Genomic DNA, 72089 nt, shown 5'->3' with positions numbered 1-72089 from the left:
TTGCACTTTAATGTTTGTTATCCAAGATACTTACATTTCTTCTTCTTTACCTTCTCCCTTAAGTATATTTTTCACTGTATGACTATGAATGGTGCCTTTTAAATCAGCTTGACTTGACTTATACTTTTTCACAAGCACATTGTTGACCTTTTTGTTTACTGTTTTATGTATGCATTTCCATCATTGCTTTGTAATGTAAAAACTTTGCTGCAATTTATTTAATTTGCGTTTATTTCCTAATCAAATAACCAATTATGTTCATTCCACTTTCTTTAATGGAGAAAAGTCATATAAATAAGCTTTGTTTAAAATGTATTAGGCTTCCTATCTTTGCAAATCTTTTCAGTTTATCAAACATATGAGTACAAGTGGAAGTCAGAGAGCAAAACATGATGTGGTGTCTTATGATAAGAGCACCGGATAAGAAACAGTCAGAGGTAATCGATTCATGTACCAAGCATTTGCTGCCCTCTGCTGGCAAAGGTTAAGTAACTCTCTTTCATGCTCAGATTATTTGATGGCTATATTACTTATTATGAATGTTGACTGAATGAGCTCTGTATACAGTAAAGTCTGCAGCTGCAATAAGACAAAATATGAAAAACCTCAATATCTAACAAGGGTGTGAAAATACTTCTTACTGTATTTTCATTATATTTTATAAGAATTTCTGGTAACACTTTATTTGAAGGGGGGTGAATAAGACTGTCATGACACTTTCATAAACATGACATAACACCTGTCATGACCATGAATAAGCCTTCATGAATATTTATGACTGTTGTCATAAAACGTCATTCGGTAAATTATGACACTTTTAATACACAGTTGACATTATTCAAAATGTCTTTGTTATGACAACTTGACATTAACCAAGAAATCGTTACTGATATAAATTTGTTATAAAAGTATTACTGATTGCACTTTAAAAATTAGGTAACTTTATGTTATTAAAGGTAAAGTTTAAACAGTAATGATTTATTGGTTAATGTCGAGTTGTCATAACAAAGACATTTTGAATAATGTCAGCTTTGTATTAAAAGTGTCATAATTTACCGAATGACGCTTTATGACAACAGTCATAAATATTCATGAAGGCTTATTCATGTTCATGACAGGCTTTATGTCATGTTTATGAAAGTGTCATGACAGTCTTATTCAACCCCCTTCAAATAAAGTGTTACCATTTCCCAACTGTTTTAAGGAAAAGGTTCAAAACAAATTGTCTCAAAAAGCACGTTCTGTGCTATTACAGTAACTGGTGTTGATGGAAACAGGTCCAGAAGTGAACTGCTTAGCTCTCTTCCCAGAATCATGAAACTATGTCCTGTTGAATTTGCAGCCCAAAGAGCAGTTCTAGTAAAGACATCCACTTCAAACTGCAGCATATTTAAGATGTTCTCTCCTGGCTGTTACTCTCACACACTTTCCCAGAATCCTCCAGCCTCTTAATCATTAAATGTTGATTCATGGCCAGCTGCCAGCTTCCCAGTAGCCAATTGTCGACCAGAACAGCATCTTCGCTGTGGATCAGCCGATGTGTTTTCTACTCTCTCCTCCCCTTTGCGTTATTGGAAAGACAGGAGCTTTTATCAGGAACTACAAGGTCTGCTGATAAACTATTCAGGCTAAAAAAAAAAAAAGAGAGAGATAGAGATGAAGTTTTATAATCACATTATCTAAGGAAGACATTTATTACACAAAGGAGTTAACTTAATACTTAGTGGTTGATAGTCAAACACATTGCTTTTCTTACTCATTTATGAGGATCTGGTGTGCTTTCCAGCATTCTGGCAGCACTGTGGAAAATGTTCCTAAATTTGTAAGACTTTATCAGCACAACGCAATACATCTTCATCTACTTCGGTTTTTATTTTCATTCTTTTTCCTGGAAGACAAAACTTAACGTGAACCGGAGGAGTTCAGAGGATAAGTCTATAGACAGACGAATAAATCAGCGATTTGTGAAATCTCTGAAAGATTATCTGCGGCTATTGTTGGTATGCCTCTAGCTAAACTTTGACTGTGTCACTCAAAAAATGAAAAATAAAATGTGTGAGAACACAGGTCAGAAGGAACAGTTTACTTTTAATAGTTTACATATTTGTGCTTTAAGCTGCAGTGTGTAACTGTTAGAAAAATATGTTTTTGACATATTTGTTAAAACTGTCACTAAGTCGCCATGACAGTACCTAAGACAAATAATCTGTGAAAAAAATCGAGCTCCTCCATCTCCTGCCTGCGTGTTTTATTGGTGACTGTGCGAATGCACCAGTAAGTGAATTTCTTGACTTGGAAATAATGTCAAAGATGGCTTTAGAAATATAGTATTCTTTTTCTATGTTATAGATTAAAAAGAGGGCAACTCTGCTTACATTAAAATATTTTACCATCTGGTTTTCTTCTAAATATTGTGATTTCAGTTTTGACTAAGACACTGCAATTCATATATGTAGATTAAAAAAATAGATGTTCCAAAAATAATAATAATAAAAAAAAATAGCTTAAGTAATTTGATTTTCTAAGAAGAATAAAAACTCTGTAAAACCTAATCATGGGTTTGACCTGAGAATTTTACTCTGGATTTCCATTTATGCTACAGAAAGGGGGGGGGGAATTGGCATAAATGGAGGTTTATGCCAATGCAACTAACTATCAATCATGCATTAATATCTAACATTTGCTATCCAAAGAGCCATTTCTGTCTCACTTTGTCTTATTTGTCATGCGGTACAAAACCTACATGACCCTTTAAATAAATATGTCTTAGCAGATTTAGAAAATATTGAAAATACAGAAATAAAAAAAATATATAAAAATGGAAGACCAAGTACATAATTTGTCATGTTTTATATTTTAAAATAAAAACAGAGAAAAATAAGTAAGTCTGATTACACACATGTATAAAAAGATCTGAACAATAAACAAAACAAAACAAAACAAAAAAAAAAAAAACGTTGTCCCATTCTTGCCATTCTCATTCTTTGCATATTTTTCATGGAGACATTTTTATTTCCTCTTCAAACGCAGACACTGCTTAGTTCTGCAGCATTACACTTTAGGGTTTTTACTGAAGAAAGACAAACATATTGCTCATGTGCCATAAGCAAAGTCGGGCGATTGTCTTTGACAAAATATTCAGTTTTTCTACATCTTTTAAAACTGGATAATATATGTCAAGACGTTGCTTATTACCGCCATCTACTGGTACCACATCTTCATTGCCTTCTTACTCAGTGAAAGTGATTTGTCTTGTTGAAGAAAAAAACCTTCCATTTTAATGCTATCTTGAGTCAGTGGGTTTAACATTTAGAAGAGCTGTGAAGTTTTCTCACATTCTTCTGTCTTTTAGTCAGTTCCCCCCCACCCCCCTTCCTATTTGACATCTATTTATCAAGCTACATAACCATCTCTTGGTGCTGAGGTTAATATCACGGGGAGTTCACAGGAAACGTCGTCTGCCAAAGTCAAGGTGGGAAGCTCATTTAGGGGCTCGCACACTTGGTAAAACAGCTTGGGTTCCAAAATAATCTAAATGCATGACGGCCTGTCTGCTAATGTCTGAATGGGAGGAATAACAGAAGAAGGAGAATATATGTGCTGGCTGAAAATCTGTCAGTTGGCTAATGGTCCTTGTGGTATAGTAATGGCAAAATTGCTGGCCTGTTTTCCTCTTTTCACGGCTATGATATGTCCAAGGTCAACTTCTGATTTCTCTCCTTTTGTTTTTACTGCGAAAAGAAACAAAACGAAAGAAAGTGTGAAAAAGTAAGGTGTGGGGAAAACACACATTTAGACCCCTTGTAATTCCTGCCGTTTTCTGAAAAGAGAGGAAATGAGCATTTTGTCAGTGTCAGCAACAGGTGCGCCGCAGAAAAGACTTCCTCAGATTTTTTTTCGTTTTTCCGCTGCCTTGACAGCGAAATCTCAGCAACACATCCGCAACACAAACCACACAGACAAAAATTAAAAAAAAAAACTGCAGCGCCACAAGCTTCCTCTCTGACAGAAACTTCAACGCTGAACCTGACCACCCAGTAAGAGACACTGCAAATAAACATGCCTTCAGCACTACTGCTACAGACCAGACTTCTTAATTAAACCAGTCTCATACCACTGTGTCTAGATGATTTATGATGAAAACACTCTAGATACAAACTTGCCAGGCTTATTTCTTATCAATAACACAGAGAGAGTTAAATCAAATGATTTCATTTACATGCTTTGCTACACACATGTCGGTATACTAAAGTTATATATTCACAGGTCCTACGGATAAATTTAAAACAAAAATGATGTACAAATAATTTGGATCATGGCAAATGTTTACCCTTAGATGAGACAGATAACCTGCACAGAGAGATCTAACACATCTGTTGTGTGGTTTGTAGCTGAATTATGCGGAACATACGTGACACTGAAGGTGGAAAAACTGTCGAGTTTTTATAAAGCGCTTTTCACAGACATAAAATCTCAAAGAGCTGTACAGTAAAATTCAATGTTAAATTGTACAAAGAATAAAACAAGCATGAAAAACAGAATAAAATCATAACATAAAAGCCTGGGGAAATGCCTGGGAAGTGTTTTCAGTCGCCTTTTTAAAAACCTCCCCAGAGCCGGCAAAACTTTGTCCTTGTTGTCTCATCATTTTATATCAAATTTGAGTTTATGCCTTTATATTGTTTTTGCAAGAAAAGTTCTCTTTTTTTCCCCTCGAATTTCAAATAGTGTGATCTATGTCACATAAAGAGCTTGCATGACACGCTCTCATTTATGTAAATTCTCAGATTATCAAACCAAAGAAACTCTATGCAATTTAAAATGAATTTTGTTGTTTTGTTGTTTTCTTAATGTAAATTTTTCAAAGTTGGTACAAAACATACCCATGGTGAGTACCAATTACACATAAAAGGTTTGACATGCCCTTCAGTGATAATTGTCTGAGCAAAAATTATCTTTTGGGTTTATTGAACCTATTTGCCTGAATTACATTCCTTTGAAAGGTGCAAAAAAAAAAAAAAAAAAAAAAAGATTTCCAAAGCAAATAAAATAAATGTTTGTGTTTGTATGGCCTCCCCTTTCCCGTATGACCCCAATCTTGAGAACTGCCCTCTCATAAAAAGACACTTAAACACAGTGGCCACATGAGGGCAGTACAAATCCAGGGATGAGCTCCATCAACCTATAACAAACCAGAGCAAATATCCTCCGTTTCAAGTAAGAAAGCAACAGTTTGATGTAAGCAGAAGCTGTAAAACGGCTCTTTATTGGGTATTTAAACATGATGAAACCGACATTTTTTAAATGTTTTCTTAATTACGACCTTTTGAATAATGTATTTCATAGCTTTGTAGGACTTAAAAAAATACTCTCCATCTGCTAATATGAAGATTTAAACAAGATTGACTTTGTTTTTCAAGGTTTTGAAAAAAAGTTTAAACAAATTTTTAAAAAAAAGTAATGTATAAAACGAATAATTGTAGATTTGTTTTGCTTTGGCTCTCTGCACAGTGTTAAACAACAAACAACTGTGTGCAGTCCTAATGGCCTGTGTTTAAGCGACGGCTTTGTTGAATCCCAAAGCAAACCACAGAGCAGCGGCAGGAAGGGGAAAGAAACGGAAGGAGACTGCCATTAAATGAGGGGCTGCTGGTTTCACAGAGAGATACTTCTGCTGGCAGATTTACATTCCTGGGTCTCTGCCTGTGTTAGAATATATATGATATTTTGTCTAACAGCCTCCTGTCAAGAGTCTCTCTGATAGTTTATTCAGTTCTGTCAGTCTGTGAAGTAGTAGGCGTGGCCAGCCTGACAGGATGACTCTTTAGCTGTCACCACACTCAAGGTGGAACAGGTAATCTTTGTACATCTGACCACCGGTGTACACAAGCGCCTTCTTTTACGCACATCGGTGCAAAAGCATCACTTTGCACCCTCTCCTATTCACAAACACATTTTTTGCTTCTCCCGCTGCATGGAGAGGGTTTAGTAATGCCCCAGTGACTCAGTGACAGTCTGTCAATCAATCAAACCCATCCCACCTCATCTCACCTGTAAAATGAGTGTCTGTCCGTCTCCAGGGCCGTGATAGGCTTACTGCCTCTGTCAGTCACAGTGTCAGGCAAATGTAGATCAATGGGAACCATTGAATCCAGTAACCCCACAGATTTAAGCATATTTCTCCACAGTCACGCACTGGTGATGGCAGATGTCACTGAGGGTGGACGCAGCTCCAGTGAGCTTCTGAGTAACTCAGGCACAGGGGGAATGACTGGACTCACACGTGTCAGTAGAAATAAATATGGATCTAAACAAATATGAAACAATAAACTGATGAATAAAACTTGAAGACAATTGTATGCAAACTAAAGCAAAAAAAAAAAAAAGTAAAGGAAGGAGGAATAAGTAGCACTTTAATTGTACTTATGTGGAATGTGTTTATATGCACAGGATGTGTTTGATGGAGCTGTATAATAAATTAACATTATGAGAGAATTAATGCATGCATGTATAGATGTATAAATAGAAGAAATGTATTCATTTCATTAACTTAATTCAGCAGCTTTGCTTATTTTAACATTTTATGGCAGAGATATTCAATTTCCAAAGAGAAAATATGTGATACTACAGGACAGAACAGTAGATATTGTTAGAATAAAATGTAAAAAAATAAAACTGAGCAAACTTAACTTTTTTTTTTTAATCAATTTTAGGTTAAGTCAGCTGTAGCACACCATGTATAGTGAAGCAGAATTGAGACAAACTGTCTTCACTATAGTCAGTTTTGTCTGGTGACTGGTTATAAATTCAGTATTGGTAAAAGGCCTGTAATTGTATAGCGCTTTATCAAGTCCAGAAAACCCCAAAGCATTTCACACTACATTCAGTCATTCACACACACGTTCACACACAGATGGTGGCAAGCCACTGGCACACTGACAGAAGCAAGGCTGCCATGCACCGACGCAGTAGGTGAGCAAGCAAGGCGAGTGAAGTGTCTTGCCCAAGGACATGACAGAAGTGGGCAGAGCGGGAATCAAACCGGCAACCAACAATTGAGGGACGAACTCCGACCACCGTCACCACCGTTGTTAATGTGAGTATAAATATCCATATAAATAAATGTGGGTAAACAGTCCCATAAATAATGGGACTGTTGAAAACACCTACATAAATAAACCTAATGAGCCTGCAGACTTGCTTGGTTTTTATTGTCCAGTTTATTAAACGAGTGCCTAAAAGCACAAGGTGCTTTTTTTTCCTCTAAATGAGACTCAGGAAATAACTTTTATTAAACTTAACTATCAATTCATTGAGTGTCTGTACCCCCCTCTCCTCAGCTAATAAATTTAATTGGGGCCATTTATTTGTTATCTGTTCTGTTTTTTGTTTTTTTTTCACTTTTTTCAAATAAAGTGGAACTTTGTGTTGCCATTACATTCTGAATTATCAAAATATATAGAAATTAATCTGAAATTGCATAGTTTTTCAGGTTGATTCTGTTATTAGGCTGATCAATTTCTGAATGTTTTTATAATGTTACGCAATTTTAACTTTAATAAAAATAGAAAACCATCTGGAGGGACTGGAATAAGAATTACCCCAAACCCTACATTAATTTCCTAACAACATAAAATCATATAAATCCAATACAAAACTAAAATTTCTACTCCAGGAAAACATACATTTGTGCTCTCACATATTGAGAATAATTGTACATTTCTGGGGTGGAACGCACCAGAAACCATTTTGTGCTAAAGGCACCTAAATGGCTTGTGTGGCAAAAATGGGTAACTTAAATTTAAAAGCACTATTTTAATAAAGATGAAATTGGTTGCAATGACTCCACTAAAAAGTTACCTTTAAGGCACACAGACCCGCTACAGATGAGGCTTTAGACAATCTCACAACTCAATAAGTGTATTTATTACACCATTGTTTTAGTTTAATCGAAAATACTAGTTTAAAACCACTCGCACGTTAAAAGACGCAGTTATGGCTCAACTCAGAGATAGGAGTGTAATTCAGGGTAGTGTCCTAAAAGAAAACACAGCAAACGAAACAGCAAAAACAAAAGAAAATCACAAAAAGTGAAAGAATAAAACATTTATTTATTATACTGGGAACACTGGCCACAGACTTCAGTCTGCTGGTCACACTGGGAGAACTCAATGACTTCTGAGACATCCTAGTTCACAGGCTAAAGCCAAGGATAAAAGAGAAATTATCCAAAAGTGTAATAGAAAATACATACGATACATTTCGTATATGTTTCTTTCACATTCATAAAAAGCCATTTTCAGCATGTTGGGCTCTGACTCGTAGCATCTTTATAGCTAAATACCGACATGGTGAAGCTGAGCTCGAAACAGACTGAAGAACAGCAGCTCCAGCTCTGATCCTGACTGATCTTTCCTCACTAAATCCTCTGGTTTCTAATGAACTTCTCCTCTAACAGTGGTTTTTCATCACCTTGCTCTCATTAGAAAACAATATGAAAACATTAGCTGCTAAGCTAACAATCAGCGGTTATTTCGGGCCAATTTAGCTACATAGGAAATATTTTTCGGTTGTTTAAAAGCAAATTTCTGGCTGCAAAGTCAAGTAATTCTGATCTTTCATCCTTACCTGGGGAAGGTAATCCTAATGAATCCAGTTTGTTTTGTAAAACGGTTGAAACAAGTCCTCACAGCACAGGACTTAAGGAGCTCCGATCGCTCTGCTGCCACATACAAGATGGCGGACGCAGTTACGTACGGCTCAGTGCTCCATGAGGCGTCTACGTGTTGATGTCTATGGCTAGTTAGCTCTGGTTAGCTTAAGTTATTCTTTAGTTTTTTCTTCTGTTTTATTCCTAAGTTGCTTGTCACAACCATGATGTGTCAACACCATAACTGATAATTTACAAAACTTTGATAAAATTTTGTGAAATAAAAGCTTAATTTTGGTATAATGTAAAGATTTCATGGACTTGATGAGCTACAATATGGCCTCCTTCAGAACAACATCATATAAATTGAGGTAGTTTGGCTTTTTTCAACTCCGTCAGATGTCAACTCCATCAGAGTTTTTCTGATTCTTTCAGTGAAATTGTTGTCAAATCTCACTTAAATGTGCAACTAATTCATTTTAATGTATTTTACATGAATTGCATTACTTCACATGTACCAAGTTTTTCATTTTATTCACTAGTTTGTCACCACCTTCAGTTGTGTCAACTCCGTCAGATGGACTTTTTGTTGTTTTTGGTTTTAAATAATATTTCTTTTGTTTCCTGACAAGCATTTGTCTGTAAAATGAGTAAAAATATCACTAATAGGGTCATTAAAAATTATTTTTTATTTATTTTTGTCAGATGGTGATGACAACATTCTAGGTCAGGTTGATTAAAAATGTAGTATTTTTTAAAAATGTTGCAACTGGGAGCCTGCACCTTAGCATCTTTACATTTCCTAAACATTATTTGTCATATTTGCATACATAAGGTTGAGAAATAACAAAAAAAAAATTATGGGAAAATTAAAACCCATTTTGTCCCTATTCTCAAGAATCAATAAGCTTGATGGAGAGAGATGAAGCATGCCTTAACTAGCGTGCAGCACCAACAAATGCCGAGGTCTGAACAGGAAGGAAAACAACAGGGCCCTTTATATACAGGCAGCCAGCGCCACAACCAATTAGATTCAGGCACTTGTGTGGTGCGTTCAAAGCCTACAGGGCATACTGCCACACTAGCAAAGGCACTTGATATGCCAAAAGAGGATCGTGTCAGAATATTTGCTTGCCAATGTTCTTGCTTATCAGATGTTGTCTGTATCTTAGAATCTCGCAATGCAAATATTATTATACCAACAAAACGTGTAGCTCTTCTATATCTTGTCAACTTCAATGTATTTAAGTGGGATTTTTTGTAACACTGGCACCCCTAAAGAAAATCTAGGTTTTTAAAGAACATCACCAAACAAACAGCATCATAAAAAGCAAGGAATGCACCTGGTAACGCTGTTAAGAAGTTTGGCTCAGTTATAAAAGCAGACGATGCCATTTACCTGAACTGTCATGTTAACCGTTCCTGCTCAATCTGCTGACCGTGGTCTGAAGACACAGGGGAGATGTTTCTCCAGGGCCGAAGTTTCTACTTCGGGGTTAACTCCCTCGCACGCCTCGAACATGAACCACGCGGTGGCACGGAGATGGTTGAGGTTAACTTTTAATAACTCCAGCTAACAGGTGAAAGCTGCACAGACTTTTCTTACAGCCGCTGCTCCGGTCGTCTCCTACTCACTCACACCGCCTCACACACACTGACCCTCCCCCTCCCTCCTACAAGGATGCAGGGGTTCCTTTTGCATGCAGCGCCCCCCTTCAGACCGGAGGGCGACTGCCACACATCTCTTGCACCCACACAACTCACTAAGCTAAACATCACATACAGTGGAGGCACTTTCCGCAACACTACCCCCACTCTGGATGGCAATTAAGCAATAATTCCACTCCAGCCTTACAATGCATAAAACTGATACATAATCCCTATAGCTAACAAGAGATAACTGTGTCAATCATCCTCACATGGGTGAGGTACAGCATCGAACCACATATCCCAGTGATATATAATTAGCTCATTTAAGGAGTACCTACATGTGTAAAATTGGACTTTGCATGCAAGAGGGCGTAAGAAATGACTCGGCAGCATCTATGACGACCGGGCAGGACACAAACTGAACTCCATCAGGTATGAAAAACATACAGCAAAACATGTTCTTGGAAATAAACCATTTGCTTTTCAGCTGAATTTTCTTTGCAGTTCGAACAACTGAACAGTAATAAAGGAAACAGTCATATTCTGCCTTGTTGAACAGTTTTTGCTAACTCCGCAGGACACTAGAACAGCTGGAACCTTAAACTGAGTCTATGGTCCTACTTGGGACTATCCATGTGCCGTATCGGTCTGGTGCTCTACGCCGGCGCCTAGATCGTCGAACCGGCGGGCTCCGAGAAGGTGAATATCCCACCTCACCCCCACCATCCTCATGGCTGACATGGGAAGGGGAGGATGGGACAAACACTCCCGGATTGGGATCCTTTGCAGTTGAGGTAGACAGCAGGGAACAGTCAGCGCCCCCACTGATTGCATCCGAGAACAAACCCTGCAGATCCAGGTCACAGTCTGCAGAGTCCTCCTCTAAGGTTGGTGGTGGAACCTCGGTAGGTTCCCAGTGTTGACTTTGGTCCAGGACCCATGTGTTGTCCAGAGGCTCTCGGCTGCGGTAGTGCTTTAGCTGGTCATGGTGAACGACTTTCACCTTGGACCTTGGGTTCTTTTGTATCCGGTAAACCAGGTCATCTAGTTGACCTAGGACGAAGAATGGGCCTTCATAGGATGGGAGGAACTTTTTGACTTTGTTCTTGACATGACGTGTCCCTTTAATGAGATACCACACAGGGTCTCCAACTTTATACTGTGTGTGGAAGCAGTTCTTGTCGTACTGTCTCTTTGCACGTGTGACTGAGTCCCCCAGGGCTCCCCTAGCGATTTGGTGGGCCAGCTCCAACCGTTCCCGCATCTGCTGCACATACTCTGGAGCAGTGGGTTTTTGTTCCGGATCAGGAGGCAAACCTGCGACGAGGTCCACTGGTTCACTTACTTCTCGGCCCAACATCATAAAGTTTGGAGAGAAACCTGTAGCACTATGTTTGGTTGACCTGTACGCCATAACAGCATAAGGAATCATCAGGTCCCAATCCCAATGACAGCGTGCTGCGGTAGTAGCTAGGATCTTTTGGAGGGTGGCATTGAAACGCTCGACCTGACCGTCTGACTGCGGTCTGAATGGTGTTGTGTGAGTCTTGTCTATCCCAAACAAACTGCACATCCCTTGGAACACCTCGGACTCAAAATTGCGTCCCTGGTCACTGTGTAGCGCTTGAGGGATCCCGTAGCGGCACACCCACTCACTAGCAACAATACCGGCAACTGTCACAGCTCGCTCATTTGGAATAGGAAATGCTTCAGTCCACTTTGTGAAGTAATCTTGTATCACAAGCACATAGCGGTTTCCACGCTCAGTCTCATTTAATGGTCCCATAATGTCCAGTGCAATGCGTTCCATAGGAGCTCCTACTTGGACTGTTCCCATTGGGGCTTGCGGTGTCTTCTGGGGTCGAGCCCTTGATGCACAGCTGGTACAAGTTTTACACCAGAGGGCAACATCCTCCCTCATGTGGTACCAGTAGTATCTGGTTCTTAATCTGGTCAGAGTCCGTTCTACACCAAAATGTCCGCCCACTGGCCCCTCATGCATCTGTCTCATCACGTCTAGTTGTAGTTTACGCGGCAGCACAATTTGTGGGTAGAATTGGGTGTCATTAAGGCAATAGAACCGACGGACCAGAACTCCATCTCTGAAGTAGAGTCGTTTCCACTGAGTCCAGTATGTCTTAGTGGCTGGGCTGCATGGTGAGACAACAGACCATGGGGGGCGTTTATCACTGGCCTTCATCCAGCTGCGTATGGGTGCAATGTCCACATCAGCATCCTGGGCCTGGCTCAGCTCCCCCATGGTCCAGCCATGAAACGAAGACGCTGTGTCAAGAGTTTTAGCCGCATATATTTTCTCAGTCAATTTCACACTGCATCCATCAGTTTGAACGTTGTGATGCATTTTGTCTGCACCAGTGGAAATGTTTTGGTCTAAGGTCTCTGATGTAAGGGTGTTTTGACTTACCCCCACTGGACAAACCTCTGTGATGGATGGTTGGTCCTCTACCCCCACTGAACTCAGCAACAGGGAGCTGGTGTCAGAGTTCAACTCACATTGGACAGCCTGATGGTTGATGGTTTTGGGTGATGTGGAGAGGTCCTGTACTTTACATGGGCAGGACTGGCGGCAGGGTCTCCTGGAGAGGCTGTCGGCATTGGTGTGCTGTCGACCCGGACGGTGGATAATCTCAAAGTCATATTCAGCCAGTTTCTCAAGCCATCGAGCTAACTGTCCTTCTGGCTCTCTCATTTTGGTCAGCCAACGCAGACTGCTGTGGTCCGTACGCACCTTAAACGGACGGCCGAGGAGATACTGACGAAAATGGGATGTGAAATCCACTATGGCCAGAAGTTCACGTCTTGTTGTACAGTAGTTTTGTTCAGGCTTTGCCAACTTGCGACTGCCATAAGCCAACACTCGTTCCACACCCTCCTGCATTTGCGACAGTACAGCACCGATGCCGGTGTCACTTGCATCAGTGTCTAGTATCATTTCACCGGAATCCAGGGGATAACCGAGAATGGGGGCCGATATAAGTCGACACTTTAACTCGTCGAAAGCAGCCTGGTGCTCGGCATGCCACTGGAAACGAGCATTTTTCTTGGTTAGGTTATGAAGGGGTTCAGCAATAGATGCAAAGTCTTTTACAAATCTGCGATAATATGAGGCCAAGCCGATGAAGCGTCGGACCTCCTGGATGGACGATGGTGTGGGCCACATTTGGACTTTTTGGACCTTACTGGGGTCCGTAGCTACACCATGTTCGGACACTATGTGACCCAGATAGGCCACCTCACGGCGGAAAAGGCAGCATTTGGCAGGTTTTAATTTCAGGTTAGCTTGTTGGAGTCTGTAAAACACCTGGCCAAGCCGCTGCAGCATCTCTGACACATCCCTCGCCAGCACGATGATGTCGTCCAGGTAGACCAAACAGGTCTCCCACTGCATGCCGGCCAGGACGCGGTCCATCAACCGCTGGAACGTCGCCGGGGCGTTACATAATCCAAACGGCATGACATTCCACTCGAAGAGACCTGTTCTGGCGCAGAATGCAGCTGCTTTGCGTGCTCTTGGCGTCAGCTCCACCTGCCAGTATCCCGAGGTAAGGTCCAACGTGCTGAACCATCTGGCAGTAGACAGTGTATCCAGTGTGTCCTGGATGCGGGGTAGGGGATACGCATCCGGTATGGTTCGCTCATTGAGAGCCCTGTAATCAATGCAGAGCCGGTATGTTCCATCCTTTTTACGTACCATAATTATGGGCGAGGCCCAGCTGCTGTGGCTGCTCTGGGCAAGACCGTTCTGCAGGCTGTCGTGTATCTGTTGGTCGGCGTATTGCTGCTTCTCTTTCGCCATTTTGCGTGGAGGTTGTTTGATTGGGGCGCCAGGACGAAGTACAATATCGTGCTGGACGAGGCTGGTCCGGCCCAAATCAGCAGCCCCAGTAGAGAACACATGTCCATAAGTAGAAAGCAAACGTTTAAGTTGGAGACGTTCACCATCATTGAGGTCTTTAGAGCTTTGAACGTAGAGCTCCTCCAGGTGCGGAGGAACCACAGGAGGGCTGACTGCCGAGTCTGCGGCTGGTGAGACACAGGGAGGCCGCACGGCTTCAGCTGGCTGAAGGAGACCAGCCATGGACCCTTCTTTAATGATCACAGCTTTATTGCCAGGATTAAAGAGTCGAAGGGGGACCATTTTGGACGTCTGGGGATTAACTAAGACTCTAGCGAGGAGTACTTTGTGTTTCTCAATAAAACCTTTGGTGGGGCTAAGTATCATATCACTGCGGGCTGTCCCACTTAGATGCATGCGGCCCCTCACAACATACTCCTGTCCTGGTTCCACCAACACTGTTCTGGATATTTTCACTGCATGTGACTTTACGTTAGATTCAGGTTGGAAGTAGGGCACTTCTTCACCAAACAGGATGATGCGGTGTTTGCCGAAGTCAAGGCGGGCTTCAGCTTGTGTAAGGAAGGGATGCCCCAGCAGCACTTCCAACCCTGCTATATCTGCTACAAGGAAATCCACATCCACCTGACGGTTGTTGATGTCGACAGGTATCCGGGCCTCTCCAAGCACTGGCACATCTACAGGCCCCACCCCAAGTAAAGTCTCAACAATTGACGGCTGCAGCTCAGGTCTCATGTCAGGGTGGATGGTATCATAGTAGTGCAACGGCAGCACATTCCTCCGTGCCCCACTGTCCAACACAGCACACACCTCCACTTCATAGATTCGCATGTGGATACTCATTTCTTGGCTTTGGCCTTTCAGGTGGAGCACAGTGGGTCCTTGGGTCTCACAGGTGGAACTGCTAGATGTCAAAGCTTTGGTGTTTTTGTGGGGAGAGGGGCACTGCTTCTGAATATGACCCCAACCTTGACAGTTATGGCAGCGGACTCTCCCTTTTGCCGGATTTTTGCGGCTATTAAATGCTGAGGGTGTGTGTGTGGCAAACCAATTTGGCGAAGAGCTTGTTACAGGTGTAGTTTTGATAACACTTTCATGTTTGTCATTGGCTCTGACCACAGCAGTCCTGGGCCGACGTTCAACCATGCTGCGGGCTCCTGACTGCATGGCACTGGTGACATAAGTTGCAGCCCTTTTGGTGGTTTCATGAGCATGAGCTATTTCATATGCACGGGCGAGTGTGGCTGGTCGGTGCTCTAATAGTTTCTGGACTATTTCTGCATCACCCAGACCATTTGTGAAAACTTCTACCGCAATAGAGTCCTGTTCGACTTCGGCTCTGTCACCATAAGCCACCGCCACTTTCCCATAGATATCATCTCTGAATACATGCAGGGCCTCTCCATATTTTCGTACTCGCTGCCTCAGTTCTACTGCAACAGCAGCGGCGTGATCAGAGGATGGCCCATATGCAGTTTCCAGTTCGTCCACCAGGCGGCGGTAGTCCCACTTGGAAGAGCGAGGGTTTCTGTGGACAATGGCCCCCTGCTGCGCCAACCAGGCAGAATTTCAGCTGCACCGTCATTGTCTTTTCAGACCAGTAATTCCCTTCGGCGCAGCTCTCAAACCTGTGCAGAAATTCTTTCCATGGTGTGGTACCATCGTATTGGCCCGGACGTAAAGTGGGGACCCTTTCTCTAGGTTCTCCATCCTCCTCACTGTCGGACAAGGGCTGCTGCAACAGGAAACGGGTTTTATTTGCTTTTAATCGGGACCGGGGCCGTGCAGGGGTTTGCTTGTAACTTATAGTTTCATCCAGTCTCGGGGTACATTGCACGGCGGGAAATGTCACCGGGTTAAATGGGGCCGGCGTGCTGTGTACAAAGCTTTGTATATGAGCAGGAGCAAACGGGTTGGAGTCGGTGTAATTATCTTTCATTTGAAACGTGGGGGCTGGGTCGTAGTGCATGCCCTCGGCTGCATTCCCCACATGAGCATAACCTTGACATTCGGTATCAACGAATGGGTTCGTAGAGCTAACCAGTGGCCGCGCGGGGCCGCGGTGCGGTGCAAACATGTCCCCTCCTTTAGCGTACGAGCTAAAACAGCTTTCATCACACAGAAAAGGGTTGTAATGTTCACATTTCCCCACTGTCACATCTTCTGTAGCCTTTCCACACTCTGCGCCCTCGGAAGACATATCCAGCGTCATAAACGGGTTGGCATAATCTGTTTCAAGTCCATAGTTTCCACCGGGGTGGCGGGCGGCGGCATCCATCTTGCGGTTGCTAATCAACGGGCTAATGCAGTCTCTCGGCTTTATTGCTAGCCGCTATTATCTCTCTTACTCAAAGCTCACCACTCGTCCTGCAAGGCGAAGAGGTCCCTTCGTGGTCGCCAGTGTTAACCGTTCCTGCTCAATCTGCTGACCGTGGTCTGAAGACACAGGGGAGATGTTTCTCCAGGGCCGAAGTTTCTACTTCGGGGTTAACTCCCTCGCACGCCTCGAACATGAACCACGCGGTGGCACGGAGATGGTTGAGGTTAACTTTTAATAACTCCAGCTAACAGGTGAAAGCTGCACAGACTTTTCTTACAGCCGCTGCTCCGGTCGTCTCCTACTCACTCACACCGCCTCACACACACTGACCCTCCCCCTCCCTCCTACAAGGATGCAGGGGTTCCTTTTGCATGCAGCGCCCCCCTTCAGACCGGAGGGCGACTGCCACACATCTCTTGCACCCACACAACTCACTAAGCTAAACATCACATACAGTGGAGGCACTTTCCGCAACAGTCAGTTTGGGCATTTTGAAACTGCACAGAGGCCCATGGTAACTCTGACTGAGCTGTGGAGAGCCATCGCTTAGTTGGAAAAAAATCTGTCAACAGATCAATTATCTGTGATCTTCTCCATAAATCTACAGTAAGTCTTTATGGAAGGGTGGCAAGATAAAGCTGTTGCTGAAGGAAAGCTAAATTATGCTAACAATTTGTCACAAGCCCTGTAAGAGACACAGTCAACTTAGGACAACAATACTCTGGTCAGATAAGATTAAAATATAACTTTCTGGCCTGTATTGAAAATTATATGCTTCGTTTTAGCCCAAACACAAATTCCACACCATGAATCATGATAATGGTAGCATCTATGCTGTGGCGAAGCCTTTCTCTGACCGGGACAGGTCAGCTGATAAAAACTGATAGAAAGATGGGAGAAGCTAATTACAGGACAACCCGGAATGAAAACCTGTTAAATGTTGCTCGTGAGTTGGGACTTAATCAACAGCTCACCACCCTGACTGAGAATGAACTATTTTGCTGTAATTGCAGCAAAAGTTGAAACTCAAAGAGGCTCAGAACAAAGGCACAATGCACTTTTTTTTTTTTTGTAAATCGATTTTGAAGACCGTAAATCCCTTACTTTCCATATCACGGGTTACTTTCCCAGGTCATACTCAAGTTTGTGAATATGCTCAATTCACAAAATTTTTGCGAAAACATTTTTAGTCATTTTAGCAAATGTGACAACACTGCATAAAGGAAGAGTGTTCAAGGATCCATACAGTGCTGTGTGAGATCAGCTTTGGATGAACTAGGTTCACATCAGCTCCCTGAAGAAACTCTTATGTAAATCAGTGGTCCCACACTTTACACCCCGCCTCTTTTATTTAAAGTGGACTAATTGCCCTTCTTAATCATACAAACACGAATGAATACTAAACTCAGTACCCCTCCTCTCTTGCCCCCTGGTTTTGACCTTGAACTGTTTTTCTCTACCCACACCTTTTATGCTGTTACCCACTCGACGCTCTGCTCTTCCTTTCCAACAGATGCTTTAACCTTTCCTTACTTACTTACTACAACTCGTCGCTTGTTTGTTAAGAGGAGTAGGGAAAAAGACTGACTGGCCACTTCAGGGACCAAAGGCATGAGGTAATCCCGTCAGGACTGCCTCTCTTTTGTCCAACATCTTAAGACTCCACACAGCTCCATGTGGGAAAGTAAGACCACCAGTTTAGATTCCGATGGAAACACTGCTTTCAGTAATCATGTTGACAGGTGAAGGGGAACTCTTTTGTGTTTCCAGAGGAAAACATGGAATAAAAATGTTTTGTTGCTGAGCACCCTTGAAGGGGCTGCCGCTTGCCAGTCCTGCTACAGCGAAAATGTGAGTGATGAGAACTCCTTTGGGCATGTTTTTCTGCTTGGCTACAGCATCACAAGACAAATGTAACAAGAAAAGGAGCAATCTCTAATGAGAGCCTCTAACTGTTGCCCAGTAGCTTTCCTTTTAAGCTCTGTCAAACAAAGACAAATTGATTCCACATTTTAAAAGAGATGTGCCTAAGTCTGAAAATTAGGAACATTTTCTTATATTTCAAAAGTTGCTATGGAGTAATATGGTGGGTAGTTTTCCGAGGGATATGTTGTGGTTATGTGTCAACGTGTTTGCTTTGAGTAACCGAACAATATTAAGAAAAATGGAGGAAGCTTTTCAATGGGGAGTGAAGATTCAAGATTCAAGAGTTGGTCCAACAGAGAAATTACTTTGTCCAAGAAAAACAAAAAATAAAATAGTAAAAACATAAATATATTAAGAAGAAAGTAGAAAAAGTCCCAGAAATAACAAACATTTATTTTAAAATTGATACCACATTTTAAAAAAAATGATGTGCCAAAGTCTGAATATTAGGAGTGTTTTGTTTCCCTTTAGATGTTGATGTGAGGTAATACACACATATTGCATAGTTTTTTGTCAAAAGAAAGAAATGCATTGTGATTATATATCAATGTGTTTGCATTGAGTAATTGAACAACATTCAGAGAATAATCCTCAATAGGGAGTTACAATTCAAGATTACCTTATTGATCCCCAATAATTGAAGATTCAAGATTATTTTATTGTCCAAGCAGCACAACAAATAAAAATAATAATAAAAATATAAATACAGTAAAAACAAATTAAAAGCAAATGTGATACAGTACAATACAATCAGCCAGGTCATTAACTACTGGTAGTTATAGTTATGTGTTCAGATGGCTGTGGGAATAAATAAAGATGATCTCTTCTCCAAATATGGCTCATTCGAAACTATTTTCCTTCTAAGCCACTAAAACTGGACTTTAAATAATTCACACATAAGAAAAGCAGCTAGGATGATTTGAGCTTTCTACTATGGTGCATTACCTGGCTGGAGGTGGCCTTCAGTAGATGGGTAAAATACAGCCACAAAGGAATGAACCTTGTCAGCAGCAACCTCAGATATGTTGTAGCATTTAAACTATTGGTACTGAAAGAAAATATTCCCCTCACCATAACACTACTACCACCATCCCGAACTGCTCATACAAGGCAGAGTGAACACATGCTTTCATAAGATTAATGTTAACCCTGAAAGCCTAATGTTAACAGCTGAAAACAAGACTTTTCATGTCAGACATTTTTTCTAAATTGCTTCCAATTTTGTTGAGCCTGTATGAATCGTACCATCAGTCCTCTGATGGTACGATTCAGTTCTACTCCGAGTGCCATGAGAGGCACTCGGAGTGGCTTTCTGTTGTTGTCCGATGCAGTCTGAGTTCAAAGATGGTGTTTTATTATTGTGAACTAGTTGGCTCAATACCCTGACACCGAGATTTGAGATGTATTTGTTCACACAACATCGACTCACTGGAGATTTTCTCTGTAAACCAGAAAAACATTGGTGTAAAAAAAAAAAACAAAAAAAAAAAACATATCCTAGGTCTTGGCTGGCTTTATCTGCATTAGTTTAAAAAAAACAAAACTGATAAAGCAGATAGAGCACCTGATGGTCTAAAATTATGTTACTTGCATTACTTCAGTAAAATTGTTTAATGTAGATCCTGGGAGCTACTGATTTACTACATATATGAAAACTATTTGTCTTATTGCAACAAGTTTCCCCTATTTTTTGAAAAGCAAGGCATGTTACAAAACTTTCCTCTTTGATGATCTTCCAAGTATTGTTAACGAGGGAAATATAAAGTTCAAATTCTGGCCCCAAGTGACATGTTGAAGAAAGGCTTTAATAGTGGTTTTGCATTAGGCAGATTAAACCATCTTTCTCAGGGTTACACCTTCATTCGTCACCTCGCCTAATGAGCTGCTGGTGACAAATAGAATATACTATCACCCTAAGTAAATCAGCAGATCCTCTTGCTGCTGACCAGACACTTTTTGCTCCTAACTTTGCGTGCGAATGTGTGCATGAGCAGGCAACATGTGCATCTCGCATCTTCTCTTCTCTAATCTCTTGTACTGCTAGAAGATTGTGTCACCCCTCCATGAAGTCTTCACTGTTAATCTGCAGCCTTATCATCATGTTCCAGCTGACATGTTAGGTTTTGCTCAAGGTTGCTTTAATGTCAGTTTGAGGTCAGTTTGCTTGATATGGTGCCTCAGAACTCCTCCTTGCCCAGTAGGCGCCTGGCGTTAGTCTCCTCAATCATAGCTGAATTTACGATCCGAGGGGGGACCAACTCCCATATGCTATTGAGACTCTCCCTGTGTTTAGCCTGCTAATCCCCACAGGAGATGGGAAGCAGCAGACCATGGTAATATGGATTGAGAGAAGGGAAGGAGGAGAAGATGTGGGTGGATGGAAGGAAGGCGAGGTAGCTCAGTGGAGAGAGGAGGAGAGCATCAGTGTCAGCGGTGAATGTGGCCCCAACAAATCAGCAACAGTGGGGATGAAAACTCATAGCCACAGCACTTTCCCTGAAGTGTCTGGCATCAGATAAGCTGGGAGATTTAGTTAAGACTTCATATTTAGAGCATGGCTTAAGCTGTGAGACGAAGTCTTAGCTGTGGTGATGCCAATGTCACATTGTGCCTGCTATGCTCCATTTGTGAAATGGGATTTTACCTGCATTTTTGTAGCCATAGCGCTGTGTATTTCCACAAATTTATTCACACGGTGCCGATATATTGGCTAGATGTGGAGTCGATGCTAATTGTTTGCAGTATAATTTATTTTAAGATGTCAAACACTTTCAATCACTTTGTGTTCGACATAACTAAATGTGTCCCTCCACTTTTGTCATCTTTGTTGAAACTCCATCCTACTCTCCTTATTTATCCCTCAAGTGTTGACTGTTCATTTCATTCAACCTTTATTTAATCTGGTGAGCTAATTAACAATGAGTTATTTGCAATAATAACGGTGACAGTGTAGTCCCTATAAAGGTGAAGAAAACATGTTACTAAGTAGTAGGATGGGACTTTTATCATATAAACACATCAGCTGAGGGATATGTTGAGTAACAATAAATAAAAAACTAAATAAATAAAAAACTGATTTTTAAAACATATATGTATGTTCATACTCAAAAATCATCATATGTATTTATATTTTGTGTCGTTATATACTTATGGTAGTTTTAGAGTGAAACAATTTCTCAGGTTGGTTTTTACTATTTGTTTAGCATGTTAACAATGACAGTTCCCCACCGGTGAGTTTTTAAAAATAAATTTCTGCCATGCTGCCATTTATCCTGCAACAAGGTCTGTGAAAACAAAATAAAATATTGCCGTTTAACTTAAAATGTACTTATTTAATCAATAGAAGGCACAAATGAGAAAACAGACATTTAACATGAACATTTCTGTGAGTCTTTGCTTCAGTGCCACAGAAACTACTCAGGGTTCAAGGTATTGTCCCCTTCGGTTTGCTACAATTGTTATGAATGATGTTTTATTTGTGCTGCCTGTTAGCTGGGGTCATGCTGGCCTCCCCCTTTCAGAATGCTCATTAGCTCACAGACAACACTCCAGTTCCTCCTCATGCTTCAGGCTGCTAAAATCTATGGACTTTCTGAGCTTAAAGTGATGGATGTGCAGCATGCGTCAGGGAAAGACAAATTGATTTTCTTTGGGTGGATAATTTTAGAATAGTGGCTTCTTTGGGTAGAGAAGGCGCAGTAGCACTTGGAGCAGTGGTCTCCTACAGCCTATGAACACTGCCCAATGTTTTGGTTCCCATTTTACAGCAAGAACAGCCCTGTCAACTCAGGGTCTCAGGTATCTTCCTGAATATGTTAGCCAGCTTCCCATAGATCTTCATTCAGATTTAGGTTTATTAAATGCACTCTCCATTCTGACAGTTCTATCAGAACCAGTATTAAATTCTTCAATGCATTACACCTACAAATCGTTGCCATGATATATAGAGAAAGCGTGATTCACACTTCCATGTCAGTGGTCATATTGTACCAATGAGTGTATGCTTACTTAGCGCAGGATAAAATTCAGTTCCAATAGTATTATTTGCTTTACATCAACGGGGTTAGATTACAGCAAATTCAGAATTTCAGAAAATAACACATTGCATAAATAATGTTCATCCATTGTCTACACCTCTTTCTTCCTGATTAGAGCTGATGCCTATCTTCAGCACTCAAAGGTCAAGTGACATGCCATACCTTGTTAATTACAGGGCCAACAACTTTGACAGTTCAAGTAGACACTCTAGGGAATAATTTGTATGTCAATATAACATTTATATGCATTCTTTCGGTAATGTAGGGAGAAAAAGAAGTTCTTTGCACCAAGAAAACACACAAACTCTGGATAATAAAATCACTGCTGGCGATTAAACCCGAGACCGTCTTGAAAACCCATCTAAAACAGGGCAACGTAAAGCTGCTGGCATTGTGTTTTTGTAAAAGTTTATCCAGAACAGGCCCCCAATGAAGAAGGAGCAGTACATGTTAGAATATTTGTGAGAACTGCTGAGGCAAACTGTAAAATCAGTTGGTTTTCTGTGAACTTGGTGAATGAGGCCACAAGACTATTATCAATCTGTTGTACAGAAATCAGTGTACACTCATCTTACCAGCAGATAGGTAATACTGTAAACCAAGGGCTAGTTAAAACCTTTATTTTGAAAAAGTATATTGACATTCTTTCAGTACTTCAGCTCTGACTGCAGGGAAACTGAGAAAGCTCAGGCTCTGTTGAGAGGAGACACTTCGGAGAACTCTTTTCTTGAAGCCGCAGTAATATTTTAAAAAAACCTAAAAACTACACTTTGACATTTCTCTCCTTGAAGCTGTTGGCAGATAAAACACCACAAAGCAAGTGATACTGGATTTACCAAATGATGAAAGGTCACCTGTTCACGCTTGGTGTGTCATGGAAAACCATTTAAGTGAGTGTGTGTGCGGAGGGGCCAGTAGGGGGGATTATGTAAAATCAACTTATTTAAAACATAAAGAAAAGTTTTTTGCCATGTAATAAGACTTGCTGGTCTGAAACCTAAGTTTTGGCGTATTTTGTTTCTTTTTGGGAAGAAAGTAAGGAGTTTTTCCATTTATGCTGTGTGTGTGGCAAGTAGAGTTGAGCGGATGCAGAGCAGAGCCCTGCCTAACCAGGTAATGGTGGCTATGAGAGCTGCAGCGGCCAAAACACTAAAGAAATTACTGCATATTCTTCCCAATATCAGCTAATTCTGTGAAGTTCCATGTTTGACTCTTAATTCTATTTTGTTTATGCGATTCTGTCCGTGATTTCTGTGTCGTGGAACTTATAGGGCCCAAATATTGGCATTGCTCAGCTACAGCTCTTTTATGTGTTATGAAGAAAAATTAAACATTTATGACACCAGGGTAAAATTAGCTTGTGTGCAAAAAGCCTTGCTAATAATGAAAGAGAATTAAATTTACAAATAATATTCAAATGAACTCTAACCAATTGTATAATGCCTTTATGTGACGTCATCTTCACCCTGCACAGATTATTTTTGAGAGGGTAGATTTTATCTTGATTAGATAACAAATTAAAATTATGTATGCAGCCAAAAATGACTAAAGCATGCTGTTTTATAGGTGACAAGCTATATCTAATTTGTGTTTATTTGAATTTATAAAAAGTCTGGCCAGTGGCTTTAAAATGACATAAATAGCAGGGTAAGGATCTAAAATGTATTGTATGTTTATAAATTACACAGTAATGTAAAAATATGTAAAAATAAACTAATTACTTGGACAGCATGAAATATCACACAAATAAAAGATGGGATTTAGAGGACTCATAATGACTGTGTTTTACACCGTAGTAGGATTTGGTTAATAATGTGTGGTAAATGAGCCCAGCCAAATCCTCCATGTCACCTTTCCAACAGGATTACTTCTGACTGGCAAATCTGAAAGCTGAAGTGGAGTATTCTAAAGCTGTCACTACTTTGCGATACACGTGCAATTAAAGCTTTTATAAATCAGGACCGTAGGTGAACTGACATGCAAGGATTATCAGCTGGAGTTGGAGGCACACTCTCCAAATAGTTGGATGCACGATCTGCAAAGAAATGTTTCTGAGTTCAGTTTAATGGAGGCACAGTGACTTATGGAATAGGCAGCAGGGTGAGGTGATGAAGATGGTGCATGCTTGATTGTTTGAATAGATTCAACCATGCACGAGTGTGTATTTGTATGCGTTTTGCGAGTTCCCTGGTGACAGGGCGTCTTTGTTCGTAAGAAAACATGTAATACATCAAAGCTATGAAAAAGACAACAGAAGACGTCTAAATCTGGTGTATGAAAGCATAACAAATACATCACAGTCAGACTTTTTGCCATATGGCTCTGAGGAGCTGCGATGCATCATGCCATCTTGCTAACGGCACTCCAGTGTGCATCCAGGCCTTGAGAGAGACTCTTCCTTAATGGTTAGTGATTAAACGTAATAAAGAGCATAAAATGAGATTCAGTTTTTCTCAGTGTGATGCACCCTGGATGAATGCTTGCGCAGACCTTGGCCAAGGGGAGTGCTAGCTGAAAATAATGTTGTGTCTCTGTTTCCAATAAAACAAAACAGTAAATTATTTACAGCAGGCCACTGAGTGCGCATCCACCTCATTTGTATTCCCGTTGCTGCGGTGATAAATGTGACATCATGGTGATGAATGAAGGTGTTGGGGTTTTAAAAACCACTTTTTCAGTAAACCAAGGACAGATGGTTATTTTTTATGGGAGCAGCAGAATAATCAAAGTAAATGAGGGGGGCTATTTTGGTAGACAGATTTGCCAGACATGACAGCAACTGTTTGAATATGAAATTTGAAACATGCACGTGCAACAAAGTTTGGGTAAGCACATTGGCAAACAGGCTGGACTTGGAAACACTAATTGTGTTCACGTGGGTATGTTTTCTTTTTCCTCACTGAGTGTTTGAGCTGAAGGAAATCTGTCTCTCCACCTGTCGTGTTCAACTTACACACCTTACACACCATATCTGACCTTCTTCTTCCGGCCAATTAAATTTCCTGACTCAGCTCAGAGAAAAAATAGCAGAATTCAGCATGTAAAGCACACACACGCACACACACACACACACACATGCCCACGCACACATGATCAAACCTCCAATAAAATTGCACACAAATGTGGTCTTTGCAGCCAAGGTCAGCATATGGCTCTTAAAAAATAAATTGCATTTGAAAGCTTTTCCAGCAGATGGCACTCATCTTGGTTTATTAGTGCACAGGTAGGATTTTTTTACTTTTTGTGCTGGGCTGTGCTCCATCACAGTCTCTTCTGACCGGCTGATTGAACACAGGTGTAACAGCTGAATTACAGTCTCACTGTTGGACATTAACCCCCTCCCTATATCTGGACTGAAATAGTCATTACTGATGACACCTAATGTAATTGCTAATTTTACGCTTCAGCAGGCACATTTTCCACTCGTCTTTCTCCTTATTCAACTCCCTTTTCTTTTTTAGAGCTTAAGTTATTCTCTGCACATCTCTATCTTTCACAGTATCCCGGTGCTAAGAACAATTTATACCTGTCTGTCCTGCTCAGCTGCCAGTCAACAACCTCAAGGGATGAATTACAAAGAAAACAAAAAAAAGCTTTTCTCTTTTGTCTCGTCTCGTCGAATTCTATCTGTGCAGATCCATGTAATCGTTCATTCACTTTTTGATATCAATCTACATTCACTATGCTAACTAGCCTGGGTTATTAACTGACACACTTATTGGCTCGCCAGTGAGCTCACACCCACACTCTCGCTGGAATAGTTTGTGAGTTCATACCCACTTCATAGAATCTCCCTGAGAGTAATTTAAGACTTTAGCTGATTTGTCTCATGCAAGAAGTTACTCCATGAAATGTGATGAAGGAAATTGTTTCATGAGGTAAACAACTACGCTTTTCACCTGTGTTTAAATCCTGATCCAATTCAAAGAAGAGTCTGTTTGTCCTCCAATCTGGAGATTTGTCAATGCAAGACATTTGAGTTTCGATCCGAAATTGATATCTAAATTTAAATATGTGCCAACATGATATATTCCAAATCAGAATCCATTGACATTTTCTCTTTTCCTGGTGTTTTGGACAAATACACCAAGATTATACCTGCACTAGCACATTTTATGATCATGCACTAAGTAAAATTATTATTCCATATGATCTCAGAACAAGCCCCGGACATTGCTTATCAGAGCCGATAAACCTGTATACAGATTCCTGAGCAGTTCCTAAACAGCTGGTAGGTGTGTGTTTTTTCTGAGCATGACATTTGGCCCCTTTTCTCTGTGTTGCCCTCTGATTGCCTGGTGATATGTCTGTGGTGTAGTCTAACGTCCATTGACCACTGAAGATGGACCACAGTCATACCACCCACAATGCTGCAAGGATTAAGTACAGTAAGTAAAGAAAACTTTATAGAATATGCTTTTATCTAAAACACTCCATTGTAGCATTGCTGTATGCATAAGGGGGTGTTGGAAGGTACATTTCAAGTGTTTGGTTCGGTCTAACCGTTTTTTACCAAACTGCCTTGTCTTTAGGTCCATTCATTTCCCTATCAATTGTCACTGTGCCTGTTAAGCACCACAATCCTTCCAGGATGATGACACCATCTACATGTTTTGCTCTGGTTTTTGTAGTTTTAGGATGACGCACAGTGTTAAGTTTTCTGCCTCAAATTGTATATTGCATTGTTTTAGCCCAGCTCAAACATTGCAACGAAAGAAAGGGAGGACACAACTCCAACATCATTTAAAACCTGTTAGGGGGTTTATTTTGGAAACAAGAATCTAGTGGATGTGGGTGGCAGCCCAGGAGCTGCTGATCTGGTGTATGTGCACTGCTGTTTGGCCTTCTGTCCTGCGTGGGCCTCTCTCAAGTGTGGGTCGAGTTGTGGACCTCCCTCCGGTGTGGGTCAACTGCTCCTCCATGTGTCGAGCGACTGCTAGTTATATACAGGCCAGGAAAATCCGAGTACCTATTTGTCATTAGACCTCTCCCATTATGTTACCTGGATGGAACGACAAATAATTAATAGGCCACGGTGTGCCAGGAGGAGGGGGGGAGGCTATCACAGCCTGAAGACCAAAAAGTTCAGTTTTGATCTCATCTGAGTAACCTCTTCCAGATGTTTTTTGTTTCCCCTGCATGACTCCTGACAAACTACAAACAGCATCTCTTATAGCTATCTTTAAACAATAACTTTCTTTTTGCCATTCTTTCACAAAGGTTTAGTAGATTTACAGTCATACCATGGGTTTTCTGTTTTCAGAGCTGTGGGAGACATCGACTTAAGACGTTGTTCTATAACCTAACCACATTTTTAATTTTTTTTTTCACCACATTCTCCCTGAACTGTCTGCTGTGGTCTTTGGTCTTCATAATGCTGTTTGTTCATTGATGCTCTCTGACAAATCTCTGAGGCCTTCGAAGAGATGGATTCTATTTACAGATGAAGTGACCTCTTAAGGCAATTGGTCCTCTCGATATTTTTGGAAGGGGTATCAGAGTAACAATGGATGGGATACAAATGCATAACACAGTTTTCTGATTTTTATTTTGTAAAACAATTAGAAAACCATCTCTCATCTTTCCTCTTCTGTACAATTATCTGCTTTTTGTTGCTCTTTTTCTTAAAATCCTGTTAAAATATTTCAAGGGTTGGTGTTATGAGACGAAGGTGAAAAAAAATTAAGGGGCAAGCTGTGATAAGCTGTCTGCAAAAAAAAAAAAAGACCTGTGGGTTAGGATTCTCCTGGAGGTTGGTCACTCATCTTTGTGTTGCATCTTTAATGGTTTTCACATTATTTCATAAAGTACGTTGGCATTCTTAAATACGTACATTCTCATCTCCAACATGCACTCCCAATCAGCTTCCTGACACTTATCAGATAATGACTTAATTTAATCTTTTATGTAGCTCCCAAAAGAGTTCCCTTTCTTGCTGTAATATGTGATTGTGTGACATTAAGCCTGGCCTTACCACATTGTGCTGAGAAAAGGTTAGTGTACTTGTCTAAATAAGAAGATAACATGAATACGACAGAGTACAAAAGGGCTTACGTTCCATAGAGGATCTGATTCTCAAAAGTGATTTTACGACAGCTGAAGTTAGAAAATGCAACTCTGGGCTTAAATGAAAGCTTAAATCAGTATGTTAACACCATAAAAATCTAAACTTGACTTGAAATTTGTACCTGCAAACCACATGTCAAACTCTCCACTATAAACCTGAACATTAAATATTGAAATGCTAATCAGTAGGTAGCTCTTCTTGTGAAGGTCAGTGTGACTCATGAACTACCACATTCACCTTGTGATTGACAGGGTGCTGATAGAAGACAGATGAGAAGCTGAAAACTGTTCCCAAACATAATTACAATCGTGGAAAAAAAACAAAAGAAAAACAGCACTAGATGCTAAAACAACCCCTCATGTTTGAACCAAAGGGAACAAAGGTCTTGATCTTGAAGTTGGCGTCGGCCACATGTTCATCTGCATTTGCACTGAGGTCAGCTCCGTTCGCTGGGTGGGGGGGGATGTGTGCTCAGAGAAGAAACACAGGTGAGCAGGTTGTCCTTGAATCAGACAATTTGACAGGATAAAAAAAAAAGTTCTGTCAAAGTGGATTGCCACGGACATTGTTTTTCTGAAAATAAATGCAAATTGGATATAATACTCTCTTTCACTGCTTTCAGTTTCTTTATCAGGTCGTCTCTCAACATCAGACTTAAAGAAGATATATAATCTTGCTGCAAGCTGTGAAGGATCCTAGCTTCCTCAAGCAGCATAGGTTGATCTGTCCCTTCTTGCAGACGGCTTGACTGTCGAGTCTCCACTTCGGTCTGTTGTCCAGATAAAGACTGAGGTATTTATACTCCTCCACCACCACCACCACTTCTTCTTCTCTCGTGATGGAAATGGGGTTTGACCTGACCCTGTTTCTATACTAAGCTTCCCTCATTTAAAGCACAGACAGTCAGGTTACGTTTCTTGACCACTGAGACCAGTGTGGCATGACTGCAATAAAGTTTGCAACATAAGTCATTATTTTTGTAAAGTGTGCTCCTCATGCCTCTGCTGCTCTTGCTTGTGCCGAGCGCAGTTTAAAATCAATAAGTCCATTGCCACTGAAATTTTACAAAAAAGTATTGTCCTGATATACCTCTGGACGGAAAGGAACTGGAGCAGAATTGCGCAGCTGCATAACCTGACTGGTGGAAAATCCTTTTCCTACACCTTTGCAGGTTGCTACAGTTATAAGACACTTTCTGTGAATGAGAATTTCTGTGCATATTTTCCTTCCTCCAGTTTGCTTTTGTATGAATTCAATCAAGCAGCTAAAGGTAAGAACAAAACACAGGCTCAGTGTTAATTAAAAAGAAAAAGACTACTGGAATATCTTTCACTTTTAATACCAGCATGTTTGTTTGCAAACTCACGCTCCCCATGTTACTGCTTAACTAAGATGAATTTCTCAACTTTCTCCACTTAATCATTAAATTTAACTGATTGCAGAGAGGTGATCGACTGAGGAGATTAACAAGGGACGAAGAGCTGAAATGGCAGCGGCTAATGAGGCACGCTGGGACTCAGAGTGCAAGGCGCCATTGTTGCTCCAAAGACAACTTCAGTAAACAACATGCTGACTCGTCGGAAGGTATAATGACACAAAGGGAGCCCTTTGTCCGCAGGTATCACATTTATATGCGCAGAAAAGAGCTGCAGACTTTGCATTGTATGTACAATAACAAGTACAGTTACACAGTGAATAAAAACAACCAGAACTTTGCACAATCAGAAGATGCAGCTGTCAACCTGCTGTGTGAAAAATGAACGTTTTTTTTATTTATTTTTTTTTTACTCCAGTCAAACCTTCATATCTTCATTTTCAGAATGTCCTTTAACCTCTGGACAGAGGAGGAAAATTGCAGCACTCCGCTGACAGACTTCCAATCTGCCTGAGGAATGATGAGACTGAGAGATTCTGTCAGATTTGAGAGTCTTAGGAGTTTCAGCCTCCTCAAATGACCACTGCTTGCTCAAGAGATAAAAACCAACACAAAGCCCAGCCCATATTCAACATTAAGTGCTTGCAATACTGCAAACACTAATAGTGAAACAACTGGGAGGGGATTGACTTTTTTTTTTCTAGGAAGAAAATCTACACAATCCAGCTAAAAACTACCCTCATCACTCTGTTCTAAAAGCAGTTCACAATAGTTTTAGGTGGAAAACGTAACACTGGTGCTGCTATCAGATTTGAAGCTTTCATTTTAGCAGTTAAATAAGTGAAGCAGCCCGTTGTTCATCGCCCAAGTACTCAACTTCAGCTCATTAAGATAATAGTCTCTGGTTGCTAATGTTGGCAAAATTATAAATTAGGGAAATATTAGCAATCACATACAGTTATTAGGATCCTGGATTGTTTTGGGGCTTGATTTATTAATTCTAGTTTCATTATTATACTGTGTTCCTTAATCTCATTCTTTGATTAGATCAGCCTGGTTTCTATTTTTGCTTTAGTTCAGGTTTTCCTTAGTGATTCTAGTTTATTATGTTTATTTCTTCTGTGTAGCTCTGGTTTAATTATGTTCCTTATGTTTACTCATACTTATTTCTTATTTCACTTGTGTACTCTCCCTCACCCACTCTCCTACTCGCTCTCTCCACTCACACCTGCAAACAGTTAGCATATCAGCCCAGGTCCATTGTTCCACATTGACTATCTCAGTGCTTCTCCTCTCACGCTTTGCTGGTTCCTCCTGTCAAATCCTGTTTAATCCCTGCTGGCTTTTTGCTCTGGATTCTTGTTTTTGTTCAGCTGTGGCTCCCTGTGTTCCCTATAGTTTTTGTAATTTGTTTTATGTTTTTTTTTAAACCACACTTCATGACAACAGATAACTTGTAAAATATACAGATTATTGCTTCTCTTTTTGCTCTTGCGTACTACCTAAATGTTGCAGATCATTAACAAAAATAAATAAAACAAAGATAATGTAAGTAGATACAAAATGTTTTTTTTAAATAAATATTAAATTTACTAAGGAGAAAAACATTTCTGAACCTGGCCAAATATTATTTTCTCCCTAGCCCTTATAAATGCCTGTAGTATCAATAGTTTGTGACAATAGGTGATGAGTATTTTTCCTTAGCTGGGAAAAAAAAAAAAAAAACTGGTCCACTTTGCTTAGTACTTTGCTTTATTTCAGACATATTAGCAGATATTTTAGTATGCCACAGCATGACCTGTTATCACTTGAAACCACCATTTTGTATTTACTTAGATAATCTTTTAAGATTTTGATGATCTGAAACATTTAGGAGTGGTGAAAGAGTAAGCAAGAAAGAAATGATACAAATTACTTTTCCCAGCACCATAATTATTTTTCTATCACAAATTCTTGGGGAGCTATCAAAGCCTTAGTTACTGTTTGTGAAACCCCCTTCACCTCCATATTTCGCTCCATGGCTCCATGCCTCTTACTAACATGAGACATCCGGATGCTAATCTGAGAGAAGGTAGAGGAATGGCGTTTAATCTGTTCATAAGTCAATGTCAGTAAGGTTAGTTTGTTGATTATGCAAAGCTTTGTCTTTCTGCTAAAGCAACTAAAAGGGGAGAAGTCTCTATATCCAGTGCTATGTTACTCTTAGGTTTGTTGACAGACACCTGAAGGTATCTGTAGCAAGTTATTGATCCGCACATAAGCAGGGAACAGATTTATACTTTGATTTCCTGGAGTAAACATGGTGTGTTTGGATAAGGATGTAAACCAAAAGCTAGTCTGTTGACTCCATTTGTCATATATATTCTCTGTTCGATAATTCAATAAAGTGTTTGAGACAGCAGCTGCTGAGGGAGGAACTTCAAGGAGAGCGGGTCTCGGTTAATGTATTTCTGTCAGCAAGAAGGAGAGATGGGGGGATAGAGGAGGAGAGGGACAGGCTTTATATCTTTAGAAATTATTCTATATCATCTATTCCAGTTTGAAACAATAAGGTAGCTAAGGTAACCAACTCAATCTGTGGTCTATTATTTTCTATAATGTGCTCCATATCAAACAAGTTTTATAAAATGATTGTTTTTAGGTAGCTTGCTTTCTTGTATCAGTTTCCCAGGTTTTTAAAAAATTCCTATATATTACATTTATTTTTGATTGAAAGCAAGATAAAATTATAGTAAAATATGATGGTACCAAAGGTCTTGAAAGTAACAGGACCAGGGACATTCCTGACATTCCTCACCCCTTCAACACTCCCCATTTTTCTCTGGTGAATTCTGAGAATTGATAAAGGGATATATATATATATATATATATATACTCTGCATTTGTGTCAAGAGAAAAGCCTACAAACAAGAGTACATTTGGATTTCAAAGCTTTCTGTTGTGATCTTTCTCTGCTGAAAACGTATTTCAATGAATCTTCGAGGGCAAATAGCCTGTCAAAAAGCAGAAGGAGCCACACACTCCATAAAATGGTCCCTTTGTTGAATTCACACCTTTTAGAAAATTTGATTTCTCCTTTGGGAGGCAGCACACAGTATATATGTTGGGCAGACAGCCCTTTTGTGCATGTTTCTACTGCAGATCCGTCCCCTGTCGTACTTTTTCACTGCTGTTTTCTGAAGAGAAAATAGTCTCTATTGAAGGAAGGTTCAAAACAGCCCCTCAAACAGGTTTGGGGAGGGAGCTGCTTATTCCTAAACATATCTAAAATAATAAATACTGTCAGAGAAAACACACAGCTTGAATACTGACTAGGGCGCACTGTTGTGCAAGAAGAAATACAGGTACATACCAAAAAATTGAATTTTGAGAAAAAGTTCAATATCTTTTGTTTCATAAAAGAAACATATTAGAGTTTCATTACATTTAGAGTGGGAATTATCAATTAGTTCCAAGTTGTAATTTTGTTTATGGCTTGTAGATATTGAAAATCCAAAATATTTACATGACAACAATAAAATTAGAAGCTTCTTACCCGAGGTAAAGCTGAGAAAAGCTGGACTGCTGCTTAGTGGTCCAAAGTTCTCCTTTCACATTTAAATAAAGTTTGTATTTTATTTGTAAATACATTTTCCGGATTAAGGAGGAAGAACAGAGAGGCACAGAATTTAACGCAACAACCTACCCAGAAAATGTTGCATACTTCATGCTTCCTTCTGCTGACAAACATAATGGAGATTATGCATTCATTATCCAGCAGGACTTGGCACCTGCCCACACTGCCAAAGGTACCAAAAGCCAACAGTGCCAACAGTGAAGATGAAACTATCAAAGCAACTTTGACTTCCATTAGATCTCAGAAGAGGAATAGGTTGGTCATCTCCTTGCCATGCCATATTGATGCAGTAATTCCTGCAAATTAGGTTCAAACCTAATTGAGTGCACATAGATGAACATACGTTTGAGAAACCTAACAATTCTGATTAAGATATCCTTTTTTTATTGATCTTGTCTGGTTGTGTGATATTCCAATTTTTTAAAACACTTAATTTTGGGTTTTTATTATTTGCAAGCCACGATCCTCAAAGAAGTAATGGCTGAAAATATTTCACTTAATGGGTTGTGAACCTATGTGAGTTTCCCTTTCGGAAATGAGTGGTGAAAAATATGGAACATTCTCACAATATTTTTTTTAGATCAGTATATATTTGTGGTGCCTTCTATTTATTATATTAGATATCGATGCAGCAGTGGGTGCATGCTGTTATATTTGTCACACACAAACATCCTAGTTGTAAAAGTCGTAGTTCTCTTTAGGTGTTCATATTTACATTTACAAAAAAAAAAAATAATAATTCAAATTTGGATCAGTCTGTGTTTGTGCATCATGCACTTCAGATCTCATAAATGCTTGCTCCCCGTGTCACCTTTCTCTGTGCTCAGTATTTCTCCAGGCTCATTCCTCCTGTTTATACCGCAATACATCTGGGTCAATTGTTTCCAGAGAAAGAACGAGACATTATAGAGATATGACAGCCCATGACATCTGTTTATTACTTCACTCCAAATCTGATGTGTGTGTGAGAGACAGAGGTGTCCAAGATTAATATACTGACAACCTATACAGATTCTCCCATCTTCATGAATATGGATGAAAAAAAAAAACACCAGGGGAGAAAACATAGCTCACTTTAATGCTTTTCAATGCTTTAATGCACATTAAGGCTATAATGAGAAAGAAGCTATTTAGATCACATAATTCTGCAGAGTCTTATCATAAATAGCAGCCTACATGTAACTTACTTAGATAAATAGGTGGATGGACGTGAGGGATAGGGTACCTGCATTCACTCAAGCTTACAGAAGGAAATTAGTTCCCCTTATGCACTTTGAGTCCAAGTACCTGCAAATCTGGACAGTATCTGTGCTTGAAATAAATTGAAAATAGCTGACAGTGTTTATTTAAGCATCACCGTTGAATACAGTCAGCAGCTAGTTAATCATTACATAGGCATTTCCATTTTATGTATCTACTTCCAGACTGAAGATGATGTACTTTATTTAAAGGCTTTATTCTCCAGTTATGTTTAAGGTTAAGATTTCACACGGCAGATAATGCAACAAGCTTTTAAAAATTAAGAGTGACCTCATGATTAAATCAGTTTTTATGTTCTTTATACTTATGTCTAGTGTGCAATAATGATATCAAAGTAGCCATTTAATGTAATTAATTTTTATCTGTTAGCATTTCATGACTTGATTTCGGATGAGTCAATGTTTGACCCAAAGATCTGAAACTACAAAGCTGTGCAAAGATCTTGAGTCTTCTCTCATTTCTTTGACTTTACTTTATTTAACCAAATGTTGCTGTAATTTTTTAAAATAAAATCTTAATCTGTGTTTCTCCTGCGTTTTCTTTAGATATATATATAAAAAAAAAGGTTTTAGTTGTGTTTCTCCTCATTTTCAAAACACTCCATGCTTTCATTTAGTTCTTATCTTTGGCTTATCCAAGCACAAAGAGCCCAGAAAGAACTGACCAAATTCCTGGGACAAAGTCATCCTTGTTCTGAGTGTGGGTTGTACCTTTTCTCAAATCCTTTGTGTGAGATTCATGAAAAGGATCTCAAGGCATAGCACTGAGAGGATGGTGACTATTTTTTTGAACTTCAGGGTATGCTCATTTCTTTTGAGGATGATTTGGTTTTGTTGATGACTTCACAATATAATCATAGGATGGAGCAGAGGATGGGTAGATTGACTGATGTCATCTGCAGCCTGTTGTAATAGAAAAACATAGAGCTGAGCCAAAAAGCAAAGCTGTCCTTTTCCTGGCTTGTCATTATCACACGATTTTAATCATGACCAAAAAATGAATAAAATCCAAACTACTGAAATAACCTAACACTGGGTAGACTAAGGGTTGGCTAGTTATTTTTGCTACCCAAACAAGAAGAAAACAATGAATAGGTAGATGAACATCCTGCTTGATTGACCTTAAATAACTGAGCACTTCAAAAAGGATTCCTGAAAATCTTTAAGCTTAAACCTTGTCATGGACTAACAGAAGAATCATAACAGGATCTTTACTCCACTCTCTTTCTCTCTCTCTCTCTCTCTCTCTCTTTCTCATTCTCTCTCTCTCCCAATTTTCTTGAACAAATTACATTTGACCTCTAATAGTACCTTCTTTTTCCAGTAACTATTGAATTTTACATCTTTCATAAGTAGACATTATGCTGCTGTGTTTGTATACAAAGATTGGACAGAAAATGAATTAAAAAGCAATTAAATTCCGAAAGACCTTCAGTAACCACTTTAACTATTTTATTTACAAGAAATAAAAAAATAATAATTCAGTCTCCTTGAAAAAAATGGGGGTGGTTTAGTTCAGACCAGAAACAAACGTTTTTTTCCAGCAGATTTATAGAAGATTCACACGTGCCATGAACTAAACCTAGACTTTTTCAAATAGTTTTAGAGGAATTCAGCTTTTTATGATTTTTTTTTTCAAATACTTTATTTATAATTTCTCAGAATTAAACAGCCAAACAACCAATTATATTTTTCACATTGCTATATCAATGCTATAACCCCACTCGTTTTATACAGCAGTGTGCCATGTGCGTGTGCATTTGTGTGGGGAGACAAAATGAAAAGCTAGGTCATTCACATCCCCTGAAAATATCATTGACTCCCATTACAGCCACTAAGCCTTCAGTGCCATTTCACCACAGGGCAAATTAGTCACTATGAAGACAAATGGCTCAGCCAAAAACACAATAACTTACCAGTGGACGTGTAGAGTTCTCGATGAATTATTAACAGGGCTACTCATCTGTATGATATAAGAGGAGATGCATACATCTGCAATGAGAGGCAAAACAAAAATGGATATTTGAAAAATATCTTTATGGTGCATCCTTATTTGCACACATGACTAGCCAATCATAGGATTAGATGCCAAGAACACATGTGCTGGTACAAATGACAACACATCACCATCATGCACCGCATATCACTCATCAGTGTTCCCATGCACCCACACATATCCTATTTATCCAAGCAAATGTGGGGCCATTCATTATCCATTGCGTGACAAGAGGCCATTCGTTACAATCTCTCATCCTGATATGAGAGGTCGAGTTCCTCCAGGAAGTTTTTAGCCTTATATTGCATTTTAAAAAGTGGTGCAAAATGAAGGTCAATTTCACAAAAAAAAAGAGTAAAGCTACAATGTTTTAGCACAACAGAAAAGATCACCTCTTCAAGATAGATTACTACATCTTGGATTATAAAATTATGTCAGGGGTTTGCGTTGCTACTTTTGGGATAAAGTGACCCAAAGTCTGCAAGTTTAATTAACCAAACTTCTCTTCTTTCTAGAGGACATGCAGTTCTTCACAGGTGGATATTGTGTTTTGACCATTTGTGAGAAGTACAGTAGGGAGGGGTGATTATTTGCTCGGTCTTCCCATGTGCTGCTCAGAGTGTATCGGGTTTAAGTGAGTTAGGTTCGCAGGGTATGACCATTCGACCGTGTTTTTCTGCTCTCTTTGACAGTGAGGGATGTGTCCGTAACGAGGTGGCGATAGACAAACTATGTAATGGGAATCCAACCTGTGAGACAAGCCATTAATCTTGGTGAGCCAGAGATGACCGGTGGGCCATGTCTGTACACTGTAACAGGAACAGTAACATTAGGATTTCATGCCTTCAAGACTCTTTCCAGGCATGTCCAGTGTTCTGGGTTTTTAAACACAAAACTGCCAACTTCTCAGATGGAACTAAGTTTAAAAGATCGTCTTGGATTTTACCTCTAAGAATAGGCCAGATCTAGGTCAGCTCACAATATTCTCAAAAAAATTAAATAAATAAAAAATACACCATACTTGTGTTGAAGAAAAGTCTTTTGGAGCACAGAACTTGTTCACATGTATTTTACTGACTTTTCTGGATTAATTCAGCAGGATGATATAATTTTGAGCAATCAGGGACAAATAAATATATGTGTAAAACAGTCCAGTTTTACAGTATTACAATAGCTCTAGTTATACATGATAGATATGAAAATATTTAAAAAAATGTTTTGAAGAATAAATCATCTTTGACACACCTCTGCTAGATAGTGTCAGTAGCAGTTGTTGGTTAAATGTGTCAGCGATTCTGAAGGTTGTTATAATGTTGTTATAAGGTTACATCAATAAAAGTGTCTACCAGTCTGAACTAGAGATTTTACCTTCCTTTAAAAACAACAAAACAACGGCCAAACTGTGAGATAACAAAGTCAGCATCATTAGCCTCCTTCTGCCAAATGGTCATATTTTTATAACAGCTCACAGAAGGCTGGCTAATCCTTTCTGACAAGGACCTAGGGCAATAGAAAACCTGTTTTTGGCACACTGGACAGATAGCATCTTTGTTGTTTTGATTCTTTCTGACAAAAAGAAGCCTTAAGTGGGAAGCCATATTGCCATTATCAATGGTTACTGTTTAAATATGTTTGAATTATAAATGCCAATGCAGCTATTGTAATAACCACTATGAAAGACAACACACAATAATAATAACAATAATAATAATAATAATAATAATAATAATGACAGTAATAATAATAGGACATTTTATTTATGATGCCTTTATATCTTTTTATCTCATGACCACTAAGGAAAAATTTGCTTTTATTAAACAATAAACTATACATGCTGTTGTCTGAAGAAATTAGAGCCAGGAGGAGAGTCTCAACGCTGTCACTCAATGTCACATTGATGGAGGAACAACTTACCGTTAAAGGAAAACCGTTTAACCGTGACCGTGGCTCCACCCACCATCCAATATCACGACCAACCTACCCCTCTAAACTTATTCTCGCTTTCTTCCCGTGTGAAGAACTACAAAAAGCTCTCTCAGCACATTCAGGCTAGCTTGGTTCTGCTTAACCATTCTTAGGCGTTCCGTAAAAGGAAGACGCCACTGAACGCAGTACTAGGACAGGCCTGACTGTGCTGGGTAAGTGCTTCGAAAGAAGCATTTTCTTTTCTTTTTTTTCGTTTGAAGCAGCTATCGCGTCAAGGTGGGCTGCTTTTATAGCTACTGTATTAATTAACATAGTAACTGTTGGCTAAGCTAACGCGTAAAGGCGGGCTTGGTAGTTGTTTAGCGGTACATCGCTAGCATAAACAGTTGGTAAAGTTCAGCTAACGTGTCGCGGCGAGCGGATTTTATCTTCAGCTTTATAGCTAACGTGTTACGACGAGCTAAAATAAGCTTCCGGCATGGCTACGGCTTCCGCCCCCACCCAAAGGGTCGGAACCGACGGTTACAGAGGGTGTATCCCGCTCGTGCTCTGCGTCATGTGAGGCCTCTATTTCGGACAGGAACCCGGACCCTATGTGCATCATTTGATAGTTTCTAGTTAGCACTGGAAGAAGGGAGAAGAGGTTGATTTTTATCTGTCTCGACATAGTGACATGTAACCCCCATATGTGTGACATTGTTGTTAGTAGTATTTCATATTTTTTGTTTCTTTTGGTTTTAGTCTTGTAATTTAATGCACCAGCAAAAGTTCTATACATATATGCAGGTTGATTTTTTTTTTATTTTTTTATTTTTTTTATTCAACTTGAAACATTGTCCAGCTGCACATCACCCCAGGCCTGGATTGGATACGCTGAGCTCCAGGTTTCAACCAAAGACCTGGGACTGCTGGATCTGCTGCCTGCCTTGCGCTAGCTTAAGTTAAGATTTTGGATCTCAAGAGACACATGGCCATTGAAATTGACAGAGACTTGAGTGACTGACCCAAATTTCGAACACCGAACTAAAGCCATGACTTTTACCCACCAGGGAGGGGAAGCCAAACACAAAACACACAGGTATAAATGCAACATAAAACTGAATTTTGACCTTGTAGTGTTAATATGTGTGCACTCCATATAAACATTGATGATGATGGAATGATAAACTAAGAAATATATAATAAGGAATATTTTAAAGTAATGACTACAAAGCAAACTAAAGTGAAACCAAATTATGATGTGGTGTGGATCTTATGCTGTGTGGCTTGCCATCACACAATGACATTGAGATTGTTATCGTGGCATTGAGATTACATTTTAGGTTTCATAAAATGAAATCTAAGATGTGCTTGTTTTGGACTTTTAAATGCAAAATTAAGCCACTTACTTTCAGAGCTTTGCTTTGTATCAGTCTAGACATTAATCTAGTTTGCTGCAGAGCTGTTATGCATCATAAGCCACAAGACCTTTAAATACCAGAAATAGAGCTAGTGAAAGACGGCAAAGTAAAACAGAACAAAACAATAGGGCACCTCTGCCTCCAGGGTGCCAGGGCATGGGCTGTGATGATTGATGAAGAAGGAGAAGAGTATCCCCTCTTTGCTGTGATAAGGGGCCGTAAGAGCAAGCAGAGGTGAAAATAAGGATTAAATGAAGCCATGAAAGTTCAGCACCGTGAGACGGACAATGTTTTATTTACACCTTAGACACAACTCATTAAGCACAGAGCCTCCCCCCCTGGTCTGCCACAACAAGAGTTAAAGTGCCAACCGTACTCGGATGTAGCTATTCGGTTTGCAGTACAGCATACTCCCACGTCTATTTATCTGCAGTTATTAACTTTTCTTGCACTATTGGTTGTGTTTTTGTGTATCCATTCCATTACATTCTCATTTTTTTTTATTTTTAGTGTTAGGTCATTTTGTGTCTGCTATAGTTGTTGAGAAAAATCTGTATTTTATAATTAAAAAGTGTGTGTGCGGTTTATTTCAAGTGTAGTGGTCTTATGCTTAAAAATTTCCATTAGTTTAGACTTTGCTTATTCTCCTGAAAAGGTGTTCCATAAACTTGGCTCTGATCAGTCATCTGATGCCAGCACCAAGGCAGGATTGAGTTGATCATAGATGTGCTGAGCAGTTGGGTGGTGAAGTAAAAAACATTAACTTTGACCGACCCACAGATGGCAGTCGTCAGAGTAGATGCTATTACCCAGTTTTGAGAACTCTGTTTTTTACATAATGATTTATTCAGACTGTGAGGGAGCAATCCTTACAGAAGATAATAGGAAGACTGAAGATAGTAGAGCATAGTAACTGTGTGTGTGTGTGTGTATTTGTGCTCAAGTCCAAGGAAAGAGACAAAGGAAGATCACTTTTATAATACAGACTTCCATGACAAACCGTGTCATACCTTTTGTTTACAGTATGAGTTTGCCTGCATCACAATTGTGCAATACTTGTCACTAATCCTGATAACTTTATCCTGTTTTATCTTTCATTGGAGAGCACAAGGGAGAGTTCCATTCTTTTACAGAAATTTCACAATAGACATGGTCCCCCCTCCCCCTGCCAGTGTGCTGCATCATCATGGAGGGGCACCTGTGCTCCAGAAAAGAAAAAAAAAATCTTAGTTGGGACAAGCATCCTAAAACAAAATTTTGTGCCATGGGTTGATGATGGACTTCATTATGCTGAAGTACAGAACTAAATGCTCAAGAACTATTTTAACTGTTTCTATTAAATATGAAGTTCTTGTTTATCTCTAGCTCACCATCTAAAATATGGTGAGAATAATCGTGTCAATTGGATTATTCTACACTTAACAGGAATTCTTTAAAATAGTGGTTTGGATGAATGATTTCTCTATTCCATTTGTGAAAAAACAAATAGTCACCAAACACAAAGAGAACAGAAGAAAATACCAAAACCAGTTAGATGCATTTATAGCACCAGGACAGTAAAATGAAGGGCTCGTAGATCCTCTTCACGCCACAGCACACACGGTTTGTGGGAGGGCTGGAGCAAATCACAACTATCACTGGGTATGTATCTGCCAGGTCATGCTTTAGCAGGCCCAATATCTCCATATATATTTAATAACTGAACCAAAACTTACAAGCAATAGACAGAAGTCTAGCTTTCCTTCCCTCAATCTTTAAAACCTTTAAATCATATATTTTTTCTCCATGGTGATTGGACTCAATAAACAAACTTGTCATTTTACTTGACAAACAACATATATTGATACCAAACATTGTTCCTGAAGAATAGATTTTTTTCCTGTGATAAGGCCCACCGTTCTGTTGCCTCTGTTAATGTTTTTCTTCCAGCTTTAACATTTATTCTAGGCACATTTTGTCAACCCCACTGCCAAATCCCGGCACATAATACCCATATTTTACTACATTTTATGCAGTCGACACAAACCGTGTTTCAACATCTAAGGCTGTAAAAAGCTTAGTCTAGTGCAACACTTATCAATTCTGAGACAGATGGCTTGTCCTCACTTCTAAACTGGTTGATATTGGCTGGTGGCTGCGACTGGACAGTCATCGTAAACTTGCCATATGTTTGCAATATGCTGCACAGACTGATGCAGTTGAGAAAGTCTATTTAAGGTTACTGAGTAGCAAGATGAAACATTTTCACAGAAATACGCATATGTTCATATGACATGATCATCACTTTTTCAGATACACATCAGAGCCAGCGTTTTGCTGACTCACGAGAGGAAATATGCAGAATCCTTTGATATTAAATAAGACATCATTTATACAAAAATGTCTTATGTCCAAATCTTTCATATTTATTTCTTTCTTAGGAAAATTACAGTCACTCCCATGGCACAAGGTAACATGCTGGGATCTTCTTTCCACACTTGCAAATGGTCCTTTTCCTCACTGTGAATGACTTTCTTTCTGTGGGTTGACAGGTAGAGCAGAAGAGGAGAACAAGGAACTGAGAGAATGGGGAATAGAGCGGGAGAGGGAGAGAAGTTAAAGGCAAAAGTGGTTGTAGGTGTCAAGCCTCCTGAAATTAGCTACAATTTCTATGAGTGCACACAGAGCAGATCCACACATTCGGCTCAGCAGTTGTGTGTTGGTGTGTAAGGGCAGCACGATTTGTCTCTGCTATCCCTTGAGTCAATTTTGACTCCCACTCGTCTAAGCAACGGGAATAGCACATTACTGCAGACAGGTGAATAAGATTCAAATGTGAGTTTGAGGGAGAATAGGCTTTCTGACATCAAGAGTGTATGAAAGCTGCAGCTGTGTCCCAGTGACAAAGCTGGTCCTGCAGTGACAAGTGCTTTTAGAAAGTTAAAGTGACTTTTCAGTTTACAGGTTTGACAGTGAACCAAATGTCAGGGCAAGGATGGATCAGTGCTTCCCACCAGGCCATGCAGATAATCCTTCAAGAAAAACAGGTTGACTATTCTAGCAGATCTCAGTGTGTCAAATCTCACGGTGCAAAAACTGCTTTAAATCAACTAATAGAGTTTTATATAAATAGGGCAAAGTTTTTATTACCCTCCACCATCAATCTTGTTGTAGTGAACCCATTTCCCCTTCTGTGTAACACTTAGGTCCGTCTACCAGTTCCGGGACCTCACCAGAACCCTCCAGAGTCATAATGAGATTTAGTTAAGAAAAAAAACTGACTTTAATGCCAAAAATGATCAAATGTTACAAGACATACAAAGGGAACAGATAGATACACCATCCAGCACTGGGCTCCACTTAGCACACCATAGGGATGCAACCAAATGAGTTAAAGAAAAACTTCAGAAGGTCAGTTTCATGTTTCAGTGTGTACTTGCAAGTCGTTTTTGAATCCACGTCATAGTTCTATAACCCTCATGTGCCACACACTCACAAATAACAAACATGGGACTGCTCTGTGTTGTTCAGGGCTTTTTGTACTGGTCTGTGGCAGCAGGAGCTGTTTGAGCCCGTTCCGTGCCCCGGGCGAACAATTTCCTCAACCCCCAGCAATATTTATATGTCTCTAACTTCAAGGCTATTTTAGGTAGACCTCTAAATGTAAGACATTTGAATTTGTCGGATTTGGCTTGGCTTGAGCTAAATCTAGGTCATATTCTGTATATAATCTCCCAAAAACACAATCCTTATAAATTCAATAACTTTTCATAGTTTATTGGTTTATTAATGATGATTAGTATTATTAGGAGCATTTATTAAGATGCATATTTTTTTCAATAAAAAATAGCAAACTACCCAAATGTATATATTAAAAATGTTTAGTTTTTTTTGTTGGTCTGATGTCATATTGTGATCTTAAATGTGTTTTCATTAGTTCTAATACAAATGAATATAAAGGCTTGGAATCTGTATGTAATTAATCTATGCTAAAACAAATTAATGTAGTCTATTTTACTGGGTATTATAGTGTATTGAACGGTTCTCTTTATATATATCAAACCACGATTTTCCTCACTAATTTATTCTAGTAGCCATGTGCAATATTCATTTTATACTTTGGAAAACATTTTATTTTCTATCTTTTGATGCTACTGGCCCTGAAATTCTGAATTGGTGCTTCTTTTGTGAAACCCAGACTGCTCTTGAACTTGCTGGTCGATAGCCAAAATCCAAGAGCGAGAAATATATAAAGAATTTCTGTTTATATTTTACTCGCCTACATACTCAGTTAGGACAAACACAACATTTCTAATGTAGATCTTTGCTCCCTAGTGAAAAAGTTTGAAAACTAACAGTAGCAGGCATTGAGTCTACTGACCCAGGCAGCCCCCTCGCAGTTCCTGGCCACACGCCACACATTACTCCCTTTCTATCACCAAACAGAGCACTGCTGGGAGGTACTTGTTGTTCACTCACCCTGGCAACCAATTAAAAAACAGCTGGAGTTTTGCAGAGCCATTGACGATAAGGGCCATTCTCCAGGGTGCAGCATTCGCATAACTGCTTCACATTATCCTCAAGGGATAATCAACAGCCAGCAGCAATATCATGCAAATCAGAGTGAAAGGAAGAGCTGTCCTTAAACGGGTGTATGCTTGAAAGAGATCAAGTAGCACTTGAGGCTGGCCTTCATTTTTGTTTTGGTAAACCCTATTAATAGGCAACATGCTGCATAATATTAGCATAGCAGTAAGTTATCTATTCTTAAACTTAAAAAGGACAAAGAAAAATTAGTTTTTTCCATAAGTATAGAAGTGGACTGATTTACCTGTTAAGGTAAAGTGCACAGCTGCACTTTTACAGGAACCTTAAACTTTGAAGCAGAAGGTAGGCTGAGCTTGTTTTATGAGAAACTGGTGCTTACGGTATGTGTGACACTACACTAATTTTATACAAGCCATTGGGGAAACTTTCATCAAACTATTTAAAAAGCTGATTGTACTGGTTATTTTCAATAACACCACTAATGAATCCACCTTTTAGGTACTTGTAGCTGCAATTTTAAGGTACTCTTCTACAATTGCTTGTTACCACTTAATGAAAATCAAACCAAGCTTCAGAATGAGAAAGAAAAAATAATTTAAGTGACTGGAATGTTAACACACAACTATTTTGGGGGTTTACAGAGAAGGGTCTAAAAATGTCCAGCAGTTTGGATGAAAATGCTTTGTTCATGTCAGAGGTGGGAGGGGAATGGGAAGACTTGTTTGATATGACAGAAGGGCAAAAATAGCCCAGGTTTGCAGATTACCACCTCTGAGTGCATAATATGGTGAAGTGGATGGACTATAGTAGAAAATCCCAGGCCAGCAGTCACTACTGTTAGCTAATAAGAAACTGAAGTTACAATTCCCATGGGCTCATCAAAACTACCCACCAACAGATAAAGAAAAGCTTTGACTGGTCTGATGACTTCCACTTGCAGTATTCTGCATACAGTATCATATCTTGCTATATTGTTTGGTACACATGAATATTGATCCAATAGTTTCATATTTTTTTAGTAAAAATAAAGTCTTTCACAGACATCTCCCTATCAAACCACACATTGAGAGAACCAGGTAGTTTTAATTAATGATCATTTAGGCTTGTTGCATACTTTAGGAGGTTGTTGATTCCTAATTATGCTTTGTGTGACATCTGTGGAGAGCAGATTTGTGTTTTTGTTTTTAGATTGAAATTTGAATAAATTTAATTAGTACATGTTTTGCTTTTTTAACTGAAATGAAACTGGCCCTGGCGCGGTTTGCTTTAGTTTTGCGACAGATGGACATGGGAACAAATGTAAGCTTTATAACAGTATGTGTGGAATAGATATATTTTGAGTTTGTCTTTGGAAATGTTTTTCTAAATCTTCTTATTATTCTGTTTTTCATGGCACATAAATCCTATAAGACCAACCAGCAGAAACATGCTGCTCCTTAGTATATAGAACGAGGTGTATGCCTTATATAGAACGAGGTGTATGCCTTATGAAGTCATATGGTGTATTTATCTCTCTTTGGATGTCCTTCCTTCTGTCACTGATGGACTGGAATCATTTGAGGTCAGGCTACCTGGAGTTCGCATTGCACGAAGATCTGCAGCTTAGACGGGATCTCTGATCTGTGATAGGATCTCTCCACCCTCTGCTCCGGCTGTCCCTTCATCTTCACTGCTCTGTTTTCCTATCCTTCTCCCCTCTGTTTTGGTGCAGCCCAAACCTTTTAAAAGTCTGACGCCTTTAATACTGTGATTTCTGAGGTGGAGAGGGAAATTGTGTTCAATTCAAGAGGTTATTACATTTAGATTCACATTTACAACATTGCTCATTTATTTAGCTGTGTTAGCAGTCATACATACATATATATATATATATATATATATATATATATATATATATATATATATATATATATATATATATGTCATAAAATGTGTATTTTGGAGCATTAAGTGAATATTGTATTAATTTTGCGTACATTTATGGGGCTATATCAATTCACATCTGTGTGTTTGTTAAAGTGTAAGCATGCATGTGTGCAGCACTAATAATCTTCCTCTCCCTAATCCTGGGTTTATCTACTGGTCACTGAGGTGGGAACAGCACCAGACGTCAGTCATCTGGCTGGCCAACCAAAACCTCTTTATTTCCACTGCCACTACAACCCATTCTAGGGGATGGAGATTTATTTGGGCTCTCTTATCTCTGCTGCCCAGTCAGAAATCACAAAACTGAACCTGTGTTTCCCACCTTATAAAATCCGTCAAAGTGAAATCGCATTAAAGGCTGAAAGTTGACAATAAATATGACTGACTTTGCAGCATGTCTAATATTAAAGGATAACTATAAATCTCGAGATTTGACTGCAGTTAAAATGTAAGGCACAGCAAGAATTTGAACTGAAAACAAAGCTATTCATGGTTCTCAAAATACTTTACTAATAAAAAGAAAAATACAATCTGACTACAGATAAGCGGAAGATAATCATAGATATAACATGTTAGTGTTTTCTTTCAACAAAAAAAAAATCTCAACATACATAATTATTTTATTTTAGGTGTTACAGCTACTAGATGTAAAATCAGTTGGTGAGTGTGGCCAACTGTTCACCTGCCAGGTCACCGTCGTACTCATTACAGCTGCAGCAGTACAGCGCTGGGCTCAGATCAGTGGCATGCTATGATTTGTAATGACGATATTAAGAAGCCATGTGTTTCTTTCAAAATTTCATCTTATTGGCTGAAACCAGTAACTAAAAGTTTGTGGATAGCTAATACAGCCCAGTGTGCTAATTAGCTGTGAGATTCCTTCACGCCTTGCAACAGCCTAGATGTATTATCTAAACAAGTCAAATTCAAACACAGAATTTAACATTCGTGACCTCTGAAACTGGTATTTAAAGCATAGGATGGCTTCTTCATGATTTCAAGCAGTATATTTTGCAAAAAAACAAAACACTATAAATTTGTGGGCAATATTTTTTTTTCTATGTTTCATGCAAGCAACGTGTTCCCAGATTTCTTGTAGCATGTCATTTATTAGCTTCAGCCTTACTTTAAAGGAGGACTGAATAACTCTAGTGACTAGACAAAACTTTGTCTAGTTTAGTCTCATTCCTTTTTCATTGATGGTCAGCTACCTGCCAGTTTAGGGACTGGCAGGTAGTAATCCAATGTGGTCGGATTTGAAATGAATTCAGACAAAGCAGGGTGTTTTACAAAAAGATTTTCCTTTCCACATCTCTGTCTTTTGTATTTATCTTTGATCATTTTTAAAACAAGCGGCATATAATCACTTGTGCTGGTACAATTATTCTTAGACAGTCAATTAAAGACTATAGCATAAATTGTTATCTGCAGCTAAAATCCTGAGTTAGCTATTTGCCATAACTTTCGCAGATGTCTGCAGCAAAGGACAAAATGCTCAAATGGAAAGGAAATTGAGGGAAAGATTGGAGAGGGAAAAAAAATTAAACACTGAACCGGCATGTTTCCATTTTAACTAAGCAGTGAGAGTGCCTTTCCCACAACCATGCATCAAGCCAGTTAAGAGGTTAGGCCTGGCAAGTCATTACTGTCAGAGCTAATGTAGAGAGATGAGGAGAGAGACCGAGGAGGTAAGCACTCACTAATGAATGAACACACTGTTAAGTTCAACAATTACACGCCCATGTAAATGTAAGGATCACACACTATTACAAGCCCATGGTTGCTGAGCATCCAATCCCAAACTGCACTTGCAAAGACAGAAAAATTCAAAGCAGGTACTTGAGACTTTTAAGTATTTGTTTTACGTAAGAAATTAAATAAGACTCCTTCCTCCCTCCTCCCTTAAAGTAGATGCTGCAAGTAGAAAGTGTATGTTGACGGAAAAGTCTCACTAGAAGTTTGGTAACCTGTCTTTTAGTTGCACATGAGTAAATGTAGTCATTTGGAGTTTCCAGAAGACAGATTTAGCTAAGCAGAGAGCAATCCTCCAAAATATAGATATATATTTTCAATCAGCCTTGATGAGCTTCTCTGGCAGGATGATGCTGCCATCACAGTCTTTCACAAAGAGGATGATGTTTTCTGGGTGATGAGTTTTAAAAAAAATCTGTTAATACTGTGACATACTTTAAACTGTGGTGCACTAAAACTCTGCAGAATTTAAAAACTAACTTTCATCCACAGAAGGTTGTTCTGTGAGTAAAAAATGAAATCACACCCTTTGGTTAAATAAAGTTAGGCCTCATAAACTATTGGAGCAATAATTGAAAGAAACATAAGCAATAGATCATTCTTTGGATTATGAATCGTATATTGGATTTAAAAGATTTGCTTTCATTTATTGTCTAGACATGCTGGATTTATTATCTACTCTATTATTATCTGGCAAACAAAAGGCCAAACTCTTATCTTAAAATAACACTGCAGCTTGATAGTGTGGCCAGATTTTGATTAAAACATATTTATATTGCATGTCTAATGTTTCAGGAAATAGTTTTGATATTTGCATCAGAGCGGGGGCTAATTAGAGATAATTATGAAAGTAGGACAGGAAGTAGGTTAATTGTCCAAAATAAGGATGAATAAGTATATATGCACACAATGTATTTTTTTAATAAGTTGCTAAAGTTCCATTGTTCTTGTCGGTGCAAACTTTACACAAAAGTATGAATTTCTTGATGCAGACACAAGTTTCAAACCAGCTGAAAAATATTAAATTAAGTTTTTATTACTAATTAGAAACAGAACCCTGGCAGATTAGTGCAGAAACCTAAACAAGCATTCAAATCAGTTAAGTTCCTTAATTGCTTTGCTGTGCAGCGATGTCAGTGAATTTTAGGACATGTCAAAAAATTTTATGGAATAACAACTGTAGCTCTCGCACACTATGTATACCATACAGGTGCAAAACTGTTTCTGCATTTAATCACCATTTCTCAAATGTCTCTGCAAAGACTTAATGACTTTTCTGAAATGCATGCAGATGATCTGTACTGATAATTCAATCAAATTGACATACTTGGAAGCGAGGCAGAGTTGGATTTTTGTCTGAGCTCGAACGCTCAAAGTGAATTTGGAGCAACTTTCACCCTTTTTTTTTTTGGTCGGTGCACCACAGAAAGCAATCTGCCAGGCTTTTTCCACAACCTTTTAGGCTGATTTTAATTCTCTGAACTACAAAGCCCCACAGTAGGGGTTTAGATCTCCACAATGCATTACAAAAGGTAAACTGCCAGTCATCCTGCCTGGGAGCATCAGAAAAACCCAATTGCATGACTCTGGCAGTGTTACGTCCACCAAACTCATTTGGTGGGCTAACATAAGAGGAGACCACACAAGGATTGCCTCACTTGTAACAAACTGATAATTTATTAATTATACTAAAGAAATAAAATCTGAAAAGGAATATCTGAAATAAGAAACTGAAGCCAGGTTAATCAAAAACTCACGACTAACCAAAATAAACCATACAATACAACCCAAACCAAATGAGGATCTTAGGAGAGAGACAGAGGATCCTGCATGTGTGGCAGCAGGCAGTAATCAAGCCAACCGCAAACACCTGCAGAAGATCTCACTCCAAACCCTTGGAGGTAAGGCAGCAGAGAGACACTGCGGGCTGTAACAAACAGAAATTCAATTCAACCTCATTAACGCAAAACAGGTAAGAGCATGATAATCAGTCTTACAATTCTGTATGGTCCAAAATGCACAAGCTCCAAAGGCAGAGGCTATAGATGGATAAGCAAGCTAGCAAACAGCTACAAAGACAATTGGTGACTAAAAAAAAATATATGTATTTGTCAAAGGTATCTGGATTTATGACTCAAAGTTTTTCAGTTCATTTATTTTTGTTATGTTGAAGTAAAGATGAGATATTGTAACTTTCCCAGTACCATTTTAAAAATCATTTAAATGAAATCAGGAGCAGGATGGGGTGGAGTGCAAAATAGTTGACTGCTTTCTAAAACTGACTGTTCTTAAGAGTTGCTTACACAGGGTTAGTAAAGAATTTGTTCTGTTCAGTGGCTAATCATGATAGTAATACATTTTATTCATATGTATTAATGCCCTGCATTGACCAAAGTGCTATAGAGGATAAAACAAATACACTGCACAATAAAACGGGGCTACTTAAAAAGGCAAGCACAGTCAAAAAGGGTAAAAAGAAACATAAAAATAGTAAAGGTTAAACATCAAATCCCTTTTCAGTAAATACGTCTTAAGTTTGGCTTTGAACAGAACCAGGCCAGAGATGGCACACACAACTTGTAGGGAGGATTTTTGTGTTGCATGCTGTTGGGCCTGCAACAGAAAAAGACTGGTCCCCTCATTGTTTGCGCTTTGAGCGAGGTACCTCCAGTAAATACTGACCAGCAGACAGTAAAGTTCTACTGGGCTGGTGGATTTTCAGAAGTTCACAAATTGAACATTTCTTGCGAACTCTTCCTCCTGCTGTTTCTGTTCAGGACTGAAATGGTCTAAAGGGAAATCAGGTTCAGAAGCTATTATTAAGCCTACCACATCTGATGGAATAGCAGCAACATTATTCGAAAGAATGCCATAAATCTTCTCTTTAATAGAAGCAGTTTTATTTGAAAAGAAGCTCATAAAGTCATCACTGCTGATGGTAAAAAGAAAAAAATATGTGACTCAAGAGAGATATAACTCTTTGTCATGCTGGCTTTAGAGATCAAGAGACGTCTGGGGATGTTCTCAAGATATAGTTGAAGATGTCTGAAGAGATTTCTTAGGGTTACTAGTCGGCTTAATGATTAAGTTAAATTTCCAAGTTGAAGAACATTTTCTTCCTGGCTTTAATTAATTAGGGTTTACCAGAAGGGCAAAATTGTTGAATCTGTATGTTCTGAGGCTCTGGTCTAAGTCACCGTGATGATGGCAATATCAGCTGAACATTTAGCAGCTGGGATTGTTTATGTTTGCACATCATACTAGATGAAAGATGAAAATACTTAAATATGTAAAATCTTCAGGAGTGTATGAATATAGTGTTACAGTGTTCATTCCCTGAGCAGTACACAGTTTTTCTACTTTTTTTTGTTTCACCTTTGCCGGCCTTTGTCCAGACAATGTTGTAGGCAAGGCTTGTAAAATTGACAATGCAATAAAACGCCACACAAAAATAAAATCCTGCTTTGACGTATCTAAATATTGCAGTGCAGCATTTTGATTACCCAAGACAAAACAAGACGAACGCATTAACCCTTTATTTAAATAAGAGCAGCAAACGCTTTAATCCCAGTTAAGCCAACCGAAAATCTCCGGAACACATATTTATGACACACGTCAACCCTTACAAGACAATGCTTTTAAATGAAAAAAGATGCAAGGTAATTCTTTTCAAACAAACAGAACAAACCCACATGGTCTAATCAGTCCCAGCGGTCCTGCACAAGCTCGTTTAACCTCAGGGGGCCTCACTTACTCAGCTTCGTCACCGTTAGGAAGGATTTTAGCAGTAGACCGTGGACCACCAACACAGGCAACCACTCTCCTGGCAGGCTCAGCTGTCCACCAATCAGGGCTGTTTACCACCGTCTTGCATCATGATGTCATTCTGGCTCCCCATGCCAAACTAATAACCACCATGCAGACCATGGAATGTGCATTTGTGTCTGTGTGTGAAGAATTCCACATGTCAGAATAAAGTGCTGTCCCTAATGTGACCACAGCTGAAATGAGGCACGGTGAAACGCACTCTGCAGCAAAAGGTCAGGCGGCAATGAAGGGCTTCCTTTTTTGCCTTTAGTCCTTCTTTGCCTGCTTTATAAAATCAGCAGTCTCTTATCAGAGCTCTGAAAGTAATCAGGTTGCAGGAACGTAGGGAGAGGAGAGAAATGAAGACTGACGGTGAGCAGGCAGACTAAGATTAAAGTAAAACAAAAGACTACAACTTTTTTTTTTTTGCATCCAATCTTTTAAAGAAAAAAAAAGTTATGTTAATTATGTTTCTCCCTTGAATGATTCTTATATTTGATTCAAGAAATAATACTTTTTAAAAGTAATGCATTATTAAATTCCTGCATTTAATCATAAAGCTTGCCACAAAGACTGCATTGACCTCCTGCATAGAATGCCTAAAACTGAAATTTTCCTCTTTCTTTTAAATTACTTTCACCTTTAAATCAATACTTGATGCTCATCAAATTTCCAACATTTTACCTGAGAAGCAAGGTTCCGCCACAATTAGCAGTGAATGAGATGAAACCCACTCTGTTTCTTTTATGCATATTAGAATTGTTAGTTACACACAGAGTTTTAAGACTTTACAAAATGAAAGTACAGCTTTTCCAATCTATAATTTTCCTTTCTGAAATAGTTTGTCTTAAACACGCAGTCGTTCCTAGAAATGTCTTCATTAATTTAAAAAATAAGTACAGAAAACGTTCCAGTAGCAGAGGCAGGCATGTTTTGTGGTAAGCCAATCACGGAACAAGCAAAATTTTAGAAATTTGTGCTTGGAGCATCTGACATGATTAGATACTAAAGTTAAGTTAGGAGAGCCTTGAGCGCTGGAAATGCAGGTCTTGAATTTGCAAGAAACCTGCAGAATCTGAGATGTCAGCAGATTGGTGGGTGCATTGATCAAAGGGGTCAGCATTTCTGTCACATGTGCATCTCCATCGGCTGCCACGGGTGACCACTGCTCCATTATTTGCCATCATAATTTTCAAATAGTTGTGTACAAAAAAAATCCAATAAATGTAAACATCTTGATGTTATTAAGTTAGAACTTCTAAGAAACCTAACAAGATATGTTTTCCAAACATCAAATCATTAAAATATGTTTTATGAGGGGAACTCAATAATCTTGGGGAGAAAGGAACTGTCCCAGTTCACAACACAGCACCAATGTGTCGCACATAAAGCGCGCATGGCGTTTGACATAAATTAAAGATGTACAAACATATTTAATTTTACACAAAAAAGCCCTACTGTCTAGCAAACTTAAAGAAGGTGTAGCTCTGTAGTTTGGTAACACTTAAGAGTGGGCTATTAAGGGCTTTTCAAAAACTATACATCATTATTCTTAAACACAATAAAACTGTAACGAGAACAATTTTAAAGTTTAAGTGACGATAAAGCAGAATTAGTCCAAAAATAATTCACTGGCTCATATCTGGCGGAAGCAGAGGCAAGGGAGAGAAGAGTGGGGTGAGATAGCCCAGTTGGTGCTCCATCCATCATCTGTTTAGACTGTGTGCCAGCTTGAAAACTGGGAACATACACTGATTAATATTCTTTGCAGGGTAGAGGGGCTCATAGTGATGTTGGATGAATTAGCCAGCTTTCCCTCTGAGATCCTCAGATTTAGCATGCTACCAAGCAGCTGAGCCAGTTTTAAGTACCACAAAATCTGGATTGCTCTGCAGAGGTCCTTCACTGCATTGGACTGTAATGGTGCAGAAGTCTTTTTGTCCGTATTTGCTGTCTAAACATGCATGATGAGGTTAATGACTTGTCGCCTTGAGCGCTGGAAATACAGGTCTCGAATTTGCAAGAAACCTGCAGAATCTGCGATGTCAGCAGATTGGTGGCTACATTGACCAAAGGGGTCAGCATTTCTGTCACATGTGCATCTCCATCGGCTACCACGGGTGACCACTGCTCAGCAGAAATGTCATTCTCTCTCCCTCTCTGAAAACGGCGCCGCATGCTGTCTCACTTTACTCCCTGTAACACCTCACAGAAATTTCTTCATTTCTCTCTGTTTCAGTTTTCTCTTGTGAAAACACACACTCGCACAGTGTCAAGCATCGGGGTCCAAAATCCTACACATACAGTGCAGCAAGGCAGCAACCCGCCAAGCAGTGATGGAAGACCTTGGGTGTTAGCCTTGGCGTCAGCAGGTAAAATTTGTTTGCCTTGGAACATGAACTTGTAATATTGTGACACCCAGGCGCTCACAGCAGGTCAAAATGTCTCATGCATTTCACAATTGTGTAAACATGCCTTTCAAGGGGATTTTTAGACACCTGTGCTGAGTTGCACTGTAGGAACTTTCAGTGGTTGACCTTTTCGGCCAAATTACTTAAAAAATAAACAAGAGAACAAAAATGGGTAGAAACTGTACAGGGACATGATGTAATTTTTTGTGAAAACAGAAAAATCATTCATTACATGGTGAAGTGACTAATGATGCATCTAGCTTTATACATGGCAATAAATGTAAGTAGGATTGTGCCCCAAAAATGAAAATGGAAAGTAGCAGGTAACACTGACAGAGGTCCAGCTGTTGTTGAAAATGAGTTGATGTGCGTTTTAGAGGTTCCTGTACTTTATCACACCTTCAAAGCGTTGAACTTGGACTGTCACCCATTGTAATGACTCACCTTGCTAAATACGGTGAATGTGACAGGAGATGCCATGTTCAAATGCATGGATAGAATAAACAATTGGCACACTAAAAGGCACATATCGTTTTTTCCACATTTTCTTTTTCATAGATCTTGAGGGATAAGATGGCTATTTTTATTTTCATGTTGTTTATTTTTAGGAGAAATGCAGTCTGGGAGCAGTATCTCAGAGACTGACGTCCTAGGAACTTAAAGGTGAACCTGTAATTTCCCACAGTGGTAAGTGATTATATGTGACAGAAAAACTGTTACTCAGAAGGCTAAAATTCTGGCAAGAGTTTCAATTAGACATTACAATTTCTTCTCTAGTTCTGAACAGCGGTAGTTTTGACAATAGCTGTTAATTCTTTTTCCAAGCACCATAAGTTTCCACATTGGCTAGCTGTGCAATGGTTCAGTAATACATAGTAGCAGTGAATGGAAGCAGCTAAAAATGTCCCAAAAATGCTCAAAGGACTGAACTTTTATATCACAAAATATGGTTGTGATGGTACAAAATGTAAAATCTTCAAGAAAGATGATTATACGTTACTGTAACTGAGCAAAGTTGTAATGGTAAAAAGATGAAGGTCTGACAGACCAAGGTCAGAAATATTATATAAAAAAATACAATATTTTTTCTCTTTATGGTTCTGAGTAATATCTAATCTGTCTATGATGTGTTGAACTTTCTTTTTCATTGGTGTTTAGGCATTTGATAATTATTGATAATTTGATCATTTTCATGTCAGAAGGTTAGAAATATGTAAAAAAGCCTGAGAGAAAGAAACTGAGCAAAAAGCTGCTCTTAAAGCAGGAAAGTCACCCTGGTTGTCCAAAAATGGATGTAGTATTAGCAAAGATGCAGCTGAAGTGTGAGGTACCAAGGTGGTTGTGAAAGGAGAAATGCAGTCTGGGATCAGTAACCTGGATACTTAACATACCGGTCCGCTGCCCAGGTAGGTAAAAGTGTAACATCAAATACCCAGTCCACCTATAATTTGTCACAGTGGTGAATGACTAGCCGTGACCAAAACTGTAATTCAGAAAGCTAAATTTCTGGCAAGAGTATCAACTACTCATTGTAAATTCTTCTCTAGTTCTTATGTCAACATATGATGGGATCAAACTGACAACCCTTCATTTTCAGCTGAGCCAAAGTCCTGTAGCATGCTGAGACTAGAAGAAATATAATCTTTCTTCTGTGCAAAGATTCTGAAATTCAAAAACATAATCCCAGTTGAAACCATGCTTAAAAAATAAAAAAAATTCTGACTGCTACAATTTTTCTTCAAAACATTGCATGTACTGTATTTTGTCCTCATCATTCAGCCTTGGGTTACTTTCCTTGAAACCAACTTTCCAATTGTTTCTTAAACCTGGAGCATACAAGTTTTCAATAGAGAGAGTTTAATTGGTGGGTGAGGAGAAATCTGCCTCTTTCACCTTTTCATTTTTTATGAACCTCACTCATTTTTCTTGCATCACAGGAACTTTGAAGAAAATAAGAGTGCTCAGTCCACAATTCTACTGTGTTGCCAATACATATTCAAAACCTTTGTGTTGTAAATATTTTTTTTATTTAGAGTACAAGTCACTTGCTCGAGTGAGATAACGGTTCTATATGTAATCCTTTTCTCTTTCAGAGGATGTGGATCCAAAGACTTTTGTTGTATCTTCAAAGTGAGCTTTCAAGAAATGCATATGCTTTTTAGACAGTGGAAAGGCTGACTGTGATTTATTTATGTTTCATAGTTTCACAATGTCAGTTTTTTTGTGGGCGGCTCTAAATTTGGTAATATTCACTCTTCATACTGGAAATCAAAGTGTAACTCATTCTCTGACACTTCTAAAAGCTTTCAGCTCTCAGGTCCCATTCACATTAAATACCGTACAAGATTGATAGGCGCATTACAAGTTCCATGACAAGCTTTTAGCAGTCATTTCAACTCCCCCAATTGTTTTGGTAGTCAACTCTTCACCCATGTCGCAAGTGCAGCTCACCATGTTCCAAGCATCGCCCAAGAACATACAAGAAAGTTGGCGATCAGTATAAAACTATGCCATCTCTTCTATAAGCTCTCAGAATCTCATTTCTTTATCTGTGCTTTACAAACGGACTCCTTTAGCTGCAGTGAAATAGTTTTCAGCTAGTTTCCAGCTTCACATTTATTTCCTTTTTGATATCTGTATAATATTTATTGCCTGCTACTGGAAAGGGTCAGGATTGCCAGATATCATAACACGGTATCTTGAGGTAGAAAATTGCTGATGACAAAAGTCTGGTTGCACTGCAGTAAAGAGTCTTATGTGCAAAAAGTAATGCTATTTTTCTCTGTCAGACTTATTTTTAAAGCTAGGATTAGAAGAGTAACATTACAGATTCCTAGCAAACAAGGTTCTAAAATTCCCCACGACTTCACAAAACAACATACAGCCATTTTTCTTGATGGCATCTTCTGAGCAAGACATTTGACCTTCTGTAACATAGCACAGACATAGCTAAAAACTGTTAAATCATCGATATATGAGCAAACACTATGTGAGACAGCCTAACACAACATGCAAAGTGAGCCTTCAGACAGGTTACATGCTGAGGCGACTAACACATTTTTAATAAAAGAAGATTTGAGCTGCAACAATGAAAGAGCATTCTGTTGAACAGGAAAGTAAAAGTTGATTAAAGACTGCTAAGTTTTGTGGGGTTTTTTTCTTTAATAAAGCAAGAGACCAACAGGCTCTGATCACTGTGTTATTACTGCAAGATGTAAGATTTGACTAAACCTTGATCACAAAGCCTCAGAGGATCCGGGCACATCCCCTCGAGTTTATTTGTTCCAGAAGCTTTAAATTGAAAGAGGAAGCAAGGCATCTCCTGCTGTGGGGGGGTGTGTTGAGGAAGTGAGCGTATCTTATGAAGACGAGACTGAAGCATTGCTTTCCTCTCCATGTTTGTCTCCTTCCCCCGCAGCTGTTTGTCTTCCTTATTGTCTCTCCACCTGCTGGTGCTGTGCACATTTGGCCAGCCTGCTAGCCTGTTGCTTTTCTTCTTGGACTGACTTTTTGTTATTTGTTTCTCTCTTTCAGGAAAAAAAAACCCAGTATGGTCATAGCTATAAATAAGCTACAATTTAAAGAAGGGAAAATCAATAGTTGGACATTAGGCTTTTCAATTTCAATTTTCTGAACTTCCCTGAGAAAGTAGACATACTGCTGATTCATGGAGTGTCATGCTCTGTATGTGTTAATGTGTGTGTGATAATTTCAGAGAGTCAATCCATGATACTTGTGTGTGTGTCCTTCATGAACTATACATCTGTTGGAACATCATCAGCCTTTATAGCAATCGTAAGAGCCTTAAAAGCCAGAGGAAGAGTTATCTTATCAGAAATACTCACTTTAGATGCAAATTCTGACCTACAGTTTTCAGTCTTTCATAAATGCGGCATCCCCTACATTGCTTCTGGAAACGTGGTTTTCTTTCAACAATGTCTTTTTTTTTTCCCAGCTCTTTTCCATAAAGTTTTGATGGCCATAATGTTGTACATTTGTAGACTTGCATAATATCAGGAAACAATATTTGATGGTAAAACATTACTGCTGAAACTTGGATATTAATTATAGTTAACTCTCATTTTCCCAGTCCATGAGCTTTAGCGTTTCATAGCATTTCAGCAACTACACCTATACATCAGGTGGATGGTTTAAGGCAGGGAAGTCCACAGTGCGACTCGGGGACCATTTGTGGGCTTTGGGCTGCAATTAAAAAATTATACAAATTTGACACATCCAGCACAGGTACTTGATCCAGATGGAGACCTTTTATTTATCAGGGTAAACTTATTTCTGACTTTTTGTAATAAGTAGTGCCTTGTTTTTCCAGAGACCTTTTACTGAAAAGCTGACTTCGCTACATCCAAGTCAGCTTTCCTTTGATTTATTAGACATGACTAACCATAGCATCCATTTTGAAAGGAACCCTGTTTTTATAGCTGAGAATAAATTTGTTCAATCGAACCCAAAAGAATCTGAAAACGAAATGTCTTCCGTTTAATACAGCATGTGCAAATTTCTTTTTTAAGTTTTGGATCTATGATGAATAATAAGATCCCTTTCTTGCAAAAAAGTACTTTTTTTTCCCCCTTGGGTTTTATCTTTTTTATTCATTTTTTAATTTCTTGGTCTGTCAGTACTTTTGACTTGACCATATGGGCCATGTGATAACAAATTTGGTCATCATATGTCCTGTGTGATATTCTCATATTCTGATAGGTGCTGCAGGTCTCATGCATAATAAATTCAAAATAGACTTGCTTGTTTTTGTAGTTTTTTTTTTTTATAATTATTTAGAAAGTAAAAATATAGAAGGTGAATTAATAAAAATGATCCCTATTACATATTTTGATAGGACTTTCCCCCATTTGTAACCACTGCAGGCTGTTAAAGGGACATTTCTTTTTGTCTTCATGCTTCTGAGTTTCAGAAGGGTCATTATCCCTTGTAAAATCTAATCTGTCTGTTAAAAGGCTGTTAAAAGATCAAAAATGACAAGCAGGCATTGCTTCTTGATTCACTGGATCATCATCCAGCCATTCCATTTTCTGATTCATTGATAAATTTGATGGAATCATATCCGGTAATGGGCCTAAATCATTTGCAGGCTTTTTCTGTAATGTAAGAATTATTGTCTTCATGGGACAATTTACTCGCCTTGTAACGGGGTAATTTATAAGCAAAGATTCAAAAGTCACACCCAAAAAATGTCTGTCTTTAGACATGGATCATCGGTTGTGCTTCACATTTCGTCAAGGGCATTAGGAAAGGATGCAATCACACAGGCTGGAAATTCACTCTGAAATGAGTTATAACCTGCAGTGCACTATAAATCATACCCTCTTAACTCTGCACTCCTTGTTTTCCACGTACACACCCAAGCACTGCAGCAGACATGAGTGCGTGAGCAGGCTTAAGGGTGGTCGGGTGCATGGAAGCAATACCGTTCACATTTGTGCACAAGGTCTCTCTAGTATTGTTTGTCAAAAGTGCAAAACGCTGGGTCGGGGCAAAGATTATAGCAAACTTTTTCACAGCTTAAAGTAATTGTTAGCATGCCATACCTCGGTTTTCCATTGACGTTTGCAGACTATTTGAAACTGCTGCAAGAAAGTCAATTTTAGTCAAACCACTAAAAGACTGATCAGTGTTTGGAGCCAAAAACACATCTGCATCGCCACTCATCTGAAGTACATGCTGAATGGCTTTTTGGAAAAAGTTGGCAAACAGTTCTTTCATTAAATCAAGAAAAAAAAATTGCTTCTGCCATACCATATCTCCCATTTCCCCCTCTGTCTGCCTGGTGTCGGCTGTGTACAGAGTGTTTTGTGGCATTTCTTTGTAATGATAGAGAATTTTGCAACATCTATTTATGATGGTGGTGACGGTAATTGTTTTTCTCTGCTCATATCATGATCATTATTATCACTCCTCTGTCATTTATACCAACTATGAATATAAATAAGATTGCTACACTCTGGACCTAATTGGAAAACCATCCTTGTGGCCGAGACTGAAGAACCGGTTACACGGAGTGGGGGTGGTGCTGATGAATGGGGGGTAAAAACGATGTCGGCAGTTGTGCTGAAGTTTAGAATTTTTACATCAGTGTTATTTTTCATGCAACAGTGAAATGCAGCCCCATTTAGGTAATCCAATAAAAATGAATTGGTAAAACCTCTGTTTTTTTTTCAGTGTGTGAAAGGGGGCCTAATGAGACAAATTTATTCAGGCTCATTGACTGAGCAGATGTCTGAGAACTAAGACTCGCTGTGTATGAATTTGTTGTGTAATGCTGTCGGGCTTTAATTTTCTTTGTTGTAATTTAAGTATTTTTGCTTGTGCTATTTTTCTTAAAGATTTCTGGGTCAGAACATGATTTTACGGTATTCTTTTTACATTAGGTATTAATATTACAACATCTGGGATTTTAGCTCTTACCAGAAGAGACTGCTTATTAACTGACTGGCCAGTACTCGCTAAATATTCATTTTCTGTATAGTTTAGATACGTTTACATTTTATATTTAAGTGAGTTGAAACCCACAACAGCATATATTGGCTTGCAACATTTACTGGTTAGCAAAATAATCCAAATGAATCTGATTTTAGTGTAACTGTTTTTAAATTTTGAAACTCTTGCTTATTATACAGATTAATTAAGTTGTTTGTGCAGTAAGAGGTCTTTCCTTGGCTTTTTTTTAACTTTCTTTCTGTAACTTCTAATTTGTTAAAATACATATATATTTTAAACCTGGTAATAGAAAGTGAATATAGATTTAGGAATATGACACATAATGCATGTTTTAATGAAGACTTTATGTAAAGCCCATTATTCGTCTTTATTAACATTTTTGTCCTTATTTCACTAACTACTGCATATGAAATGTCCCTGCTGAGAAGCTAGATCTTACATTACAGTTTGATTTCTGAAATTCCATGCTTTGTAAACCCTACAATTTATATGCAATTTGTCATAATGAAAGATTATTTATGTGAGCTCTGATCTCAAACAGATGGCATGCTCGAGAAAAATAGTGTGTAATTTGTAGCAAATTGGTACATCCTTTCAAAACCACTAATGTGTTTTTTTAAACTTCATGAGACTGATAAAACACCTCAACTATGTTAGAATTTGAGCTCAGTTCTTACTTTGACCCTTAAGGGTCACTTATACTTCACAGCACCAAATAAACATCTGTCTTGGAGCTTAAAATTAACTTTAAATGGAAACTTGGTGGCCTCAAAGCCATGGAAATTTCTTGTCTGTAAGTGTAATAGACGTACACTTGCAGCAAAAATCTTTCAACACCGTTGAAATGGAGGCTGAATATTTTTATGGGAAATAGTTGCTTTAAATTGTGGCAAGATTTATGTGAGCTCACAATAAACTAATTACACAAGACCATAGAACTGTTACAAGGATTTTATTCAAATTCTATATAGAATCTTAGTTCCAATGACTACTACATTCTCAATATTATTCAAGCCTTTGAAAAGAACTTTTCATATAATATTAATATTATGTTCTCCCTGCTACAGTGTCAGAAGCTTTGTTACAATGAATTACATTGCGGCAGGTAACGGCACACTGCTGCTATACTAAAAAACTACAAGAAATGTTCATCATTAAGAGATTGACTAATTTTAAGACTGCAGTTGTCATTGAAAAGGGTCGTTTTCAGTTCAATTTCTTGTAATATTAGTTGTGCTGAGCTATTTAAGTTATCTCTTTTTGTTTATTGGAAACATCTGCAAGTTTTTGCCAAACAAAACCAAATTTGCAGTGGAGGTTGACAAACCTCAAGAGCAACTGCACATCCAAGGGCAAATACACTTATGTTCTCAAACCTACGTCTGTGTCCTTATAAAGTAAAGATAGATATATGCCTACAAAGGGCATAGTGCAATCAGTGTTTTAACAGCTTGACACACAACACACATAATCAACAATAGCAACATCCAGGCTTCGTATAAATCTATAATCACATGCACCACTGTGTTTTATGAGTCATATCCAGGTCCAGTGTGCTGCACAGCAAGCACCTTTATTTCCCCGGGAACAAAATATTCTGGCTTTTATTTGGACTTTAACGAGGCACGACAACAAATTACATTTTATTACAGAAACAGAACCCAGACATCTTTGGAAAATTTAGCCTAGTGAGCCTTTTTGTTTTTGCCAGTGGGCACTGGATGCGAGATGAATGCGGTGATCACAAATGCTGTTAAAGCAAGAAAGCTAATTACTGATATTCATGGTCCTCAATTTACAAGGCTTAACGGGGTCATTGCAGAAGATGGGAGCTGCAGAAGCAGACGTGCCCAGGCTTCCCACCGGGCCTGAAGCATATGTGTTATTAATATGATCATTATTTGTAGTCGGGAGTAGTTTTTCGCTGTTTGTTCTCTTGAAAGCACTTTACTTTTTAATGGAGCACATAAGGAAAAGTAGTATTACACTGTAGATTAACATTCCCCTTTCATTTGTTGAGAAATGAACTGTACCAATTAATATCCAGTGACATAAACTTTAGCTTTTCCAGCCAATATAGCTCGATAGAAAGATTAACTACTAATTAACTTAATAGCTGTGTTGATGGAAACACATTGACTGTCATTATCCCCTCACTTGGGACATATCAATGACACAGCGGACCATTTCACAGCAGCGCTGTCGGGATTTTAAAACTGCCCTCTGGCAACCTTCTGATAAAAACCCCTTGGTCTTAAAAACTCACACTGTTAGAGCTAATGTAAATTATACCAGTCACTGAGAGGACAGAAGGGCCTCAGCTGATTAGGTAAGGTAATAACTTGTACATATTTTTGTATTATCACATGAGCTAGAGGGAAACACAAATAGCGCATTCTTCAACTCGAATTCCCTGTCTCATAGTTCATATATCACCAAATTGTGGCATGTCAGACATCAATGGCTGTTTTTTTTTTTTTTTTTTTTCTTCCCAGATGGAAACTTCTTCTCGAGGAAGTGAGCAACTACGGTGGCTTGGCAGTAACACACCAGACATTAGAGTCCGGTCACGTCTTCATCCAAACCTCCACACAAAAGACATGATCTTTCTTCCAGATGTAGAGCAACAATGAAAAGCCCAACACCAGATAAGGGTCAAAGAAAGGGAGGTCTCATTGATCAATTCCAGACTAGAAGTGGCTGCCTGGTTCGGGGAGCATCTCATTATCTGTGATGCAAAACAGCTGAAAACACAGCGCACTCTCACCTTTAGGGTCAGCGTGGTAAATGACCATGAAAGCCCCTGAAAACAGCTGATGTTCACGCAGTCGATGGTGATCTCACGCTTGACTAGTATGCATGGCCTTGCAAAAATATTTACATTTTGTCATGTTCCAACCACAAACTTTGCTTCGTCACAGCTTCTGTGAGAACAAAAGGCACTTTAAAATAACAATAGTTTTTATATTTTTGGAAATCAAAGTCTGAAAATTTTGGTTATGCCATTTGTACTCTTGCTCTGATAATTGTAAATACAATTCAGTGCAAATTTCCATGAAAGACTGCCTGGAACAAAGCCAGAATTGACAGAAAACAATAAAAAAAATCTGAGTTTGCAGCAAATCATGAGCAGAGTAAACATATGAAACAAGATGCTCTGGTCAGATGACACACAAGTTGAATGTTTTGGTGCTATTCAAAACATTGTATTTTGGAAAATCAATGCTGCTCATCTCAACAAACCATCCCACTCTGGGACATGGTGCCATTAAACGCACATACAAATAATTCAATTAGTTTCTGCCTTTAGATTTGTTTTGTCTTGAAAGACACAATAAATAGAAATCTGCACAGATACAAGTTGGATGTGCTTTTTAAATGCAACATCTCGGAAAATGTTTATATTGAGGAATTTGGATTTTGCATGAGCAAAACTTTAGATAAAAAGTAAACTTCTTGAAGGAAAACGGTATGCATCAGCTTTAGGTTTCAAGCTTTAATTATTAAACAGATTCACCTGTGGGAGCTGGATTGATCTAAAGTTATAAATAACAGTTTTGGGACAAACAAGTTGCAGCGTGCTTTCTGATAAGACCAAGTTAACTAGTTAAGCGCAGGGGGAAATTGATGAATACACTTAATTGTAAAGAGGCTTTTCAGTGGAATAGTACTTAGTCCTGCCATATCAGCAACAGAATCACTGTCATACATTTTTCATGATATTATGAACTCCATGGTCCTCTGACATGCTTGATCAGAAGAGCAGCAAAATGGGCCATTGTCACTCTGCAAGAGCAGCAGAGATCTAATGGCCTGGTGGGAGAAACCTTTAAAAGGACAGCTGTTAATTATGCACCTCAGCCTGCTGGCCTAATGGAAGAGTGTCGAAGCCTGTGTGTACGACCATGAAGGAGACGCACCACAAATATGACCCTCGCATTTCTGAAATATTTCAATAATCTCTGAACACAGCAGTTCTGTGAAAGAGTTGAAACTGTTTAAACGTAATATAAGCATATTTCTGTATAAGAATGGGCTGGTAAAGGTCCAGACCTAAATCCAGCTGGGAGTTTGTGATGAGACTTGAAGGCTTGAGTGTTTTTGAATGGTAATGGGCAGATTGCAGTCTCTAGATGCAACAAAGCTGGCAGAGTCGTAGCCCTGAATGACTTGCAGCTGCAATTGCAGTGAAAGGTGATTACACAAAATAGTCTATTGACTGAGGTGAGCTGTATACAACGATGCTTATCTCTGCAGCATATAAAACTCCTATTGTAACACGAGGTACAGTTTGTTTTCCTGCTGCCTGTTCCATTTTTCTTTTCAGTTTCCTATAGCCTAAATGCTTTTGGTTGGTGGAATTATTGTCTTTTGTAGATTTGTTCCATGGATTACTGTAGCATGGAAAAACTAAACACATAAATCCCAAGCATATGAACTAGCTTTAAGACTGCTGGATTCCTGTTGTTAGAAGTCATGTGTGGGATACATAAATAAAATAAACACACGTTAAATTGTAGTACCAAATTTACTTCCCGACTTTAGCTAATGACGCAAAATAGACCATCTAAAAAAATAAATAAAATAAAATGTATGCAATAAATTGGTCTCATGAAACAGAAAAAGAGTCATTAGGACCACATGTGGGGTCTCTCTTTTGTTTTGAGAAGCCGAACGGGGTAAAGGGGCGAAGCACAACGACTCAGAAAGGGAGGTCCTCTGCGTGTTAAAAACAAAACAACACTAAATCCTCTTGGGGGAGACAAAATGTGGTGGAACTACATCAGCCCCTCTCTCCTTCGTCTCCAGCAGGATTCACTGATCACCCATCCTCCTCCTCTTTAGATAAATTCTGATGTCAGGAAAAAGGCGCTCCTTTTAACTCAATCGGCCGTCCACGAGGGAATGTGAGCGCCGTTAGAGGTCAGCGCCACAAGCTGCCATTCCTGTCACCTCAAATGACAATGGATGACACTAATAGCAGGAGGAACCATAAAACTTTATCAGATTAGAAGCACAATGAAAGCATGACATATTACTACTGGCTAAAGACCACAGTGGGAAAAGTCAAAGATAGCATTTCGCTCGAGTTTTACTGCTGTTTTATTGCCTCCTCTTGTTTATCCTTCGGAGGCATTCTCTGGGCTTCACTCTTCCCTGTCTTGTGTTTATTCCTCTGTTTTCCCATAGCTTTGTTTTGTAAGCATGATTACTTTGAAATGAACATGCTGACGTGCTCTCCTATTGGTTTGCATTTTTCTTCCAGTGTGTAAGCTGCCATCCAGGGGAAAATAAATGGCAACCCCCCTCTCCAGCAATCATGTGTGTTTGATAAAAATCTTCCTGGTCTCTCTTCATTTGTCGGCAGCCGCTAAGCAGCTCCAGCTCTGCCTTCAGCTGTCTTCCATTTTATCGTGCAGGCCGTAATCAAAGCCAGATGGGCCTGGACACACACACACACACACACCCACACACACACACACACACACAAGCACACACAGTGGCGTTTCTTGCTTGAATGGAGCCCTGAGCAAAACAGATACCTACTCCCCCCACAAAGTCTACAAAAACTATAACAGGAAGTATTCGTCTCACATGGTGAGATGAGACCAAAATTAAAATTTTTGCCCTAAATGTGCTTTTTTTTTTTTCCTCTGAATACATCATTTCTGTAGTGAAACATGGTAGCAATATAATGGTGTTGGGATAGAGAGTGAGAAAGAGATTATAAACCAACTGAGTTCTTAAAGGGGCCCACTGGAGAAACGCTAGAATCACTTTTTGCTACAGATGCAAAAAGGCAGAAAAGCACAAGAGAAAGCATTATTTCTACCTTCTGGTGTATTCCCTCCCCCAGTCCATGCCACCCTTGGCAAAAAAAAAAAAATACGAGTACACCTCTGGTCCACACGTGCAGACCTACAAATGAGAGTGCACACACTTTACACACAAGTAACTGAGGAAACTCTAATATGCTGTGGTCTGTCTGTTTTGCCTTCAGAAGCAGCTTTCTGAAAACAACACTGCCATTGGGATCCTTTAGTATGTTTGTAAAACTTTGTGGACAACATAATTTTTTGCACTTTACCGACTGAGTCGGACTGTGACTCAGTCAAACTGTTCAAAGAAAAACTGCATCAGCATGTAGCTTTGTCCCCGTGTGAATTACCGGATTATTTACAAGAGGTCTGCCTGTGGCGTGAATGTAGTTCTCCGAGAGTATGCAGGAGGTCATACATTACAAAATGAAGTTAAAATTACTGCGGTATGTAAGGACTGGGGTGGGGAGGAGAGTCTGAAGTGGAGGAAAAACGTGTTTTCTATTTAGAATAATGGATGTTGGGTATTTTGGAATATTAACGTAGTTGGTCATGATTAGACAAGCTAAATTAACATGCCAGGCTTCAACTAGTGAAATGCTCACAGAGCTTAAGACAAATTTAGGTTAGACCATTTGCAAAATCTCACTTTTCTTATTTTAAATTTTTTTCCCCTCCCGTGTATTTTCTGGAAAGAATTTTGCAACCATTAAACATACCTTGCCTGCATTTTTTCACAAATTCAGAGACCCAAATAGGGATCGGGGAAAGCAACAGATTTTTATCTGTCCTTCTGGAGACGGGTCTGAGCAGCGCTGCACACGAGCCTGCACACACACACTTGCGTTGAGATGAACGACAGGCCCATTCAGACCCTGGAAGAACACAAACAGAAAACAGAACTTGAGAGGTTTTCAGGGTTATACCACGACTGCACAGAAGGTGTAACATGAGTAGCACAGTAGGTGTTCGGGAGCAGCGCTTTTGAGCTGCAGGTCACATGTGCTATGGAAGAAGAGTCCAATTCATATTCACTGCAGCTCATTCAGAAAAGAAACACACAAGCACTTTTTAACGTATGGGGTTTGTAGCAATTGTAGCAATGAAAATATGTGCATCAGATCATGTCACAAATATGTTTTTAAGGCATGTACTGATCAGATTTTTACTGGCTGGTTCACTTTGAGGTCTGACCAGGCAATGCGTAGTTTCTTTCTAAACTCAAACACATGCAAAGTAATCTGTGCACACTCATAAAAAACTGTAACTAGATAATGTAGTCATAAAATGTGCAAACTTTGGCAGATGGTCTCTTACTTTTATCTAATTTCTGCTTTATTCAAAATACAATAAATCAAACACATAGTTGTTGGTGGTGTGTTAACGGGCCATAAAAAGAGTGAGCTTTCAGCTTTGACAGATGCACACTAATAAATATGAGCTCATTTCTGATTTCAGATGCATGTTTTTTATTTGTACAGACATATGGTCTTTTAGCAATTAGGAAAAGTTACTAGTATTTTACCATAAAATTTATTTTATTTCTAGTATTGTTGCACTATTTTTTTTTTTTTTAGCTTAACATAACTAAAATAGTTCAATTTATATTCAATGTTGCATTTTTTCATTGTCATCCTAGGTTAATCAGGGATTTGAATGTATGCATATTCAGTTTTATTCAATGTCATTTATTTTTTCCCCTCTTTAATTTATTGTGCTCTTTAGCAATCTTATCCACATTTAGAGTGTAATTGTTTTTAGAATGTGTATGTCCACCTTCACCCCATTAACACAGCTGCATTTACTCAGTCAACCAAACCAACATCACTTCTGTGACAACATAATTTGATATATTTTTGATTCTTTCTTCCCTGGGTTTTATTAGCTTATTTATGTTTTAATATGATGTGTCAGACTAATAATATTTTTATTGATTTAATTATTATTTAATATTGCTATGGCTGTGATTATTCTGACTTTTTAAATATATTTGTATTGAACATGCATACAGGCACATTCTGCTGTGTGCAGATGTTTTAAAAAGAGGTTTCTTTTTCAAACATGCTTTTAAAAAGACATATATACACACACATTTTAAATGTGAGTTTAGCATTGTGTGTAGGAAACTATTATGAATTTTGTTTTACTAGTTTAAAAAGTCTATTACACTTGGCAGTATATCAGGCAAAGCGAGCAATTGAGAGAGAAAAATACTTTTCAAAATTTTAATCTTGAGCTTTTTTGAAGGTATGGTAGTAATCAGAGTAAATGCCCCAACTTTCTTAAATGTTAACAGCTTTTGCGGATAGTTGCTTTATTGAAAATATTATCTTTTATGAATAATTCAACTTCAAGTTATTTATTGCAAATTATTTAGTTCAGTTAATTTCATGTGATTTGACCAGCAACGAAATATAAAAATAAATCCCTGATGCATTTTTCTAGTTCCTTGGATAATTGTTGCATTGAGTCGTGCTCCAAGAGACAGTTGTGAATGTCTGTCTAATAAAGCCACTTGACCTCCTTCTTCATTAGTGCCTTGTTCTCAAACAGAAAGTCAAAGACAGCTGACCTAAAATATTTATAGCTACATAAATTGTTGCATCCAAAGATGCATCATTTATTTATTTAGTGCTGAGTTTCATTGTTTGTTCAAGACATAAAGAAAAAAAGACTGTCATACATGTTTAGTTTTTTTTTTTTTTTTTTTTTTAATTTACAACAAAAATTATTTATTTGCATTGGGGTTTGCTTTATATATTTTGTTGCTCGTGAGGCTTTATAATGCTAAGATTTTTATTTATTTTTTATCCTCTGATGTACTTAAAACTCGTGGAGCATTTCAGATGCCAAATAAATACCCATCAACTAATTTAGAGTCACAAGGGGGAGAGGAAAAATCTCCCCTGACAGGATGGGAGGAGGTTTTTGAGTAATGATATTAACACATGTTGGAGAGGAGGAGCGGGCACCTGGGAAATCTCTTTGAACACCATTTAGGAACAGTTACATTGATTTATAGGGACACCTAAGTACAATCTTTTGTTAATAATAGAGAGAAAGATGAAGGATTTAATGAAAGTGCTTTGCTTGGACACAGAGCAGATACGCATGAATGTTTGCTTGTGTTGCCGTGTATGTGTGTTTGTGTATGGATGAATACAGTCTCCGTGTGCGTTCCTGTTCCAATTCACACACACATTAATGGCTCAATTGTAAGACCCCAGATGTGGGCCTGGGCTAAAATTGTTTGCTTAAGCTTTGACTTCACTGGGTCGAAGAAGCTGTTTCCCTTTTTCACACCATTAATCTTTTGGAGTATGTCTTTCTGCTCAGATCCTGTTCTCACAAGTCAGATCTACATGTCTGTCTTGTTGTTGGAACAGTTCTGTCGCTCTGATTTGGCAAACAGCGTTTCTTTGAAAAAAGTTTCAATATTTTCTATTTCAACTAAGTAAATGAGAAAAAAAAAATTGTACCCATATCACATACTTAAATTTTCATCATACCTTCAGTTAAATTCATGTAATGTTTGCATGTATCAAAATCCTATTTTATGTTCTAAATCAAGAAAATTAAATCACTTACATTATAGTGCAACATAGTGCAAAGTGCACATGTTTATCACACGTTTCAGCAGTTTTCAGTAAATAATTTTGATGACCTAAATTTTTGTAATACATTATGCTTAATTTAAAAAAATATATATATATCCTAATGTATGTTTTAAAAAGTAAAATTCAGCACAAATGTTAAATGCAAAGGGAAAATAAGGTGCAACAACTTTGATCATATTGTAATAAAAAATTAACTCAGTAATTTATGTAAATTTGTCAAGGAACATTTCTTTCACCACTGTCACGTGAGTCTTGTGCTTTTTCACCTTACCTAATATTAACTTTTTGCACAGTATTCATAAATCGCCCTGGCAGTTATTAACACCACATTTAGCCAGGCATGAAAATCCCTGTTTCTAAAGCCAAATCCTGTTAAACATCCACTCTCACTCCTGCCATTAAGGAGCTTTTAATGGCTAAAATAGCAAGAATATTTTCATTGTAATTCCCTACAAAATCCCAATTAGCACGTTTCAGAGGCAGATTTCTTTTCCAACATTGCTGGAAAGACTGAATGTCCACCAATTAATTCCTTTAGATGGGGCAGTTAGCTGCTCTGCGTCATGGGTCACATCATCATTAGACCAGCCAGATTGGCAACATGTGGAACAAATGAATACCCCCAGCAAGTGGTGGTTCTTGCATGAATGGCACCCTGAATGAGCTTATCCTCCTCTCTCCCCATACTCAAACAAAAATTCATGCACAAACAAAGCACAAAAAATAAATAAATAATAATAATAAAAATAAACTTAAACATAAACATTCACCTCCTAAATGTATGTTTCTCAACATTGCTTTAGGTAAATAATAATGAGCAAGTTGGGCTGAAAGCACTCGGCAAAGAAGAAAGGGTGGAGGCGGGGGAGATGCCTACGAACCGCTCAATTTGTCAGATGTGAAATATGAAGGAGGCAGCATCATGCTGTTGGGTGTGTTGCAGAGCTGCAAAATAGATATAAACTTGAGGAAAGAACATTGGGGAGAAATATTATGCAAAGTCGCCATGTATGAGCCACAGTTTTGAACCTTTGGCACAAATGGGTCTTTCAAATAGACAATGAGTTTAAGCATACCGCCAACGATGGTAGGAATAATAATAGATAATAATAGACATTAAAGACAACAAAGTTGACATTTTGGAAAGGCAATCTTGAAACCCATATCTCATTCCCATAGAAAAAAAAAAGAAATTGTGGGAAGATCTGATAAACAAGAAACTTACTCAGCTGCACCAAAATCCCAGAAAAAATATTCCAAGAATCCTGTGGAAGGCTATTAAAAGAGTTTTTACACAGATAATGCACATGTTTTTTTATTTTTATTTTATTTTTTATCTGTATTCAACTAGTAACAGAAAACCAGAGAGGGCGCAATTGATCTTTTTTGACCCTCTTATGTAGCTTGCTGCATTTTGCAGAGAGGCATATTTTGGACAAGGCCTGAGCAGTTATTCTATGTCTGTTTTAGAGAAAACATATGTCAAGCCAAGCTTGCTGTGCTTTCTGAGACATCCGTCGTTTGCTCGCGGCATTGAGTGCCATATGACTCAAGTTCCTTATCCAAAGAGAATCCATTTAGGTCATGACGCTATTGTTTACCGTCACAATCAAATCAAGTTTTTTGGCTGAATTGCATATATCTTATTTTCAATATA

General features: G+C 38.8%; 1 long non-coding RNA gene across 2 annotated transcripts; it reads left to right on the top strand.

Moving 5' to 3' along the window:
- The first annotated feature begins 49713 nt into the window (after positions 1-49713).
- Positions 49714-66315, top strand: LOC106915264 (uncharacterized). 2 transcript variants are annotated; one of them, XR_015764266.1, is made up of 4 exons: positions 49714-50205; positions 54351-54483; positions 55131-55209; positions 63492-66315. It is a non-coding gene; the product is annotated as an uncharacterized LOC106915264 (long non-coding RNA). The 2 variants fall into 2 exon arrangements; XR_001417770.2 differs by having other exon boundaries at positions 50196-50276.
- The last annotated feature ends 5774 nt before the right edge of the window (positions 66316-72089 follow it).

The sequence above is a fragment of the Poecilia mexicana genome, unplaced genomic scaffold, assembly GCF_051168715.1.
Source record: "Poecilia mexicana isolate PSO_F unplaced genomic scaffold, ASM5116871v1 scaffold_9, whole genome shotgun sequence".
In the NCBI taxonomy this organism is placed as follows: Eukaryota; Metazoa; Chordata; class Actinopteri; order Cyprinodontiformes; family Poeciliidae; genus Poecilia; species Poecilia mexicana.
The sequence above is the reverse complement of the archived record's forward strand: the minus strand, read 5'-3'. Positions and strand labels throughout refer to the sequence as shown.